General features: G+C 42.7%; 3 protein-coding genes across 6 annotated transcripts; all 3 read right to left on the bottom strand.

Moving 5' to 3' along the window:
* Positions 1-14,924: 14,924 nt before the first annotated feature.
* Positions 14,925-56,211, bottom strand: Best2 (bestrophin family protein). 2 transcript variants are annotated; one of them, XM_033327390.2, is made up of 10 exons: positions 55,811-56,211; positions 40,477-40,587; positions 38,207-38,378; positions 34,620-34,749; positions 23,865-24,103; positions 20,492-20,623; positions 20,296-20,403; positions 19,918-20,178; positions 19,498-19,756; positions 14,925-18,525 (listed from the first exon to the last, which is right to left on the bottom strand). In XM_033327390.2, the coding sequence occupies exons 1-10, from the start codon at positions 55,879-55,881 to the stop codon at positions 17,441-17,443; spliced, it is 2,568 nt and encodes an 855-aa protein (XP_033183281.1). In that variant the 5' UTR covers positions 55,882-56,211; the 3' UTR covers positions 14,925-17,440. The 2 variants fall into 2 exon arrangements, with proteins under 2 accessions (XP_033183281.1, XP_033183282.1); XM_033327391.2 differs by lacking the exon at positions 55,811-56,211 and adding an exon at positions 44,042-44,065.
* A 1,634-nt stretch (positions 56,212-57,845) lies between these two features.
* Positions 57,846-59,756, bottom strand: LOC117153491 (L-lactate dehydrogenase). The gene is made up of 7 exons (XM_033327592.2): positions 59,610-59,756; positions 59,235-59,352; positions 58,937-59,110; positions 58,655-58,828; positions 58,404-58,521; positions 58,198-58,321; positions 57,846-58,010 (listed from the first exon to the last, which is right to left on the bottom strand). The coding sequence occupies exons 1-7, from the start codon at positions 59,754-59,756 to the stop codon at positions 57,846-57,848; spliced, it is 1,020 nt and encodes a 339-aa protein (XP_033183483.2).
* Positions 59,757-60,644: 888 nt separating this feature from the next.
* LOC117153490 (L-lactate dehydrogenase) lies at positions 60,645-64,207 on the bottom strand. 3 transcript variants are annotated; one of them, XM_033327590.2, is made up of 5 exons: positions 63,919-64,207; positions 62,761-62,890; positions 62,209-62,674; positions 61,763-62,004; positions 60,645-61,603 (listed from the first exon to the last, which is right to left on the bottom strand). In XM_033327590.2, the coding sequence occupies exons 1-5, from the start codon at positions 63,921-63,923 to the stop codon at positions 61,439-61,441; spliced, it is 1,008 nt and encodes a 335-aa protein (XP_033183481.1). In that variant the 5' UTR covers positions 63,924-64,207; the 3' UTR covers positions 60,645-61,438. The 3 variants fall into 3 exon arrangements, with proteins under 3 accessions (XP_033183481.1, XP_033183482.1, XP_076477319.1); XM_033327591.2 differs by having other exon boundaries at positions 64,001-64,207; XM_076621204.1 differs by lacking the exon at positions 63,919-64,207 and adding an exon at positions 63,385-63,563.
* Positions 64,208-72,089: the final 7,882 nt, after the last annotated feature.

Below are 72,089 nucleotides of genomic sequence, written 5' to 3'. Positions count from 1 at the left end.
TGCATCGACAACAACAGCGACGACGGTAACGAGCGTGGATCGCCTGCGATGCGCTCGCCAATAAGGCTGGAGCTTAATTGCTCACCTGGTCGGTCGTCGTTTCGAAATTCTGGCCGTTTTCCGATCGAAACTACCGCGAACGATTAAGTTATGAAAGGAGAGTCGGATACCAGTCATCGATTAGGCAGATACCAGGCAGGAAATCGATCGTGAGAAAACGTGGCAAACGATCCGCACCATTTTTGGCACGGTTACAGCGAATTTATGGGTAACTGGTGGCGACCAGTGTGGCAAGCAACGTGCCATTATTATTCCGCCGCTATAAGCAGACATTACTTGATACTACGGTTAAGGAACGAAGAAACGGAGGAGGCACGGCTGCATTATAATCGAGTTGCGTCACGATAATATCAACTGAGAAAGCGGAAACAATAATTCGCCGGGCGGATAAGCTGCTACAGTTCATTCCACTGCCGCTCGCCCGCGTTTTCTTCTCTTTTTATCGCCGGCGATCGTTGCACCTGTGCAACGGCTCCTGCGAATGTCGAACGTTTTCGGGATGATCTCGATGTCGCGAGAATTTGTCCTCGATGGCTGTGAAATCTGATCGTGTTTTTTCCACGCGTTCCTGAAGAAAGTTTAACGATGGGTTGACCAAATGATAAGTTACTAGACGATGAGTTAATAGGCAGTTAGTAGACACGAAGAGAGGGGCAAAAAATTGGAAAAGTATTAGTATAAATTATCGCTTATCCGTGACCTCAGTTCGCAATGCCATAACGAGAATGATAGTAAAAGAGGAGGAGGAATTACATTCGCGAAAAGAATCGCATTACAAGAAGAGGAGATACTCCTCGTTAAACCACGCAATTTCCCTTCGAAAAATACCCGTTGCCTCCTTCCAATTTCTGGATCCACCCGTGGATAATAATAATAATAACGCTTCTTTATTGCATATGAAAATACAAGAACAAAGCGAACAACAGGCTGAATAAAGGATAAATGTAGTTTACCTATAAAGCGCGGCCGAAGACGAGCTGCAGCCACGCGCTGTTGTAAATTCAACCTTGAACATAACCAACCGAGTACAGGCGAAAGATACATCGAGGGATAGGTACCTGGTTTAACCAAAAGATAAAAGGAAACGCGAGAGAAGACGAGAATAAAAACCCGGTATTAATATATCGAAAATATTTTACAAACGTATTAACGACGCGCAATTGTCCAGTGGGACATGCAAAATATTTTCGAACGATCGGCCATTAGCAGTTGTCGTCGGGTGGCAGGGCAGTGTGCACGATGCTTAATAGCCGAGCAAGCGCAGGAAAAGCAAGAAGTAAGAAGCAACCGAGGGGAGAGCAAGCGCGTTCGACGGTGAAAACAGGTGAGTAACGGCCGACAGCCCCCGAGTCTGCGAGCACGTTGTGGAAGTCGATCTCAGGGCCGTCGAGTGTGGCGAACCACGGAGAGCATGGATGGTTCTCTCGTACGAGCAGAGGGTCACGGTCACGAGCAAGGTCGTAACCGCGATTGTGTGCACGGTGCTTAATGCATAGCGCCCGTGAAAGAGGATAATGGGCCCACGAATTTCGCGATACAGCCTCGTCGGCCACACGGCTACGTCGTCTATACACACATAGCACGACCCTTGCAATTACGCTACGCCGCAAGCTCGTGCCTATCGACGCGGATAAATTGAAAGAAAACATCGTTATCCGACGTTATTTTCAGTCTCCTTCCTCTCACTACGTCCGATGCCTGCCGGATACTACCGTGAAAAATTCTATTCTCGATTGCACGTGCACCGACCTTGGTGAAAGTTTCGAGACGATTACCGCGTGGAATTATGCCGTGATAATGCCAAGTATATGCCAACCAAGCCGACATTGTCTTAGGCTTCGAAAGAAATTAAATTGCTCGATCAATGACTAAGGTTTCAGAACCTTATTCTCTTAAATTTGTGTTAATTTGCTTGACAGGATGTATGATAAAGAAAACAAATAACTATTACATTATTATATACTAATCTAATATCGGCGGCAACCAGCGTTAGCAGCTACTCTATGCTACCAAAACTAGTGGTCATTTCTTACCGGTTACGTGGCTAAAAGAATACCACGAACATAAGAATCAACAAGCAATACCATAAAAAGAAGGACAAATAAAAGCTCATAGAACAGACGAAACAAAGTGAGATTTCCAGCGATGAAAATACCGCTGATTCTAAGGTATCTTGAACCTTCCAAGTCGCTACAATTTTAAGCATTTCCTTTTCCACGATGCAGTCGAATCACAAAGCTTGTAAGCTAACGACACGGTCGAATTCCCAGCAAGTTTTACGCGGACGAGAACGATAATTATCGCGTGATTCTCCGTCATCGTACCCGTCTGTATATTCTTTACTTTCATCGGCACGACAAGTGGCAAGCCGGCGTTGAACGCTTTCCGAGGAACGCGGGTTAAAAAGGGTCGAGCCTGATGCTTTTGTCCGGCGACGAAGCGACTTGTCCGTGTGAAAGCGAGGCGCGCACGCGTATCCAAGATCCGCCGGTCCATTCAATCGCAGGGTGTAATTATACGGAGTCGAGGAGACCGAGCATCGATCCGTTCGAGAGGCGTCGCTGACAATGGAGCCAGCCGCTGCTTCGTTAACCGGCCGATTAAAATAGAATGGACGCTGTCCACGCATCCGTCAGCTGGACAGCATCGGAGTGGTTCTTGCTGGCTCGAATCGAGAATGCCACTTACACTTTGGTAACAAGCAACTATTATTTTGCTCTTGTTGATTTTACGCTCGTGATAGGGCCACGTAAAAGAGAAAAAGTGAGCGAAGTCGAGAGGAATGCGGTGATTAGAACGGTTCTTCGGATGGACGTTGTACGTAGTCGTTTATGGGTCAGGTGATTTCTAAACTTTTACAGGACTGCCGGATTCGACTATCTCCGATTGTGCAATGTATATTTCGTAAAAAATATAATCCAACTTTGAACGGTACCGTAGTAAGCGTGCGATACAAAGGGGTTGCTAGAACACCGGTCTCCAGCGAATCTTATCTCGCGTTGTCTGTAAGATGTCCAGGCTCGAAGGGACAACATGTTGCAGTGATTTACACACGCAGCCGCGTGCTTCTGTTACAAACTTTGCTCAACTCGAAACAATAGTCACTCGGTCGATGCCCATTCAAACTATGTACATATTTAACCTGGTTCCACGGTAGCACTTCAGAGTTGAAATATTCCCTGACGATGACTAAAGCGACTTTCTTCAGAAAGAACAACAACCTTCGAACACTTAGTAACACGTGCCAGTGACGCCCGTGACAAATCATGCTGACGTTAGTTTACTCTGAAAAGGTGCGTGCCAAACAGGAAACCTCTTGGCAATAAGTGCACGTTTCCCTGTTGTTCGAGCCGCCTACCACCTACAAGATCGCCTTCCATGGGAAATGACGCGAAAGTGTTTGTTACGGTGGAAAAAGTATGGAAGCGGAACGAGAAGGAAAGCCACGAATATAAGAAGAAAATAGCAGTGTTGGTGCTACGCTCTGGCGCACACTGTCTAGCTGCGTCTAGCAGCTTCCTCAGGAACTCTTCGCGACGTCCGGTTTTGTAGTAGACGTTGTATCTAGGTTAGGAGGTCTTCTCTCTGGACGACACTTCGAAAGAGTAATTTGTACCTATCTATTAAAATCTGCCTCTAGTGGGTGTAACGTAATTTCCAGCGATCTCGGCAATTTGTTCGGCGTTGTAGTCGCGAGTTGAAAAAAAGTCGAAGCGACAGTACCGGACCTAAGCCGGCTGGCGATAAATTAACGATAATAGAGCCAGTGACGTTGAATTAAGCGTTCCTGTGACACACTAAGAGACCAGGTCTCCTCCACCGCGCCAGATCATATTTGCAAACCCGTTCAGTTACTCTATTTGCATCCACCGGTAGGGAGAGAGAACGTACGAACCGCGACGAGGTTCGCGAAAAAGTCATCCAGGAACCTGATATTGAGAACGATATCGTGTCGTTCGCAAAGACCAGGTTCAGAAGCAGTCAGGCGAATTCTTCATCTATTATTCGCACACTATGGGGAGTCTTGTCTCCGTAACTGCTACGATTACGCTACGATTTTAATAGAAGGCCATCATCTCTGACGATCTTCTCGCGTAAATCCCAGCGGACACGTAGCGTGTCCAGACGCAAGTTTGTCCCCGCACGAGGCGATGCGACGTCGCAAATGAAACCCAGAATCTTAGGAAATTAATACTCGCTGCACGCGAACACCGTCTGTCTAGTGTTGCGCACGTTCTCGTGCACGGCCATGAAAAATGATTAATAGCAACCGCGACGAATCGTCTCCGTATGCTAATTTATGTGAAAGTCATTAAGATGAGATCTTAATTAGTTTCATCACAATGACGTCGCGAATACACTTTCACCGGACTACGAGTGTTCCGGAACTCGAGTGGGTGGTTGATCCGCTCTGTCTCGTTGTTATCGAGATCGATCGACGGTCGATTTTCCGTCGCTGGTTTCACGAACCTCGCGATGTACCATCCAAGCCGAACGTGGGACGAGAATGTTGTCCACCTCCACGGACGAGCTTCTTCTTCGCCGTGGTCGTCGTTCGTAAGCAACGGAGACAGCTTACACCAGCGACGTCTCAATGTTTCCGTGCTGCTTTATTTTTAATTACGTTCTCGCCGCCCTCGTTCTTCCTCCCTGTCCACCGAGTAGATTTATGGTTGACACTGAATTATGGTTAGTTACAATTTTGAGAAGCTCTTTTTTTGCCACTGTGGTGGATCGTTAAGTACGACGAGGTTTCCTTATACGATGGCGAGACAAAATATTTTTTAATTTCTTCGCAAGTTTCTCCGAGACAGTCTCGGAAGAATGATTCGAACCTTTCTAGTTTTTAAGGGTTAAGTCTACTGTCGACATCTATACCCGTACTTGTATTTTCCCAGTGAAGATGACAGTACATAATCCAATGAATTACAGTTACTCGCGCGCAGATAACCGTAAAATTTCTTCTGACCGAAATGATTCGAAAGAGAGAGCTCCCTCTTGTAACAATCGAACGATGATTTATTTCGGTACCGAATAATCTTGAGAATCAGAGCAATCGTGACTGGACGATTCGAATAGCATCGTATCTGGCTCTCTTCGTGTAACGACGATGTCTCTGTACGTGGAATGGAAGCTACCGAGCTTCGTGAAGTCGCGTTCGGTTCGAAGACGACCTATGGTACGCGGCCACGGAACCTTCGATTATTTAGGTCGAGATAACCATTACGGTACAGTGTGCCGATATCGCAGCAAGAAACATATTGCTACCATTTTAATGTTTTATTTTCCGAGCCAAGGTGTCTTGGGAACCCACGCACGCGAGCACGAGTTACGACACCAAACAGTCATTAAGTCCAGTCGTTAAAGGTCAGCTTGCGTGGCATTCTCGAAAGAATCGTGTTGACCGTGCATCTTCCGCTGGATTCTCTCAATGGAACCTCGTAATCCTAGGAATATTTCATTTCCCTCGTATTAATTCGACGACGGGGCTACTTTGTCACGTCGAGTCGGTCTTACGATCTCGAAGGATCGTGAGCCGGACGAGGAGATTCATTGATCGCGTTAAGGGTCGGAGTGGGCTTAAACTGTTCGTGTTAGATTAATTTAGCGCGTCGTAACCGTCGGATCGAGACAATGCTGGGCAGTTAGAGAGTTCCACGACTATAGAGCGGACGATATAATTACGCTTTGAAAAGAATTCTCGCTGCTCGTGACGCTGTCAGATGGTCGTTAGTACGTCTACGAACTGGAGAATGACGAGGAAGTGACATGTGACGGAGCTTCGTTTCGAAACCATAGTTTCAACAAAGACCTGTCACTGACGGAATACCAGCGTTTTCGGGCCATAGTTGTACTTATCTTTCACGACGAATCGTTTGCCGGATGACACGCTGATATGGTCCTACATTATGCTAACTAATGTCTAATCGATTCGTAATTGTTTCTCTGGATGGTTCGTGAAATTGAAACGGCATCGGTCCGATGACCCGATCGATCAGAGTTCCTGGAAAAAGGGCGAAAGAAAATAATTTCTTAACGAGATAGCACGGTAGCAATCGCAGGGCGACTCGCAACGTTCATAGGCTTCGCTTGACTGGTCACCGCGGTAATAATATTCGTGATCTGTTTTACGTTCGTTTGTTCGTTTAACTTACGCGCTTAAATTATTCGCGGGCAAATCTAATCACACCCGCTGTCACGGTTGGTCGTTCCGGTGGGACAGCGTGAATCATCGTGGATCGAATCGAAGCACGTAACAAACCGCCGAGATACCGTGTTGTGTGCATTCTCGCGCTGATTTTCTCGCGACCACCGATCGAACACGTTTCTTTCGCGTTATTCGCTCTTTAAGCTATGGATGTTTGATCGCTGAAGCTTTCTGCACGGAACGCCTTGATCGCAATGAGAATTTCCTAGAACCTAACCGTATTGAATTCAGAAAGAAAAGTTGACCGTGACAGATCGAGCAAATATGCTCGCTTATATCTTTCGAATTCGGTCCATCGACGACGAGAGCGAATACAGGCTTCGATGTCAAACGAGGAAGATAAATAGGAGGAGGAGGAGGTATCGTAAAAATTTATTCGAAAGATTTGTCAGACGCAAAACGGTGACCATTAAAAATGCGAACGAAGATTCGTGGCGCAACAGGTCTCTGCTTTGTTCGCGTACGCAAAAGCTGTCGTTTACGACGCAAGCTGTAGGTACGTGTAATCGCAAAAGGTTCCATGCAGGTTCGCCCTCGCGTGTGCATGGAACGTCCGTGTATGTGCCGTGCTGGTAAGGTTAGGTTAATAAACGTAATGCGACGCCAGCAGAGTGCAACGTTGCCGATGCAGCCACCCCCAACGTTGCTCCGTGCTGAAACAGCGGGGGCGGAAGGGCGGGAGAAAGATATACAGGGTGTACCAACAAGATTTTCATCGAAATCTCTCATTACAGAACCTCAATCGAATATCTTAATCTTTACTTATTCTTCCGTATCATGTTCGTAAAGAAAATTCAGAATTCGAGATGCATACACACACATACACACACCGGTTTGTAGGTTAGGCACATAAAGATTAGGACTGGAAAGAGGATGTAAATAAATGAGATAGATAGTTTGGGTCTTCTCATAGCTTCTCTCTGGAAAGTATAAGTTCGCTACTTCAACGTTTCAATTATGACAAGATATAATTAAAAGATATCAAGTTAAAGGTATTTAGACAGATGTTGGAAAGTTTTTAATGAAGTTAACGAATTTGTTATGTCTCTGACACTTTGTAAAGGAGTCTTGTAAAAAAGATACTTCTTCATTACGACACCCGGTACATATTTAAGGTCTCTCATTCCTGAACGCTTATGCGATCTTCGTGCTCGTGTAGTTTTGTGAAAGCGAATTCGTAAAGCTACATGATAAGAGCAGAAACGAAGAAAGTTATGAAAATAGGACAGAGACTACCGGAACGTGCATCCGTGGAACTATTTTCTCAAAAGGGAGAGTATCTAAAAATACAAAAGCACAATCCAGTGTCGACATAAAGAACAGTTCAAGCACACTTGAACGCCGTGCACTGTATTATATCTTTCTTCCTTATACGTAACGAGCGCGATCATTTTAGACATTAATTATTCTGCCATCGAGAACAATTCTCTTTTTGTCAGTGTCATTGTTCCTAGACAACTCTTCAAAGGCTCCTTTTCACGTCCAGCCTGTGTCACAATCATTTCCTATTCATTGCTCGGTTCACGGTGTATGTTGATCGATCGATTATTTATAAATCAGGAGCAGACCATGCCTCGCGTGAGAAACAGCGGATATAACACGATAATTCTAACAATTTGTATAACGCTGCCATCCGTAAGTTTGGAATCGTTGTTTAATTATTTATGAAAGTCGTTCCTCCGAGATCCTTCTAACGATCGGAACGAAATGCTTCCATAATCATATACCTAATTGTATCTAATTCGTGGAAGATCGTAGGAAGATGTTCGGAGATGTTCAAGGATCAAAGAATTCGCGATCGTTCTCAGCGATTCCATCGCATACCTCCGAAATGAACTTGATATCATTTCCTAATGAGAGCTCGCAACCAGGAATAGAAGAAACATTAAAACCAATATAAATTACAAACGTTTATAGTTCTCGGAACTCTCGAATCTCTTTTAATGAAATTTCCTTCTATCGCTAGCTTAATATCCACTAACTGTAGTAACATCAGCGAAAGAAAGAACAGATCCTGACAGGCACACCGTGTGAAGGCCGCTTTAAACAGTAAAGTCTCGGAGTTCCTGGGTTGTTTCGCGGTGCACTAGTCGAGCCCGTCGTAGAAGGCCCATAATCGGTGCATCGCGCTAGGACAATTAATTCAGCCGGCGGTGGGAGAAGGTGAGAAGATGATGCGGAGATCGGCGATCTCGCTTGGTCTCAGTGGCTGCACCCGGATAATAATATTCGCGGTGTGGCCCTTTCGTAGCCGCAGGTGGTAGAAGGTATATACGAAAGGGCCGGCCCTGCTGGCGTGCTTTGCTCCGTTCCTCGTTCGCTTGCCTTCCTGACTGGTCGGTTGGCTGCCTCTCCTGAACACCTTGAAAAGAAAAGCTCGGCGCGCCTCGGTTGCATAATGCAAGGCGGGTCCGTGATTCCGTCAGCCAGTTTATCGGCCTGTCAAGTATATATACGCGGTTGACAGATGTTGCCACGGGGACCAGGGAGGTTCAGGTACCCGCGACATACGTTTCAGCTGCTTTCCTCTTCCTTACCTCGCTTTTCCATCTTCTTTTCCTTCCTCTCGTTACACAGCTACAACGCTGTTGCGCGCGCTCCTCTGCCTGCGAATATCGTCGCGACCATTTTCGAATTCGAAAAAGAGTCGAATGCGAGCCAATTCTGGCGCAAGGCAAGCGTATGATTATTGTAGTTCCGCGAATGGAGTCGATAAGCCGTGTATTACGTTGCCAGATAGCCGGCCTTGCGCCGATATCGCTCCGTTGTTTAGCGCTACTCGAACGATTTCCGGAGTACGGTTTTACCTGGCCCGCAATCGGACGATTCGTTCGATGAATATCTGCTATTCGAAAGGGGTTATAAATTGGAAGCATTCTCCGTTCCGTGATATAGATTGCGCGATTACTATGGAGAGGAGTACATTTTAAATACAGAGAGCATCGTGCTGCCTTTGTTCTACGGAAAAAGTATTCCACAAACGATCGTCATTTTTGCGAGGAAATGGCTGTACGTATATAGATACGACAGGATGATAGCACCTATCCGTCGTTGTCAGTACGCAGCTGGCAGCGTAGGTACGCGAGCATGGAACGCCGAGAGGTGTAAATTATGCGCCAATCTTCCCCGGTTCACCCGTAACAATTTCGAATTATCACATTATACACTTTTCTATCGCGCGCGCGGGAAAATTGCGCAAAATTGCAGACCGTACGTGGCGCCGCGACTTGGTTGCCCGTCCTCTCAGCCTGTTTGACATAGTTCGCGGCACGAAGCTCCGTAATCAGAAGCTCCGTGATGTTGGAAAGGTTTCGTCGGTGGCCAAATACGGTGATTCGTTCGGTCGTACCGTTTCCAGGACGGAGAACGACCGTGTTTGGCAACTTCGTGGAAAGATGCCATCGAGAGAAGAGCGGAAAGGATTCGAGGGACGAAAGTTTCGGCGAGGATACGAACGATGGGATCCTTAAAACGCGGCGCAATTCAGGGACAGCGGTGGAAAAGCCGCGAGAAGGAAGCCTTTAATGCTCGAACAGTCGCTTTGTTGTCAGTGATTTATGGGGTCTTATAGGAGGCACGGAGATGCCGACTGTCTAGTGTCATGGCATTTCGTATCGCAGTCACTACGCTTCCGGGGTGTCGTGAATCAAGCGAACACGTCGCGACCAGCGCGATTATACGACCTCGCACGCAGGACACGTAGGGCCCGTAGGTACTCTGCTTGGGCTTTATAGTAGGTATACATCTGTAAAAGATCGGTACATTCGTCCAGTCCATTTATTGTCGGTGCCCAACAGTTCTTCGCCGCCGAGAACAGCTGGAAGATTTACGAAGCGCCGCTTCAACAGATCAAATATCTACCGGGAAGATTTTCTTTTCGAGCAAAGCCCTTATGTTCCACGCGCCCCTCAGCCTCGCGGTCTTATCGGGGAAAAGTTATTGTTCGAATCGCCTGCAACGAATAAAGCCGTTCTCGCGTCGGGCCGCTAGTTTTAACGTAAAATCAAATAAAGAGGCGATTAAGTTACCTCGGCTTTGGCATTCCACGAGGTTTCCTCGCTGTCCCTGTTACGCTTGAAAATTAAAGTGTGCCGGATTAGGTGTACACGTGTTCTCGGACCAAAAAAATCTGGTCAGACGAAGAACAAGAGACGTTTTCAAGCGGGTACCCGGATACTTTATGAGCAACCATAACGCGCATTAAACGCCCAAACGCGTTTATTGTTCTTGGTTGCGAAACGAATTTATTCCGGTTGTCTACCTGCCAGAGGCGTGACAGTTTACCGCGCATTAATTATACCCTGAAGTTTAATTCGAAAGACCCAAATCTTTACACGTATAATAGATAAAATGATATCGAATAAAGTCGACTTAAGTGGCCCAGAAAATTTAAATGATTACACGAGTGTTTGACATACAACCATAAAGGGAATAGGAACGCGAATAGATTTTCATCGATTTCTCTATCGAATCTCTGTACACGAGGGAATCAACGAGACGCGATTGTCGCGGTGAAAGAGTTAATTCGTCCCGTTGAGACAGACCGGCAACTCGGCTGAACGATCCGTCAAATGGCCGTGCACAATCTCCGGTCGGTTGCTGAGCGGAGCTAGCCGGTGTAGGCGTCAATCGTAGGCTAACCGATCTCAGGATTAAACCATAGTATAGTACAGGACATCGAAAAAATGGCGGTTCAACATGAGAAACGATCAGCTGGTGAGGCTCCGACGGGATCCCACTGCCGTGCGTTTCCAAGATACGCTTTTATGGCTTGCGTCTCCAATTTCACGTGCAATAACGAGACGCGGTGCTTACCGTATAAAGGGTCCGGATGAGCGCGGAAAAGCAGATGATCAGTTTCGCGGCTATCGACGTCGAAGGCACGACGATGACGTCGTGGGCGTCGATCGTGGCACGCGCAATCATCCGACGATCCTCTGGATCACGGTTCGACCGGGATTCGCGATGAATCGACTCGTCAAATGGAATCGACGAAGATGAGGCTGAAGAAAGAGAAGAATGAGCGTGCCCTCGCAGTTTCTACGATTCCCACGCCCACCATCGACGGTCACGAGACCGCAGAAGACCGCTCCAGACTCTAACCACCGACATTACGTCTAAAAAAGCCAGCCACGAGTTGATTTCATCGTCGTCGTGGTCGGAGAATCATCCTGCCAAACGTGGACCCTTTGATTTTGCTTGCCATCTACCTAAACGATTTAACAGATCCCATTTCCCGATACACGGTTCGCGGTTCTTCTGGTACCTTGTGTACAAACACAAGAATCGATGCTCATGGTTTTCAGTACAAAGTCTGATCTTCGACGAGTTGTACAATCACAGGATGCAAATTCCGATGAAATTGCATCGACATTTGGGAAAATGGGTGCACTTATCTTCTCGTTGCTCGCGGTATTCTTTGAAATTTAACCAAACGCGATGCTTCGCATATACATATGTGTATGTACATAGATACACTGATCTATGTACGCGTGCAAGCAGTGCATAAATGTCACGGATACAGTCAAGAAGGTTATCTTTATCGTCTGGTAGCTGAATTGCGCTGTTAAGTGGTTCGCGATTCCGCGGACGTCGAAAATTTGCCGGGAGACGCTCCCGAGGGTGGTTAATGTCACGTTATTCCGCTTTCTACGATCCACCCACTCGCGGGTCGCGACATCCGTGAAATCTTCGCGGCTCCGCGTTCGCTCTCCACGAGTTCGTACCTTGTCGCTGGAAATCGTTAAGTCGCGAGTCCGAGCTGGCTTGCAATCGCCGACCCACGCGTCTTGAAGACGTGGCGAACTGGCGACGCACGCGCCTTTGTGCTACAGGCGTTGCAGCGTTCAGACCACCGTTTCGAGGACCGTCTCCGGATTGTCAGCTGCTCCATGATCGACGAACGATTTTCACTGGTTTCGTCGATTGCGCCTACAAGCTAGAGAAGATTTGATTTTTCGCGCACAGAGGGATTCACTGTTCGAAGATAACGATAATTACCATCTCGTGTCATTATTCATTGCATGTATAATCAGGGACGAAGTGGAGAATAAGGTATCATGGTCTTCAGAATCTTTGTAACAAAGTATCTTCGCGTGACAATGACGTATATCGCGAAACGTCGTAAAGCGTTGTGAACCGTCGTAAGAGCTGCTTTTATCTTGAACGACGGAGCAATAAATGTATTCTTAAGCGATAAATTTCTATAATGTATATAAATGATATCTCCCCAATTTGTTTCCGCTATCTGGAACCCGTGTTGCTCTCAGTCACGGAGATTTTTGTCCAACTCTGTTAACGACAACGTCGGCCGAATCTCGATGCCGGTCGTTAGGCATCGAACGATAGCGCATCCCCGTTGTCGTTATCTGAACTGTCGATCTTCATTGACGTTCACAATATCGCGTACAAACCGGATCTCCCTCAACCAATGAAATCTCCTCGTGGACGGTTTCCCACGCGAAAACCCCGTCTGATGTTCGTGCAATCCGGCATCTCGGTAGCGAGGTGTCCCGAAAGAAACGAAACACAGAAGAAACACGGTGGAAAAAGAGAGAAGAAGCGGACAGGACGCGCGCACAAAAGTGGCCAAGAGGTAACAAGGTTGGTGGTTCTATAAAAGAAAAGTTCTCACCAGCATAGCTGAGTGCAAACACATGCTGTCGGTGATAAGCGGCCGTTCGCCACCCATCACGCGACCGACCGCGGCCAATCCGATAATCCGTGACAAGCGTAATGATTTATTATTGCGTCAAGTCAAGGAACCGCGCGTTGAGACTAGCCTCGCGATGATCACAGTTCCCAATACGATATCAAGAGATAAACTAACGTGGTCCTTGCACGCTGACAACGCGGTAGAGCGAAGAGAGTCATTATGCGGCGAGAATTAAAAATTCATTCGTTCGATACGGTTTTGAATTTGATCTAATGAAAAGTAAAGTTCCGAAAGAGATCGAATTATTTCTAGATTATTTTTAGCATAACCCAAATAAGTAGAAGAGTAGAAAAAAATATCTGCACGACTACTTCACAGTACTAGACTTTACTTAACAACGTTACTACAACGTTCTCATAGTACTACACGCGTTCTAATGGTCAAATTAAATGTTCTGTAGCGTGTAAGAATATAACTTAGAGCGGTCTCTTCACGGAAATTGATACCGTGTTACAAGTTAGTGAAACGATGGACTTGTCAGTACGTCGGTTGCATCTAATAAATATTTAGCGTATCACGCTTGTTCGAGAGTTCACCATGGATAACGGCGCGTGAGCGGCTCTTATTTGTTCTAGAACAGAGGACAAGCTACGGACATCAGGCACGCGGAGTTGAGATGATCGCTAGCTCTGGGACAGCGTTTTCTCGCTGCGAGCGATCCGAGAAATTGCTCAGCGACGAATACGTTCAACGTAGACGAAGAACGTAGGCGCGTCTTCGAAGTGACGAATACAATTCCGCTGGCTTCCTCGATCCAGACCAGCGTGATTAGTTCTAGCGAATGGTACCGCTTCGGGGAAAAGGCACAAGGAAGAAGGACACTGTTGCTCCGCGTGATCCTCGATTAGATGTTGATTGCTGCCTACCAACTTTAGACGATGCAGAGTTTCTAATCACAGAGATAGGGTGGGCGGGAGAAGCCACTCCTTTCTAGAGTTTATTCCAAGTGGATTGATTTATTTGAATAAGAATCCTGATCAATTCGATATAAGATTCGCGTGTACGTACATGTAATACCGATTAAAATAAACATTTAGTTAGCTAAATATAACCTAGCAGCATTCTGAATATATAACCATCTTAATACCGAAGTGGAAGCGGAGAGTCAAGATAGAAGGTAGAAAACGAAGGATTAAAATTGAGACGGAGGATGTATTCATAAGTATGCATAAGCATAAAGAATGAAAATAGCAAACCAAAATGAGAAGGGGGTAAAAACATAACCAGCCAGCCGGTACGGCTGAACGAGCGAAAGTGACGAACATTCAACTAGACCCGTGGTAACAGCACCCCACCACGGGGTGTCCCACTACTGCCGCGCGTCACCAGTGAAAACCTGGATCCCCATGCCGTGGAGATGTAGCTCTAGCACCGAGAAATGTTTCATTCATAATGCAATATTATATTTGCATTGCAAATGATGTTAGTGACTAAGCAATAGAAGTTTCATAAGGGATTATAATTGGTAACTCTAGTAGGAACTTGTATTAAGAAATTCCAAAGAGCTCGTAATGGAAAGAATCTAAACGATCAGAGACATTTAAAGTCTAAATTTGTTCAGACTGAATCAGAGTAACGGGAAGTTTAAAATTACTAAATTAAAAATACTATAAAACATAAAACAAATAGCGGAATCGTAGAACGCTTCGAAGATGCCAATCAGGAGTTTCAGGAAATTCTATGGGTACGAGAGATCTCGAGAGATCTTCGCCGTTGCAAACGTACCTTTCAAATTTGTGGAACCTCCCAAGGGACAAGATCTCCAATACCTCCTTGAATCCCTAACGTTTGCGTAATCACAGGAAGCTTCGAAGACCTCTAGAATTTCTGAGATTATTGGAATTTGTGGAATCTCCTGTCATCTCCAGTATGCACGATGAATCATGCAGCCACACGAATTCAAAACCTTTGCTACTATACTTAGGAAACAGAAGAAATTGATGCGTTTGGAAACGTTTATTTTTATTGCAGAATATAGATAATAAGAATAATGTATTACTATTCTTACATGTGGTTCGTTTACATCACGCTGACGCGACTCAGGCACCGAAACAATTCTTTACCTATATAGTTTATAGTCAGATCGGAGATATCATAACGAAAACGAGATGTAATCTATATACAAATACTATGTGTACAAATATCTACAAGTTCTGATACGCTTCTATTTGTTCGAAGTTCATGATCGTAGTAACACTTGAGTACCGACGAATGCTCAAATCAGAAAAATCATTCTAAGTACTTTTCTTTTATTTATAAAGTAGAGCACGTTTCAATACTTTCGGAACTCTGAACAGAATATTATCTCGGTCGAGAGATAATAATACTTTTAAGTTAACAAAAAGTGGTTCGCGTGATCTCGTACGTTAAGTAACTAATTAGAATTATCATCGTCGTTACTTAACAACCGTCTCGGCTAAGAGATTTATATAACGTTATCTCGACGTTATATCTTTAAATCCATTGAATTCGATCTGGATTCAAGTTTGCCTAAATTACAACATCGCAAAGATAGAAGGAGAAAAAAGTGGAATAAGAAATCGATTAAAAATACGTCCGTATTTACACATCTTTCCACTGCAAATTACAATTCATAAACCGGTTTCACACGGAGATACGCGTATGATAGATACTAAATATCATATCATACTCACTTCGCGTATTTCGGTTACGATAGATACTTTTCGTATGAAGGCGACAGACGAAACGTTACAAAAAATGGTGATATTCACACAATATTCAGATTGCCATATGTGTATTACGATACGCGTATCTCCGTGTGAAACCGGCTTTACCCACCAACGAAGAAGACAAAGACAACGCTCGGTTCACATCGACTATCAAATATCGCGTGTCGTGCATTGAGCATGTTCATAATCTCATACACCAAGTAACCTTAACTTAATTCGTCTACTATGTACATGTTCGTTGGCTCTATCGCCAGCTTCATTCACCATGTACATACATCGAATCGTTACTTACATTTACGTGATCTCGAATTTATATAGAAAAAGCTTGAGCTGTCACGCGTTTCTCTAGAGACGCGTGACTGAATACGCGGTGAACAAAAAGCAAGTGCAGTTTGCAGTAAAAAAAATAAAATCGATGGTTCCATCGAGAATATCCTTTTTTTCTAAAATAATTCGTTCTTTTGAGCCGAGTTTGTTCGTTGACTACCACAGTTTGCACTTGCTCTTCACGCACACGAGTTCCCGAACGTTTCTCGTATCGATAAAACTAACTTACTAACTTCTAAATTATTATAGAGTAATAAATGATGCAGATCGCGTGCCGAACCGGCGATACCGTAGAGCATCGTGGAAGTTGTAGCCCAATTTTAAATCGCTCCGATCGAAGATTCGCGATTGCAGTTGCACGCAATTTTTTTACGCAAAGTGTCTCCGAGTATGGCAAATATGGCAAACGTTGCGTGTTCATGCACATGCATATATGCACTCGTCATTTTCCAGTTCGCAATAGAGCCTGACTCGAGGCGTTTCGTTCCATTCACGAACAGATTAATAACGTCGAGTTCCCGAGTTGCCGTCGCGCATCGAATAAATACACAGTCGGCTCAGATGAGAGAGAAAATCTTTCATCTAAATGCTAGAAGCCGAAAACGACGAGTCATGTGGCGTCTCGCGAGGATCGGCTATTTACAAGCGTAACCTGACTTTATCTGCGATCGAGATTCCATTTCTCGACGTACGTATTCGCGGAAAGAAGAAGAAGAAGAAGAAACACATTTAAATTCGCCCCTGCGTTTATCGTAGCAAAAATATTTCGTATCACAATGTTACGACGCAGCCAAAGTAAAGCATGCACAAATAGTAAAAAGTATCCTATCCGCATATCGTGTATAGGACACGTATCTGCGACACTGACGTATTCGCAACATCTACCCCTTTCTTCCACTTGTCGCGTGAACGTTACAATTTTTACGCTAAGGACTTGAGAACGACACCATTTTCATAATGTCGATTACGCACCGTCATCTTGCTACCGCGTTATTGCACATACTTACGACAAAAGGAAGAGAAGCGCTTCCGCGATTGCTACATACAGGAATCGACGAATTCGATTCCATCGCTGTTATTTCCGTAATAGTTACGATTGTCGAACGATCAACACGCGATACCAGTGTCAATTCTGTATCGATAATTAGCTACCTCGTCGATCGAAATGCTCATAAGTTAAGATCGTATTTACATCGGAGTGACACGATCGTTCGAAGCGTTTCTCGGCTCTTGGAGCTCGATCGATAAAAAATCCCATTATCGTTCACGCTTGTCGCGCGAAAATTGCTTCCTACTCTCACCGCGTATAAAACGCCAAATCGTCGCTATAATGGACGGAGTCGGATTTTAGGCAAGTGCGACGCACGTTCGAATCGCCCACGACGATCAAAGCCGTACACGACCAAGTATAATTTACCACATTGTCCCTAGATTTACGAGTCAAACGTACACCTCTCCCCTCTTGCTACCGGCAACCGGAGTAGTCGCTGGCATTATGGTGGTCGCCGTGATAGGTGCTGTACCTAGGCCGCTGGTGAGCGACGCGTTGGTACAAGACACGCTGCTGATCTTCCTCGAAGTGTCTTGGATACGATGACTCGGTCTACAGAGATCGTGGCCGATGCTGTTAGTTCTCGGTCGAATGTCCTTTCCGTGCACTATGAGCCTATCTATATTGGGAGGTTCGTGGCCATTCGATACCGAGGCCGCGCGATTTTCCCTCGGTTGAAGACCCGGCGACTGTGGCAGAGACATACTCCTGTCCTCTCGCAATTGCACAACTGGCGGACCCGGCAACGAAGCCGATCGCCTGCCACGTGGATCTATCTTACCATCTTGAGTATTCGACATCGTGGTAACCACGTAACCGAGTTTCTCGGGATTTATCAGAATGGGTGAGCGATCGTTATAGTTATCGAAGGTAGACGGATTACCGTCGCTGCCCACAGGACTGGACCTCTCTCCTATCAGAGGAGTGCTTCTGTCTTGGCTTATTAACGGTGTGGAACGTTCTTCCTGTCCTGTAATGCTGCCACTCCTACTGCTTCCACTGCCTGATCCCTCTTCCTCGCTGCTGTTCACCTCGGTTAAGGTGGCTTGGTTAGGAACGCCGTTGCTTTGATTCGTTGGTTTGATCATGGACGCGGAAGTTGTCGTCATCAGTCCTAGTTGCGTTAACTGCGACATCGTGACAGGTGTTAAAGTGACAGGAGCAACGAGACCGGCACTGGTCAAAGTAGGCGAGAGAACAGCTTGCGCCAACGCTGCCGCTCCAGATTTCCCAGTTACAGGCGTGCCCTCCGTTTCTTGAATGGGCGAGAGCACGACCTGCACAACCGATAGATCCGGATAGTGGCCGTTCGCCGGTATCACTCCTACGACGCCTGCCCCGATGTTCGCCGCGTTCGTCGCTGATAGAGCTAATCTCTGTTCACGGTCGACTACTTCTTTCGTCACGTCCGGCGTCGGTATGCGAGGTCGGTTCTTCAGAGAAACCGGCACCGGATTCAACTTCGTCATGGTACCTGTCGGGAAACGAACATGAATTAGACAAGCTTGTTACGGAATGATCGAGTCCGCAGTCTCGATCCTAAGCCTACGATTAAACTATTCTTAGCGCCGGCAGCAGCAATAATAACGAGGCTAACGATGATCATGCCAATTTTTGCGGCTGCGTTTATTTTACCGCTAGAAAACGGCCCGCTATGGAGCAAGGAAACGAATCTTCGTTCGACCGCCTCGAATCGGGTTGAGAATAGAATGGATGGATAAAATGCGATTAGGTATAATTGCTTAGGTATTTTTCCGCCACTGGCGTGGCTTTCCTTTTTTTCTGTCATAAGTGAGAGGAACGATTGGAGAAAGAAGCACAAGGTCTTAAGAAAAGTTTTTTCGAGAAGAATGATTCGCGATTGCGGAAATTGTTCAGATTACACAAGGTTACTCATTGCATAATTCCTTGCATGCATGTAGCCGGGTGGGGAAAACTTCGAACATTCGCGACACTTTCATTGAAAGATGTTTTTCTCGTGCTACATTGGAACGTGCAAAAAGATTGCAGCTTTGAAAATACCGGCGAAGAAAAACGGAAATACATACGATTATCGCTGGAGTAACGGAACTGAAATTGTTTGCTCTTTTTTTTCTTCTGGAAATCAATTTTTTGTAATAACAACAAAGAATTGTTTTTTATCATTTCATAGAGAACAACGCGGTTCGGTTAGAGGCACCGATTATTGACTTTAATTCATAGAAACGGGAGATACTGTTAACGTGAATGCGCAGGCGTTACGTAAGATCGTATCATTATCATTTAAATAGTTAAATAAACCTCATTACGACGAACGTTATTCCAGACTGTGCACCATTCTGTTGACACGCTTGAAAATTATATTATCACGTTGCGTAGCAATTCCTTACGTTTTAAGTTCCTTCTATTTGTTTCTATTTTGTCGCGTACGAAGACACGTCGGAAGTAATTTGCGTAAATCACTTGCCTTGTCGACCCATTCTTTGACTTCGAATGCTTTTCCGTCCAACTAGCCTATCGTAAAGGGACATCTTAAGATTCGGATTGTTCGTTTGCGGTAAACCTCCAGTTTCAGGGCTGCTATAAACGCTATTGTGACGATTTCTGGAGAAGAAACCACCACCGCTGCTGTAAGTGGTCGAAGAACTACGTACAGAGCCCATTCTAGTGATTTGTCGTTGTAGCCAATTTTTCCTTCGCTCGACCAACGGAGTATCGACGCTTTCCTATAATACACGTAAACGAATATGAATATATCAACGTATAAATACTTCTCTGGAATAAATATTTTTCCAACATGTTTGCTGCACGATCCGATCGTGACACCAAATACAGGTAGCCGGTTGTACATCGAGAGTTTCAAGTTCATCTGGTGACGTGTACTTACGTAATCGGCGTACATGTCATCCTGGTGGGTCTTGCGATGCTGAACGTGATTATGGATTTGTGGGCCCAATATAACGTTTGCATACAGAGCGTCGCTGTCTTTGACCTTATAATGCTCGGCTGAACCCTTTGGCTCTTCTCGTCGGTACTGCTCGCTAGCCACCGTATACGGTAAATCTTTTGGCACGACCTCGTCCCAATATTGATCTTTCAACAATTCTGGATGTTCCTCGTGCATTTCGTCCACGATCATGTATCCAGCCTATCAAATAAACGCGTCACCGCTAATAAATATGAATCTTGTGACACAACAGTAGAATTTCAATTTCTATACGATTAACTTAAATTTCGGTGGAACCGGAGAAAGTTGGTCTCGTACCTTGATGTGACGATCTATAAGCCAATTTAACTCGATATCATCGTCGTCTTCGCCGAACGGATTGATCAATACCTCGGCAACTTTCAGCCATCCCACGTAAAAGCAGAACTGGAACGAATGAATCGGATTGATCGATAGTTATTCATCGAAGACGGGATCGTCTTTTTACAAGCGTCTTTACGATCGATGTTCTTACCTGCAGGGCCGTGAAAAATGGAAAATACATGTCCGGTTCCTCGTATTTTCCGCTTCCGACGTCGGTGCGCTCGATAAATTGTCTGCCGAGTAAGGCGGAAAAGAAATACGCGTACAACGATAGCGTGACTACCTGGAAAACGTAAATAAACGGTATTCAAACTCGTTCGATTAGAACCGTGAATATCACGGTCCTAAAAACGGCGTTACGTCGACTACTAGTAATTGGCGAAATAAAATTGAGTCATCGTTAATTTTGCGACGCGCGATAGAAGAAGGAAAAAAACAAATGGCTTCATTATAATTTGCTAATCAAATGTCCCCAGCGCGAGATTACCGAGAGGACAAATGGGTAAATTAAACGACAGAAATTTATAGATAGATATTGCCGTGTTACATCATATTGTTTGATTCCTAGAACGAGTGTCGTATACTTTCTGCGTATTGAGGAAGAACGAATAAACGCGGTCGAAGGTAAGAAACAAGTATCCATCGTTGGTCCACGTCGCCTGCATCGCTATAAATACCGCTTCTCTCAGAATTACTTTCTTCGTTCGTTTTCAAGAATACCTTTATGAAACTTAATACAGGAACGCCAGTGCCTCGATGAACACGTACGTTGTTCATGGACAAACTACGCTGTAGCTAATGATGGGCTCGGAGAAAGTAATATTGGATATCCTGAAGTTCGTAAAAGAATTAGAATCGTGATGAAACGATAGACGTTGGCCATTTCTAAGGTGAAAGGTTTCTTTGTGAAAGGGCAAGTAATGTCAAGCTTGGCAAAGAATTACGTTCCTGTCGGTTTCGTCCTTTTTTCGCGTTGTATACGCGTGGACGAACAGGTTTGAATGAAATCATATCAAGGTCATCAAGAATACAGCCTTTCTCATCGAAGGCCACCAGGAAATGATAGTTTATGCAAAGACTCGTTGTGAATAAAAGAAAAAGTACGATCGGTGGATTATCTTTAGACTTTGATCGTCGCGCACACGAAGAGGATCGATCGCACGTTGAACTGACTGTGAAATTTATTTCCGCCGTATCGACGGACCGCGACGAGATTGCCGCTCGACTCATTTGTCATCCTTGACCATGCGTATTGTCTTCTTCGCTCATACGATATCGACAATGTACTTATTTCCGTGCAAAAACATTGCTCGGAAAAGATACAGAAAGGCGCATAAATCATTTGAATTTCAACTTATGACGCAAGATGCTTCATTTTAATAATAACGTCATTTGAGAGAAAAGTATGTTGGAAGACAAAGGATAACCAGCGCAATGTATTCGCTGGTAATTAAAGCGCATTGTCGCATCCCAGGTAAATTGTTCTGTCCTTCTGTCTCTATCTCGCTTTTCCTTTGGAAATTTATAAAACTTCTGTAAGCGGATACATGCTATACAAACGTGCATGCTAACCGATGGATACGAGTAAACCACGCAGGTCGAATAGTATTCGGTAAACGTATTATTACACAGCGCGCAGAATCGTACTGGTTTACGCCTAACCATGCGATTTTATCCTGCTTTTACCGCGGAGACAAAGTGCGATTGGTGAAAGACGAACGCACGTCACGGTTCTGTTTCGACACGAAAACACGACAAGGAAAATAATTACAGTTGAGTTGCTCTTCCTGAACATTCTCCGCGTACACTTCTCCTTATTTTCGCTAATTCAAAGCAATCCGACCGTGCGTTTATCTCTCGAAATCTTCGTAATGAAACGTCTCTGGTTTGTGAATTACCATCTTGACTCTCGTGGTACGGATTAATAGCACGTTTTCCTCGCGTGAGCATGCTCTATTTTCCAACCAAGAATCCCAAGCATTCTCCCACCGACTGATAAACTAATGCGGAACGCGAATCATCGATCAGTTCCATTACCGGTATAATTTATGTGACGAGTACGAGTTACGGGAATAAAAATGAGCTCTGTTCTATGCAGCTGACTAACCGAGTGGCTTACCCCATCGTCCGTATTGAAATCCCCGACGATTAACGTATTAGTGTATCCCCGAAGGAAAAAGGCGATCGGTTTTTTTTTATCATACTTTTCCTCGTTCGATGTGTTTCAATTTCGTATTTATTATTATCCTCGGCAGTCGATGACGTAATTTTGCACAATGAATGAACAATTTTCTCATCGTTCATGCAATGTCGACTGTGATTGATTCAGTTGCTCATCACGCTTTTCAGATCTGTGCTTATTAACCAGTTTTAGAGAATGCCTTTAAAGTTGAATTTATCAAGCCTGGACGAAGATCGTTTCCCAGGCATTGGCCACGTATATACAAGATCATGACGCGAACAACTCTTTAATACCGCGAAAATAATGGCGTTCGTAGCCGACAATTAGGGACGTTAGCTGATGAGCAATTAACGTTGCACAATGAATACGTGCCTGCTAATTGCGAATACGAAACATCTTTCCAAGAATGGATCCGTTTTGTTACTGCGCCGCAACAAATCGAGTCCTTCGAACTGGATAAAGAGAGCCACGAGCACATTGTTAACATCGATCTTGGGTTGTTGGTAACTTTTTAATGTCTGCCGTATATTAAATGAATGATCTTCGAGCGTCGGCGGCCTCCGCAATTACGCATCGAGTCTTTTATCGATGATATCGTGTTGCAACGAGGTGACGTACTTTCTAATGATCGCTACTGCCTCGAAGCTCGTTAACTTCTTGCTATGGAAACTACACTCGGCCGGGCAAATTGAAATGCACCGTTCGAAGGAACGGCCGTTCCCTTAACGCCGGACGTGTCGACTCGCGTTTGTTGAAACTCTCGCTAAGAGATGAGCATGAAACAAGCTTACAAGCGTTAGAAAGATGTTAGAGAGATTCTATTGGAAAAACTTGATTAGAGGAAATGGCGAGAGAAAACGCTGCATTGTGAAGCTAACAACGGAATTAAGACTTACGCAAGCGTGCGCTGCACACTGTCAACAGTATCAAAGCGACGAGGTGGTTACGATGAGAATCAGCTCGGGATGAAGACGTTCGTTTAAAACACTTGGCATTTCTCAATGACGGTAAACGCCATCGCAATTACCCGGCTTCTCCACGATTTCTGAATGAGATTGGAAACAGAATAATACGTTGTGCCATTCCTTGATTAAATCTTCGCTTTTTGTAACGCTTGTCAACGAGGATAAACTTTAAACTTGGATGATCTATCGGCAGATTCGAAAATTTCATTCCGGTGAATGTTGTTTGCCTTCCAAACAATTTCACGTGTCTAGTCCACCTTCACGTTTTCAATCGTTCGACGTGTTATCGAACAGAATATTAAAAGAATTATAAAATGTATTAACACTGATACGTGTTCGAACGGTGACACGGTTTTGTAGAATATTTCGATACTCACCTGAGTGTAAACGAGAGGAACGCAAACAGTGTCGTAACCAATGAGCGCGCCAAGCCTCTTCCGGATGTCGCTTAGCTCGACAAGGAGGGTTTGCACTACTTGGTCGCTAGTTATTAAGGCTTCCCTCCTGGCCCTGTTGATGATGTTCGTCGCCCAAACCAGAGGCATCCAGTACTTCGACATGGCCGCCTTCTTGTTCATCATCTCGAAGATTTTCTTCTCCGACTCCATCATCAGACCTGGAAAGAAACAGCGGGATCGCTAGGTCATTTTCACTCTATTAAAACTTTCGAGCGTGAAGACGAAACTATATCGAAGTAGAAACGTGGCATAGAGATCTCCCGCGAACTTTCACCGAACGGACGGTTACCGAATTGTCGCTGGCAAACCGATAACTTGGCCGGGACGTGAAGAGGAATAGTTATCGAGTGACAATAAATCAAAGCTGTCTTCATCGGATAAATTCATCCGCGATTCGTTAAATCGACGACCGCGTTTGCATATGTGTCGCGTTATCGAGCGATCTGTACTTCACAACGCGACTTTCGCGCGTGGATCCACCGCTACGTAGTCACTTACTTTACTCGTTATGTGAATGCAAATGTATACGAAACTTTTTAAACTCGTCGACCCTGTAGTTGCCACGTGTATTCGCGCATCATTGTTTAATTATATATCCGTGGTTTCTCGGAACATGCTAGATATTTTACTATTAACACCGTTCGATGCTTGTAACGTTCCAATCCTTCTACATTGTCCATAAAATCTTCTGTCGGCATATTTTACAAAGATTATATGACAATCCACGAGCGTGATAAATTCGAACACTTAGAGATCGTTAAATGGTATCCATTAGCGTTATAGGAAGAAAGGGCGATTGTTTATCAGCAGGCAATACGACGATTATATAATGGCTTGTGGCTGCTCACGTGACCGGTTCGTAAACATGAAACACGTGGAGAATGATGCACATTGCACGTAGCCAAGAGCGCAATCGAGAATACGCTATTAGTCAGGCGATGGTCGTCCCGTTTAGAAGAGCACGTCGAATAGTTAGCTATAACGCCGCTAAATGTAAGGCCGTCGATTTCCGAAAGAAAACTAAACACTCACTGGAAGAATGCTAAGTTGCCGATTTCCGCTCACAATTCGCATTACGTATTTATTACATAACTTTTAACCGATATTTCCCTGAAACGTGATAACGTTGTGGTTACAATTAGCAATGTTATAGAAACTTTTACGCGTCTAAGTGAAATATTATTGTAAAATTTTTGCAGAAGGAACGTGGCTCGATAAGATAGTGAAATTTCCTGATGAACTTCGTTCTCACGTAGTATAGCTATCTCATCTTTTTCGCTAAACAGTATTACAATATAACGATCCTATTAATCATGAAGCTATATTTATATATAAACGTTTTTGAAATTGCACAGATTATGAAATAAAAAGCATATAGGTATTACAATTGACAGAGTTTTCCTCAAAGTTAGAATAACATATGGTATCATGCAACGCCTAACGCCTGGAGAGTTTAACATGCCGACAATTAGTAAATGACCTCGAAATCGATATGCCTTCTTAGCGGTGTGCAACAAATAATGAGTGAAAAAGCATTGTGAGAAAACACCTATCATAAATAACAGTCGATTTCACAAGCTGTTGCTTTCTTGTAGGAATACGTTACGCGTCCGTATATGTCTGCGAAATTAAAGCTACACGCTTGATCTTCAGTCTATCTTTATTATGATTGTTTTGTTGCCTCCGCCGTGTTTGTGCTCTACCAGCTAATTAAGCGTGTTACTCGTCTCGAGTTTGTATCCTATCGTATCGAAACACCCCGTATAAACAAGTGACGACGTTCTTGTGCGACCAGTCACGTGAACGAATCGTCGCCGATAGTTGAACAATTGGAGACATTATGCGACGCTTTGTGTTTTATGGATGCAACAGAAACGTTCCAGACTCTATCCTGGTGGACACTTTAACGATCGTCCTCAGACGAAAAAACCATCTTAAAAATCACGGGCGACCGCAGTGAACATCGTAACTACGCTCGATTGGTATTCGATCGGTTAACGGGATCCTGATAATTTCTCTCGAGGGGAATCTTTTTATTGTTACAGCAGAAACGGGTGCGTTCTGTACGGACGGTATCTATAACGAAGCTAGGAGCAAACGGCCGAAAAAAGCGACGCCATCGTTCGAGCAGTTATCGAAATAACTCGTGGCGTCGTTCCCCGACAAGTAGCCATCTGAAAGAAACAGTCTGCCCGATCAAAGAAACGCAAGTGTTGACGTCTAGTTATTAATGGTGGCACATATGTTACCGAGCAGGTTCAGGTAATGACCTTAATCGGAAAAACCAACGCGCAAAATGCCGTTGGTACCAATATGGCTCGCGTACGTGCCCGTTTTTCGACGTGCGTGGACCATTTCTCGTCCCTGTTTCGGGCGACGAATTTCCTATTTATTCGTTCGTTACGAGACTCGCATAAAAGAAATTCATATCAGCCGTTTATAGCTGGTTAAAATCTATCTTAAGGATAAATTGTACAGATATTTTACTGTTAGATGAAAGTTATCGATGGCGTCTTTGCGTCGAGAGTTATCGATCGCCGATGGAACGAAATCGACTGTAGACGTCACACGAGCATTCTATGCGATCGAAACGGTACGCCGCGCTACCGACTGAATCGATATGCAATCGGTTCTTTATTCGGTCTGTACGACCTTGATGCAATCGCATGGTCACATGGCTTCTATACAATGAGTTCGAGAATTTGCAACTGAGAGAGTCGTGAGCGATAACTCATCGTATGAGTCACGCAAAAGTCACGAATACGGCATTGCGAACGCACCTAAAGTACGCTGAGACGATTAACATAATGCCTGACATTTTGTCAATTAGCTCGACAATTAGAAGATGCAGATGCTTGATTTTTGTAATTAGGAATGACTTCGGCGCAAGAAACAATGTCATAGCGTCCCTTTCGTAAAGAGTAATTGGCTGATAGCAAATCGATTACACAGCTGTAATTTATGTTAATAAATGAGCGATAAAATTGACTGAAAAGAAACTATTTATTATTCTATACGGTTTATTCCTGGAAATTGACGTTAAAGAGATTAGCTTTGCCCTGATTAAAAAAAAATATTTGACGATCGTTCGGGCTTGACGAAACTCAGCCGCTTTCGCACGTTACACTTGGCGATTTTCACGCGGAAAAATACGCGACGCCATCCGCTCGAAACGAAATTTTTCGAAAGCGCGCGAATATCGTCGTTCGGAAGTAACTTGTACTCGCTTTCACGGGCTTTATGCTTAGCTCGTGGCATCGATTTACAAGCAAAGTGGAATCGTTGGAAATGACGACAATGACCTGACCATTCGATGAAAATGTCGATGACACTGTAACGCGACAAATTTCGAAAGAGAATCTCGTCGGTTATTTCACGCAGTTAATAACCGCTAACGAGACAAAATCGACGTTAATTACGAAAGCATTCGCGTGGAAGCGAATCGGATCTTGGCGCGAGTTATTTACACCTCGAATATGTAAGTCAATAACATGGATCTTGTGTAGTCATCGCGAATCGAATATAAACGGTGCAACAGGCTGTGTACGATCGTTATTAATGACACGTTAATCGTGCAATAAAGACGGTAAAATTTCTGAACGTCGGCAAACGCGGCGTTCCATTATCAGTTTAATCGAGCTAGGCGAGCCTGTACGTAACGGATAACAGTAGTCTCGAGCAAAGAGCAAAACAGTTTGATTTTCAGAAACGATTACGCGGCGACCAAGGCGGAATCTAAGAAAATTACGTGGTCGCGCAACGAGCAAGTTCACCGATTGAAACCGCTTCGACGAATAAGAAGAAGTCATACTCGTTTCTGAAGGATGTTTACCTCTCGAAAGCATCAGCTGAAGACGGAGATAAGCAAGAGAGGGAGCGGTCCGAGCACAACTCGGATGCACAACGGGCTTAAAGAGGAGAATGGTTATAGGGGTCAATAAACGCGGGGATCCTTGCTCGGCTGGCAAGGTCGCCACGAAGGTAAAAAATCAACCATGCTCCTCGTCTCTCCTCCTTCTCATCCGTGCCTGCCCGCTCCACCGCGCCGAACCGACGCTGAAAAGCATCCTTCGAAGAAAACCAGTCCCCCAGTCCAGTTCGTACTTCTTTAAGCCCGATCCACAACGTGTAACCCAGCAATGGTTTCGTCATCGCGGTCGTAATTTCAAGGGTGAAACTGCGTTTCGATCCGCAGCGGAACAACGAAAACGCAGAGTCACCCATCGACATTGAACTTCATAAACTTTCTGGACGCGCGACATCGCGATACGCGCGTTTTTTGGCGCGCACGACCGGACACTCAGCCAAGCAGGGTATCGACGCTTGGCGCCGGTGAAACTGGACTGATTAGGAAATATCACCGCGTAATTAGAAGCGGGCAAGTTTAAATCATTGCGCGCACACGCGATCATGGATGCGCCCTGGGTGTCAATAGAGCTGGCTGCCAAAGAGAAAATCGACTAGCCCACGCCCGTGAAGGCGTGTACGGGCGACTATTCGCAGACACGTGGAACTATACGATACCGTCACGATACCGCGCGTCATTAACGATTTCACTATCAACGAATGACCAAAGTCTGACTGGTGAAATTTGTTAGAACCTTTCACAGTTCCGTGGCGTCTAGAAAATTCCGAACTGTGCTCAGCGATAATAAACATCGGCTAAAATAGTCGGTTTGAGATTTCGTCAGAAGAATCTCGTGTCCTATAAAGATTGCTTTTTAGATTACTGGTAAGTCTGAGAGAGGTATTTGATATTTGTATACCTTAGTCTACTTTCTCTACCCATGCATATCTCGAGTATGTTGGTCTTAATAAATTGAAGTTAACGTTTGTGTATAGCTTTCAATTTTATCGTTATATTTAGAACTGCAAGAAGCGCGTTGACACTTCAGATATATTGTTTCCGAATATACGAACATGAGAAATGTTCTACAAACTTGCCACGTTGTTTCCTTCTGACGCTCGCAGCAGAAGAGCGATAAAACGATGAATAATAAACGAGTATGAAAATACAATCGATTTACACAGATGCGAGGTGTTTTGAGTAGTTCGTCATCGACGAGTTAATAACGCTTCGTTCACGTGATCGAATTCAAATCAGAGTTCTAACACAAGTGTCAATACGAAGACGAGATAGAAGAAGTCGACAAAATTCTACGAGAATCAAACAACCAATAAACGTTTATTTAAACAGAGAAATAGCTAGTTGTTTTTTATTGCTCCGTTTTATTTGCTCGTGCGGATCCGAATCGGATCGAAAGATCCGACCTTTCACAAGACTGACCCTCTACAAGGACGCCTCACAATCGCCGCATTTTCCGGCATTTCAGAAACACCAGAAGTGGAAATCAGGCCATCTTACGCTCAAGAACATGTACATTCTAACTGTTCGTGGAAAGGTCAAGGAAACAGAAGCAGAAGCTAGAGTGTTCCGTTAATTTTAGAACAGCGTCTTTATCGTTTCCATGGTCGACACTTTTTCTCTCGATCCACCATTTAAAATGCAAGCAGCGACTTTTAATCAACTGCTAAATACGTGCTAAATCAGTGAGAACGTTGAATTTGCGCGTTACCGCCTCGCAATTTCGCGATCTTCCGTTCCCATTGAAAGGATTCGCAGCATTGTGCTCTTTGATTTTCCACGCCCGTCGACACCTCTTAAAATCCCGCGATCGTAATCTAGCTCGCAGATCCATCGCACGCACGCTCTCCAGGCGAGTAATTATTTTCTTGCGTATCGAACAGGCGCCGATCGGTCGACATAATAGCGGAGAGAAACTCTCGTCGGAACAATAATTTGTGCTAAATATAGGTAGCGCGTGCGGCGTATTACGGTCGACCGAGAAGACGATGCATGCGACCGGGACCATGGATGGGTATGGAGACAGTGGAGCGACGAAGAAGCGGTCAAGAAGAAGAGGAAACGGGTTTTCGAGTTTCTTGCTCAGGCCGATGTGGATGGCCACGATGATGACGACGTCGATCTTCAAGATAATGATGATGATGGTTGGCTCACGCGCCACCACCGCAACTCTCGCGAGCCGAAGCCACATCTATCGCGAGCTCGATATACTAGTCTAGCCAATTACCACCTGTAGCCGAAGATAGATTAAGGCTCTCATTATGTCTGGCTATATTTAACGTCGTCTGCATACATATTCTATCGCCTGGTTGGATCCAGTAGTCGCGTATGAGCGTATGTAGATCTCGGGGCTGTACGTGGAATTGTAAGGCTTTCGATATATATATATATATATATATATAACTGGTCGTTGCATTATGGACGTACAATTTTCCGTTGATAGCGTGCTACGAGGACATAAACTGGCCGATTTCGATAAAACGGCAATCAGAACTAGCACGATAGTCGTAGGAAAAGCAAGGTCGTTAAGAGATGAAATTAATGGAGTATATACGGTATATCTATGGAACTAGTGTATACGACTAATGACGTGCGATAAATCGGAGAAGGTTCGAGAATGCGTCGGGGAACGCGTTGGAGAACTCGAAAGGCGCCATGGTAACGGTGAAAATCAATGGCAGCGATGGGAGGTCGCGGCGTCCGATCAAGAAATCGGCAAGAGAACGACCGAGAATCGTGAGACACGCGGTCGATAGACCCTTCGAGGAAACCAAAGACAGTCGGTGATGATGATTATCTTATCAAATGACATAGTATCGGTATTCGAGATGGACTATAATTACCAGATGGTTATTTTTATGCATACCCGAAGAGGAAGGAGAGTGAGATCGCGTGGAGAAAAGAAAAAAAGACGACGACATAGCAGGTAATAAAAAGGAGCCTGTTGTAACGTGGACTCGGTTGGGATCCGGGAATAGACTGTAAACTACATGGCGCTGGTCCGGTCGGCGCTTACCGCGAGCAAAACGAATATCTCGCCAAGAAGGAAAAGGAAAAGGATGAGGAACTGGCGCCGGCGCTCCGCGTTTCTAAGGCCTCGGCTCGCTTCTTGAAAATTACCCGGACGCACGTGAAAATTGCCTGGCGGCGTGAGTCGTGCCGTTCGATTTACACCGGCGACCCAGCTCTCGAGATTCTTTCGAACCGATGAGAATTTCCAGACCGCGATCCTCGCGGAATTGGTACGCCCTGCTAATAATATCGCGGATCTCTCGATGCTAACAGATCGGCAGCGATATTCATGGAATTCGTTCCTGTTGTTTTAATAGTTACTTACGCCTACTTCGACGCTTTCGTTTATCGACGATCATTAGCAGCGTAATATTCTTAACATAAACCTGTAAACAGGTGTTTCATATTCGTGGGGAACGATTGCACCACGTTTGATTGAATCGTCAGAACACAAGAGGCTGTAATAAGGCTCAGTAATTCTTTTTCACTTGTTGATACCAGTACCTATTCCGTGTCAGTAGTGATTTGCATCTGCGTCTTTCGCAAACTACAGTAAAAGTCAACGACCATAACGGTTGCGTTGCGATGCGACTAGTAAATAGAATCGTTTGCAATTTAAGCGCTCTGAAATCTGCTGTGCACACGTTTTCGTACTGTTGCGCCCGGAATACTCATTGCAATTGTGGAGAATCGCAATCGGACGTAGTTGACATTTTTTCAATTTCGGTAAAGAACACGATCGTACATTATAAATAGAACGCAATGTTTACTATTTTATGCATAGGTCGCTGTTCTAAAATTACCAGTGACCTTCTTAGTATTCCATGTCCCTGTTAAGCATCATTTGCTTTCAGACAACGTTGCATTTATCCACGAACAGAAATTGTTTCAAAACGTGCTATTCACTTGGCAGATCTAAAAACAACACGAAATACGTTCATCGATGTCGCAACAGCATTAGCATTGACATATCTCAGGAAAGACAAACTAGAAACCAGGACCAGTATAGTCTGAGACGTAGCTAGTGAACGATCGAATGTCTCGTTTGTCCTCTAACTTCTTCCTGTCTCAAGATCATGGCTAGGTATGTACTATGTTTTATTTACGCGACCATAAATATCGGCATAATCCTTCGGAAGGACGTAACACCGCAAAATCACAATTACGTCTGGATGTTACTGGTCGACGTTCAACGTCTCGCATTTAGAGTAGTGTTTGCAGTCGCTTGAAATACTGTATCGTCTTTTTTCCTGAAGCTTGGGGAATACGTTGCATTCTCGCTGCATGAATTATTGATGGAGATCTCACGCGACGATCCGCAACGTTTTGTTGGTGAGACAAGCTCGTTTCCAGAGTCGCCGCAGAACGGATTTGGATCGTCTTTGAGGAGTTCTTTTACCGTGGCACCGGCGAACCGACGGCACGTTTCTTTTGCGACTAGTGTGCGTGATGCTAACGTGTTCACGTGTCCGCGGAGATAATTCCACGGAAGGATCGTTTCTTGTTATCGCTCTCGTCACTTATTTCTCCGGCCACGGGGAGCATGCTCATGTTCATGGAAGATTCGCGGAACCGGCGCCTGAAAAATGCGTGCTATTTCTAGTCGACATGCACATCCTCGCCGCCGCCGCCGCCAATTGACAAAAACCACGGTGATTCGAGTCGTTCTTTTGCATCCCAAGAAATCACTTCTTTCTCCCTGTTTAAAGATACCGTAAGCGTAATTGTGAAAATCGTTAGGCGCAATTTCTGTCAATCGCACTAGATCCTCTAACAACGTTTTAGATAAGAACAGTTATCAAATTAGAAATTCAAATTAGAAATTTAAATTTGCGGACCGATATCTTTAACTTTAAATCTTCAAATCCAAATCAGTAAATCTAAATTTGCAAATTCAAATCTCTTACTTTACACTTCTTAATTAAGATTTAAATTGATATGTTATAATCTAGTTTTACATATTACATTCAGATTTTAAACTCCTTTTCAAGCATTTTATTCGAATTTTATATGAAAATCACGTTTGAGAGTATGGAGTGTGACTTCGAAAATAGCGCCATAGTATTTTATGTTTTAGCTGCGCGCGCTTCTATGCCGATGTTAAACAAGTATGGCGAATTGAGTGGTACCAGCGTCGTGTGTGAATTGTTCTGAATGTGAAATTTGTCACGACTGTTTTGTGTTCATAGAACGAAAGGAATGCATATCTGCTCTGACTTGTTCTTTCCACGTACGTATTCAAAGAATGTGTGATAAATCTTGGTTTATTAGTCTATGTAACTGGAATCAGAATGCACGTGGACAAGTAAAGGGACAGTGTGATGTCTTCTAACTCGTGACATGCCTCTTAATATATTTGTGAAATTTTCTTAAAATAATACTCATAGTTCTCTCTCAAAACGATAATATTGTGAGCAGTAGTTACTTTAATGATAATTTATAATACTTGCAAATTGTGTCAAGTATTATTTTAGCAAATATTCTAAAGGATTCTTTGATGGGAGGGAGTTGTGTTTTAGTAAGTTTGACATATACAGTATTTTAAATCACGAACGTCTGCTTGTTCACAATAAAACAAACAAATACGTATAATACAGAAAAAATTGGCTCAACATAACTACGTATCTGCAAAAGTGATTGACAATTCTAATCCTAATGTAGAAGAAAGGAAATTTTGAAGAAAATGGCGGCCACAAGCAACGATAATGGCGAGTCGTGTAATTTGTGAATAGATTGCATGATTATCGGAATTTTGAGGACTGTTTACCAGTGTTCGAAGTTGCCGTATCTTCCTCTCTCTTTATCGGTAGTAAGGACAGATCGTAAACTCATAAATTGCTCCAAGGTTTTCAAATATGAAGAGAAAGTGTCGAAACACGAAGTAACAAGAGCGTTAATGATTTGAAACATGTGTATAAATAACGTTTCCATCAGAGACATACAGTTACAGATCGCTGGGCAATCGTTCGAAGGTTATGCATGACACATGGTTCAATTTCGATTAAATAACGGTTCCATCACGCAAATACAACGTTGCTTATCATACAATTGATCCATACGAATTACTTATTAAGGACTGATTGTAATTCTTCTGCGAATGCCAAAAATCTTGACGACTCTTTTATTTCGGAAAGAATTCGCGTACGTTTGTCGTTGAACTGTCCTTGTTACCATAAGAGTCGCTTAATTGTATAGGAATTGACATGTGTGTTAATTGACTACGCGTCCTTGAAGTAGCAACCGAGTCCGCTCCCAAGTTATATTTTGCATTGAACTCTTAAACCTTTAACGGTATTATTAGTTAATCCATTTGATAATAAAAAATATAATTCTTCAGTCTTCGTCAAAATTTCGTGTTCGAATCTGTTTACTAGTCAACGTACAGATGCAAATGTAGACAAAACGCTTAGCGGTGAATAACAGATAAGATCATTCGCATAGAAAGTGAAGTAACGATTTAATACTCCTCGTCAGAAACCATTCTTACGTAACATATCAGTCTATGAATGTAGATAACAGTGGAATAAATATTTTGTAATGTCTGCCCCGGACAGAAGTTTATATTATCGGTTGTTCCATTAAGTTATTACTTTTCTTCTTTTTTCATCGCGTTACAACAAAAATATTTATTCTTCCTCGCTGCGTTTTAATACATACATTCGTATTTTATGTTCAGTTCCGTAAATAGCTTGTACTCAAAATGAGAGTCTCTAAAAGCGACACACGTTCCTTGCTCTCGTCGAATAAAAGAAAGTAAAACGATTTAGGTAATATATATGAACGAGTAACTCACTGACCAACGTCTACGATGTGCTGAAGCGTCGGGAACCGTCTCTTCACGCGCAAGGAAATCCTCTGAAGCGTAATGACGTACGCGAGCACCGCGTATCTTACGATGTTTCTCCTCATCAGTCTGCCTCTCTCGTCCTGTAATGTGAAAATGTTTCAAAATTATTACCTCGGGCACTCTCTTTAGATGTCTACTTTTACGACGCTTAGTTTACATCAAACTGTGTCTATTCGTGACCATGCGTCAACAATAATTTCTTTGTTAATGGTCACAGAAAAATAACGTAACACGTGATTCTGACAAATAATTTTAATGCCTTTAATTACACGAAGTTAAAATGATTTCACGCACCAAACAAAGTACTTTCTGTAGAAAAAGAACTCAAAAACGCGAGATACCGTTTCTATTAAGTACCACTTCACCAAAGCTTTGACTAAGTAGCAGAGCAAACATTTCTTTCGTTTCTTGTCTGACTATATCTCTCAAGGCCATCGAACGGTATTTTATCACACGTCTATTACAATGGAATATTTATAAGCACAGATTAAATAAATGAGCAGAGGAGAATCGAAGGAAATCGGTATCATCGGGACGTGTCTGCTTCAAAATTCGTTTCCGAGGCTGCATGAATGCCGGACACGTTTCCCATGTCTTGTACACACTTTCCCCTTGTTCTTTTGGCCCGTGATCGCGAATCGTCACCGGTTTCGAGCCGATTCCAATAATAATCGGAGAAAAATCCACGGTGGCGCCTACCGCGTATTTTTCCTTTCGTTTCTGGCCAACGACGCGTGCGCATTTTGTAATCGGCCGCGCGTTTTGTAATCAACGACCATCGCGGTAAACGATCGCGCACGCTTGCTGGAATGTCAATTTAATCGGAAATCGCAGCCAACGGTTCCTGGATCGAAATTTTCCACGCGCGATAAAAACTGTCTTTTTGTAAATGCGTTTACATGAAATGGAACGCCTCTGTGAAACGATTGTCGTACCCGCCGCTAACCGCAATCACCATTGGCAATCGTGTAGCAGGTAATCGTGTTGGTAATCGTTAATTGGACAACTGGTCGATCGGTCGAATCGTTACGTATGTAGAACACGACGAGATTCAGATGAAGCATTTTGTGGATCGAGGCACGTCTCGTTCGCTCGATATAATGCATGCAACGACTGAAGAAAGTTTGTCGAAACTAAAATTTTCGTTTAGCTAATAACACGTGGACGGTGAACGCTACAGCGGAGGCCACGTGCTGATTTAGAACGATCGCGTATCGCGATCTGAACGAAGAAAGTTGCTCGCTGCGAACTGAGCCGTGCGATCCACTGAAAGTCCGAGGAAACGCAATTTATTCCTGATTAATTAAACTCGTACGTGGCGTGTTCCGCAAATGTTTCAACATCGTCCGTTCATTTGCACTCCTCGACGATCGAATTACGCTTTCTTGAGCTTTACGTTAATTACGAAATATGAATGACTGGCACGTTAGTTAGAGGCATACCGGTTACAAGTAAATGTATACAGCTGCATACATAGTCTTGTAATTAAAGAATTTACTTTTTACATTATCCGCGTTTTCAAAGACTTCTATTCTCGAGGAATATTCAGAAATGTGAGAAAATGGGGTTTCGCTGCGCTCTATAAAGAGACTCCATTTTTTCTTTTTTTTTGAACGAGTCATAGTTATAGATTAATTAGTTTCACCTTCGTACAGGTTCTTCGCATTCTTCGTCAGAAGCAATGCTACGCTATCAATCTCTCTAGGCATTTGAAACTCGCGCAACGATTCACTACAAAGGTTAATTCGCTTGCTGGGCTTTAAACGAGCTCTTCTTTTTTTTAATTTGGCTAATTAATCGCAATCTTCTTTGTAAATCCACACGAATAACGGAGAATAAAGACGCGTCGCTCGAAGATGTAGAAGCTTGTAGATTTTGTCAAGGGATTCGAGATGCTTCGAGGCGGTTCGTGTTTCTGTAACGAACACTCGTGTCCCTTTTTTTCCCCCCTCGGTTTTGTACTTTCAAAAGACAAACGTCCCTTCTTCCTCGGAATACAGCGACTTAACGTCGCGCGTGCAAAAATGCACGGCTTGGCAGCTTGAAAAGGATCCTCCTTACGGGGGAGAAGGTGGGAGTCGAGGCATCCTTCTCGCCTCGGGGCCTGAATTCCAATTAGATTTCAATGAAAGGCACAGCCCAGAAGCTCGTGCTGCCCACTCGGCGCTGCTCATTCACAAATCCGATACTTTGCGTTACGTGACTACATGACCGCGGCTCTCTTCTACATACGTAGAAAACTACAGTCCCGTTCCGCGCCTCGAGACCTTGTCCGTTGACAACGTGTAGAAATTCAGCTGCAGTTCTAGGCAGCTGCCATTGTTCGGTCTCGAACTCTCCGCGTGTAACTTTCTCGTGTGTGTGACGTGATAATCGGAATCTACGATACGCGTTACATCGATCAAATCGGCACGTGTAATTGTTTCGCCGTCATCGTACATACCGTATATACTGTACGAGGTGTGGACCTCGATACGGACACGATAGGAGAACACTGCGCGAAGAGAACTTCGTTGCACGAGGAAGCGATTAAACCCTTTGGTACTTGATCGGCCCGTTCTATTAATACGATATCGTTAGCCACGGAAACTTATAGCCAGTTTCGCAGTGTGGTACGCGTTCACCAGTTTCTAACCGGGTGGTACATAGTGCGAGCACGATCTTTGTAGAGCGTTGATGGCGGTGCAGTTAGCAGAGAGCAGCGAGGACGGACTCTCTCGAGTAACTCTCTTGTGCGCGAGGTAGCACAACGCGTAGGTTCGTCCTTCTTTCTTGCTACGATGTATACGTTGCACTTTCACTTCGACATTGTGTCATTGACCACACAGCTGGAAGACCCTTCCTCGACGAATTCGAAGTACGAGCCACGAAACTCGAGCCACGAAGCTCGTCTTCGACTTCGTCGAACTGGTCGCTACCATGTTCGTTTAAAAATATTTGAGATTCTCTTTGAGTTGAGTCGTTGACTTAAAGTTCAGAAACTAAGCATTTTGAAATGATCGAAGATACTCAGGAACCGCTCGTTCATAGAAACGAACTTTCGTTTTCGGTTTAGGCGAGACGATCAGAGAAAGTACCGATAACAAGCGGGAATTTCTTGTAAGGTGTGCAGCGTGTCGCGCGCGAACACGTGTGCCAGAAGTTAGAGTCACATGCCAAGGGTCACGCGAATCGCTTCTCGAGGAACCGCGTCTATCGTTCCTGGCTATCTGTTAAGCGGATGTACAAGAGTTACAAGAAGATTTGCTCGCTTGCCAATTATGGGATGATCGCTCTTCGCATTTTTTTCACTTCTGGGCGTGGCGTGACTCCGAGAGCTGGCACCTACTTAGGTTAACGACACCGAAACGTGTCACGGCAATTCATTAGCGTAATGAGACAAACGCAGCGACAACTACTATCCGTGCAAGGCTGCGCGTTTATCGTTCTTTTGAGCCGCTTCGTTTACTGGGAACTTCATCTTCCAGTATACCCGCTGTTCCACGATTCAGCACGAATGCGAATTCGTCGAAATGTTTCTTTCATCCTTATACTTACGTTACCAGGAATAGCTGCGCTGATAAAGAGTGCTAAGTTGTCTGGCCAGGGTAATAGTTTATATTGCTCCCACCATCGCTTCACGACCAGACTCACGTAAAATCCCAGCACGAATGACATCGGTATCGATTCGCTGGAGTTTCCAAAGTAGTACCTGATCTTTTCGAAGATTCTGTAACAGATAATCGTCACGAATCCTTATTGAATGTAAATTATCATCTGTTATCTTCCACGTGTGTTCTTTCCTCCTGAACGAATAGTTTCGAAAGAACTGTACTACCCATTCGAGCAATTAACGAAACATGTTTCGCGAGACGAATCGAATGTTCGCAAATTATGTGTGTGTACGGTTAAATATTTGTTTAGTAATACGCGTGGTGGAATTCTTATATCGCCTCGCTTACAAGTGGAGCAAGGTTGAGGTGATACCGTCATCGAACGAGATACCACTACCGGTCTTATGTACAGGTAATTCCTGTTAAATGGGAATTTCCATCGAGATTTCACAGCTGCTCGCGAAAATCTGTTAGCGGCTGGTCCTATCTATCTTAAGCACTCGACGTAACCGATGATGAGATTCGATGTTCATTGGAACTTTTTAACGTTCGATGTTATATATGTACATTTTACGTTCGCGAGTTTATCATGTTTTGCTTTTGCACAAGAGTTATATATACGAAAGTCAAAGAGTTTAGCTTGCAATTAGAGCATTGTAAGGTTAATGCACTTCTAGATTTCATTCATTGCTTTGGTTATCATTTAATTCCAAATTCTATTTACTCCCCGATAGATAGATAAGCGAAGAAATTCAATAAATTCTAAACGAATTATCAGGCAATTTAGAAGGATCTAATTTTCATTAAATTTCATTAAGAAGGTCAGAAAGATCCTAAAAGAAATTATCAATTTTTTTGTAAAAAGTCCGTAAAAATTGCAGAAGCTCACATGAAATGTTAGTAAACGACATATAAAAGGATTTCAACGATGTTTTATAAATTTTAGCCTCAAATAGATTAAAAACTGTCGAAAACACGCTGTTAAGAGAAAAAAGTTTTATATTTCAATAGTAACACTAAAAATTCCACTAAAAAGCTATAATTTATCGCTGAAGATCCTTGATATATACGATGAGGCAAGCCTTTATTTCGAATTGGCCGATCCTTCCTATGATCGTTGGGTCTGCTGGACCCTAAGCCATCCACGAACCGGCCCTACAGTTCTAAATTTAGACCATGCGAATCGAAGCGGCTCAAAGAAGGGTCCTTTTTAACATCCGCCAGCCTCGTGCATCGTGCTTCTTCGCTTCTTTTTTTATCCCGACGTAAATAACAGGTTACGTTTTTATGTGTTTTTTAATACGGAGCCCGGACGAGTCGACACATTCCATGGCGTATTATACAAAACGCGAGCCTCGTAAGGGAGGAACAATTTTATTTACGATACATGCAATTTAACTACACGCGATATACGTATGTCTGGAACAGAAACGTTAAAATGTTCTCTCTTCTGGACACGGTTCTCGTCGATCGTTGTAACATTATGACGTTTATACCCACGGTCGGTGGATTTTCCTGAGAATCGTGATTTCTACACGATGGTGACTCTGGAGAAACACCATCTCTATTTAAATTAATTGAAATATTGGCTTTTATTGCCGCGATTGACGGTCGTTTCTTTTTACCAGCGATTTTCATGCGTTTATCGTGGTCATCGTAAAGTGCCCTACAAGAGAGAACCGACGAATGCGAAACGCGACGATAAAAAGAAAACGAAAGATGAGAGGGGTTAAGTAACCGCGTTCTGAACAAAGGAGCCAGCAGTGTTAATATCGATAAAACGGTACTATCGATGTCAACCGGCGAAATATAATGTCGATTGACGCGTGGAAGGCTTTGTTGCTCGACCAAGGTCGATGTCGCGTGGGTTTCACGGCGTAAACTTGGTGGTAACCGATACACCACTCTGTTTCATCCACTCCGTTTTTCTCCAGATAGAACCGCGATGAAAGAGTCTTTGTCTTCGAATTATCCTTTTTTTTTCAATTCAAAGGATCCATGTCATTGCCATTCGTGAATCTTTCTGGAAGGTTTTGCGAAAGGAACAGAGAGAAAGATTTCGTTTCTTTGTTTTTATCGGTGCGTCTTAATTTCAAGGAGATAGGCTGCGTTATCGCGAGGCGCTATTCTCGACCGGTTAAGGCGTCAACCTTCGGCTCGTGGAGGAAACTTCACCGCGAGAAGATATTCAAATGAACGTATTCATGTACTCACACCCGCTGCTGCTCGTTCAGCCCATATCGATATGTAAAATTGATGAGGTAGTAGACGAACAGGTAGGCCAACAATTCTCGCCAGATTAGCTTGTAAACGGACCCCCGCCATCTGTGAAGAAGAAAAAGAAAAAGAGCTCTGATGAAACGAAGTTTATTATGTAGGTACTTACATAATCGTCACTTTCATGTAATAATCGTATTAAGTATTGACGTCGTATTCTCATCGCTCAACAAATTTATGCACATGGATTTAGATAAGTACGTTTCTCTTTTACGAGCACTATTCTCATTTTACTTATTTCACTTTGCAAAACGCAATGCAAAAACTCACGCTCCTTGGCTCGTGCCCAAAGTTCAAAGATTTGTGTCGATAGGTCGTATCTCATTTAATAATCTCGATGATGCGGCACTTTAGAAAAGGAACTCGTGTAGAATGTGACTGGTTTTGATAGAAATGCAGCAGTAGCGCACAAAAACAAAACGAAATGAGTTCCCTTTTCGATGTTCAACGATTATGATGAAATAGGTATGAGGCGAACGGCTCTTTCGATAGCTGCCATTTTGCTCGTTCAGAAATTAGATTGTAAAGAGTGGAATGTTGTCGCGCGATCGTTTCGACGATAACGATAGGAGTCGATCGACGTTGGACACACGCCATTCGGGAACTGTTAAATCCCAGTGAAATGTGTGTCAGGGTTAGACCGATTTTACGAGCTTCGAGAGTACATTGAATTCGCAATATTTTCGTGTCGAAACACTTCACGCATGTGGTCTCAATGCTTTACATTGCAAGTGCACGCTTCTGGATTCATTGTTATTCGTGTATTTTATGGCGTCATTATTGGTTGGGAACGTCGTTGAGAGATATAATTGCGGCAGGCACGTTGAAATCATCGAAGGACGGTTATATCGAAGGTTTCGTCAATACCAATCGCGAAGCGACAATGACTTTAAATTCAAATCCCGCAACTGTAGATAGCACGATGAAACGTAGTGCAAACGAGGCCAAAGTGAAAAGCTGTGGATTATCGACGGCCGTTTCTGTTGTTGTATCTATAATACATTGTTTGGCTGTTGGCTGTAAGTAAACACGTTGACCACGTTTATTTATTGATCGTTAAAAACCTCTTGTATCATAAAATTGTGGTAGGAAATTCTAATATGAAAAAGAATTGTATTTATGCATAAATACAATTCACAAAGGGGAACACAGTTTATTGGCATTGAAATGGCTATGGAGAAAGAAAGCTATGTAAAACCATCTCGGATATCCGGTGCATTGAAAGTACTTTATCCTAGTGTATTCACAAGACCGTAACAAGCGGTAGCGTTCGATCGTGGTTTTCTAATCGTCGACTGGCACACAAGAAGATTCTCAGGAATTGTTTTTCTATCGAGATCTTGCTGGAACATTTTATTTCTTGTCCACGTCGAGTCATCGATCGTTGTAAGAGATTGTACAAACAACGTACGAAATTTACCTGTGAGCGTTATGGATGAAGTTCCTGGAACATGTTTTTTCAATGATGAGATCTTCTCGCGAAGAGTATCAAATTTATATTTTCGGAAATCCCACAGGAAAAAAAAAGAAATGATACGTTGGAAACGAGTGAAAGTATAGCGGTACATTTCATATCTTACCACGTACGAATACGTCAAATTCCAACGTTTCTCAAACACGTTTCGAAACATCATAAACAATATTAACACGCTATTCCGAGTACTCGCATAGGACTCTTCTTCCCTGTTTCTCAATAATTTTCGTGGAGAATCGCGACGAAACCGCGACGTGGCTGCAGCAGACGACGAAATCGTTGCATAACTCCTCGCGCGGAAACATCGTTGCTAGATGAGAAAAATCGCGGTGTCTATGAATATCGAGTTATTTCTTTATTTGTATGTCAGTAGGTCATGGTAGAGAAGCATTGTCCCACACCATTCATACGATACGCGACCGCACGCCCGTGAAACCCCCACGTGTATAAGTGCGTGGCGTTGCACGCGTTACGCGACGTTTCTACGTACGTTCGCGAGCCATTACGCCGACACGCGAGCCAAAACGATTGCGCGTCATCGTCGGCCTATTGACTACGGATCGATCTTCTACGATATTTACGAGATTTATCAGGAATGTGGAATACCACTGTTTTATGTGAGAATATTTAGACGCACCGTTAACGACCTGCGAAGGCAGTAAACACGTTCATTAACGAGCACAATGATCGATTCATTTGACAGGGAAACAACAATACAGCAGTTAAGTTGTTTTTTCTCCAATTAATCGTTTCGCTAGCCTTTTCATTACTGTGATTTAACGAACTCGACTCCTGTCTCTGATTTGCCCCACTCGGATAAATTCTGCAGACTCATGAAATAGCTGGGTAAATTAGTTTTTTGTAAATCATTCGTCGATCGTAAGATCGATACGTAGATCGTTTCCGATATATCCGTTGGATCGTGTAGATCAATATCCACACGATCTAGGAAGATCTTCCACAGAACAATTTATGAAATAATACGTAATGATGTACAAGGATGAATGTAATTAAGTGATCGACCCGATGGCGCTGCATATCTAACCGCGTCGTCAAAGATAATGTACATTGCGTCATCGACCGGCTACGATTTACATAAATTTGTACGTTGGATCGCATCTTCGTTCAGCGATACTTTACGGAGCAGGGTACAAACATCGCGAACCACTGCTAAAGGTGTTTTCCCATTCGCGCGACTCGCATAATTTTCTACGAATTAGATACATAGTGGTTCCACGTGATCGATAACTGCCGTTTATCACTATAAAAACAGCGTGGTTCACGTCACGTTTAACTATCTAATAACATTACAAATATTTTTATCGCTCTACAAATCTCACATAGAACTTCGAATACTGATGATTTTCATCAAAACGAATAGTCTTTGAATCGCACGTATATAGAGTACAACAAACCTTAATACTCATCGTGTGAAAAATACGCTTTTCCAATAATTTCAAACTCGACCTGCCCAAAAAACTGTTCACTCTTTTCTTCTTCTATACCGCTCACGAGTTGTAATTTTACATTAAAACATAAAAATAATTGAAATTATTCCGTTTATACCTATCCGTCAATACGGGTGTGGAGAGTAGCATGAGCCTCGTAAATTTCCTGTGTAATAAATTCAGATCCCCCGCCGGGCGACAGACATTTTTTATCGGCGTGAAAAGATTCCACTAGAATGGAAATAGAAGCGAAGAAGACGTTGATGCAGGTCGTAAAGATTGACGTTCGAAGCGAGAAGTTAACGATGTACGCGCGTAGTCGAGTTAAAACGCGTATGTTCATCCCCGAGTGAATGGGCAAGGGCTGTCTTATAGCAGACCAGATGTCGAGCATTTATGCACGATCGTTATAACATAATGCCGTAGCGGTGATTTAGCCTGGCGCAAAAGTATTTCCTTTTTCGTCCTTTCTCCGCTGGCTCATGGTTGTCGCGGTTTCAGAACACGAAATCAGCCGTAGCGCGGTTAAACCTCGCGTGTTTCTGTAACTCCGAATAGAGTTTAAACCGCTGTTGCTTACCTCTGATTGCCGTGCTGCAAATGCCACGGACAAGACGCGTTCGCGGTATGATCTTAATCATTCACTCCGGTTTCCATCGATGCGCGAAGTTTCTTCACATTTCCAGTGTTTACGTAACAACTGTTTAACGCCGCGAGAGAAATTTGGAGCGATGTTTCTACGCCGAGTGTTGTTATTACACTTTATGTTTGCGGTAATCGTTTTTGTCGCTTCAAAAGCAAAACAGTTAAGAAACGGAAAGCAATTTATCGATAGTTTCGCATGCGAACTTTTTCTATAATTAGCCGATGAATTTCGAGGAAGGTTAATACAAATACCGGTCGGAGACGGCCAAAGACGCGTAGGAAGTGACTGGTGAGCTATAACTGCTTTCGTAGCACCGCGGAATGCTAAATATTGCTGAAACGTGAGTCACCGTTGCATTTGCTCCGCTAAATAGCCAACAATACTCTCTACCTTCGCTAAGTCGATTATCTATCGTAGCTGCGCCACCATGGGCACGAACTGTGCGACAGCGTTCGCGAAACGATCTAGATCGCGATCTCTGTAATGCCGCCAGGCGGTCGCCACTTTTTCACAGTGTAACAGGACGGTAATAAACTTTGGTTAATTTACGCGATCCGTATTATAATGTATATCTCGTTGCGAGACTTCGTGCGTCGTTTGACACGTTAACGGCGAAACAGCTGCGCTTTCGTAGCATAGCGTAAACGCGGCAATTCCGTCAGGTTACGAAATAATTACACGTGGAACATCATCTTGGAAACGTAACCAGAAAAACGTTTGTTCGCTCTCAAATAATTTTACTGGCAATTTTAGAACGGTGGATCGATTCGTTTCTCAATTGCTTTACCACACGAGAAACGTTTATCGAGAATCAACGTGGTATGCCAATTTTATTACCAGGCTGTGAATATTTTTGCACATGCGTATTTTTATGAATATAGATACCGTCAAATCTTCTATAAATGGGTAAAAATCTGCAATCTATTTATTACCGATGCGAAGACGCTGGACATCGTACACGAGCGATGTCGCGTGTCCTAGCGCACGGAAGGCACTTTAGATGAACGAGGAAAGGCAAGACGATAAAACAACAACACTATACAACGAAGTTGCTCCGGTAAGAGGGAAATAAGGAGCTTGATCCACGCTCCTGGATGGCGTAAAGTAACGGTCCACCGGTCAAGGCTCGCCAAGGCCTTTTATCGTTCTTGTCGACCAGACTACATTATACTTCTCTCTACGATTTTGTTTCTTAGGTTCTCGTTTCTCTCCATCTTTCCGGATTCTTCGTGCACTTCGCTGAATTCACACGAGCGTACGTTTTTGCACCGCTCTCGAGCAAGAGTTACATCACTCTGATTTACCAAAACGGCTCGTTCGTGCGATACGAAAGCGGAAGTGAAATAATAATCACGACATGGATGCTGAAACATGGTCGAATCGCCTGTTCCATCTTTTCTAGGTTGTACGTGCTTTACAAGCGTTAGTGAATTATTTATGAATGGCCGCGGGAACTTGTCTTATTGTTTGTTTTCTTATTCAAAGAAGCTGATGGGTACTAGGGTTCTTTCAATGACATAATCCATCCATTTAGATTCTTCTTGCTGGATGTTGAAAAAAGATTTCTTTAACATTTGAGACCAATTGGATAGTTAGACCAAAGGGATGTGGTAAAATGCGCTTTTGAAAATTTCCCGCTACGGAGAGTGCAGTGGGAAATGAGACGTAACATCAAAATTGCATTCTCATATAAAGACATTATAATCTGGTACGCTATTTGTTTTTCGAACCGATGGATTCTTTGTTCTAAAGTTGGTGATTTCAACTACGTATTTAGAATTCGTCATGATCCCACCGCAATACATCAAGCCATCGATGAAGAGATATCCGTTTCCTCCTGTGTTTTTCATGGTCACGGTCATTGAAGCCTACACGTACCTTCTCTACGCCCTCCAAATGCTTCGATAAACATCTTAATCGCATTTTTTATGTTTGAAACTGCATAAATACTTCTCAGAAAGAAATTACCCAGCTTCATTTTATTAGAAGGATATCTTAGCAGAACGCTGTACGGAGTGCACAGAAAAATCTGCTGGAAACAGTGTTGCATAATTAAGCTTTCAGACGGCTGAATCACGAGATTAAAAATGTATTTCCTGCAATCTTTACGACGGTGTATCGATGAGTGCAAGGTTCACTCGTTGTTAGATCCGATCGAAATGTATTTTACGATAGTTCCTTGCTCCGATCCGTTTACCCGACATTGAAGGATAGGTCTGCATTGAATTATGCTAACGTCTGCTAAAACGAGCATTGCAAACGGATTCTCTTGTTCTAGAGGCTAAAGTACGCTTAAGCGCTTCTATAAACGCTTCGTTTGTAAGAAGCTCGAAGCTTCTGGTCGAGCAAGAAAGGAACGTAGAGGAAACGAGCCTCTCGGGATATAGTAGACGAGCCAACTACGGTTCCGTGAGGTGGAATGCGATAACTAGTCGAACTCCTCGCGACTCGTCGACTCTATCTTTTTTATTTATCCGTTCGAAGATCTTTTTTTCCATTCGTTGGAAGACAATAACCGAGGAAGGTGGATCCACGACGATGAACAGTGGCTCGCTGAACGATCCTTGGCTGGGCAGAAGCACCACCTTCTTCGAGGCGTTTCCAATGATTTATGGATCGTTGAAATCGCAGCTCAATGCATGATTTATGGAGTTCTCATCGTGATGGCCGTTTGAGAGAAATATGAATTGTGTTCGGAGCCGATTTACTCGAACCTTTGAACGAGCCAGACGTGACCGCTTTGAAATATGCGGAGCTATTCATTGAAAGTTCAAGCGGAAAGGAATTCGAAAGATGCAAGAACTTTTGCGATTGTTTGTCAACGTATCTTTATTCTATATAGAATTTCTTATTAGTAAATAACGGATTAGCATTTTGGTAATAAGTTAGAATAGACAGACTCGTGTATTTTTATCACTGTACAAGATCAGAATCTGAAAAGTGACTTCAAGTGTAGCAAGTGATTCAACGCTGCGATCTTGTACCAGGAAGAGAACTCATCCGCCTACGAACGTTGCGGTCGGTCTCGTAACGAGAACGAATCTCGATAAGTATTGTTACGAAAGCCAACTCGGAACAGGTGGTCGAAGAACCGATACTGACATGAAGCTGTGGATTAGCGAATAATATAGATGTATTTCGATCTTCTCGCTGTTAACTCAGCATCACTATATCACCAGTGACAGATACCGATTTGCGTCTGTAATCACACACGATTGTCTTCGACAATAACAAAAACATCGTTGCATGCAAACGTCAACGCGTGCATGCAGGTATTGGCAATAGCTTTTAAACGTGTTTTCTAATTTGACAACTGAGTTATTAGATTTTCAAATGCATTGATTTCATAATTATGTAGGAACTTGCTTGCACTCTGTAAATATGAAAAGAGGAGAATCGATCTTTTCCAACAAATGCAAAGCAACTCTCGAGAAATAAGATTATCCTATTTCCGATTCTGATGGATTGGGTCTTTCCCATTATGCGGCTGCGTCAAGAACAGACGCATAATACGCGATATCTCGAAATCATCATCTCTAAAGATACAACCAGATTCGATAGCAGAATTCCGAAAGAAAAAAAAAAAACACGGTTTCGACGTAATTTCCTCCATCAGAAGACGCTGGCTATAATCCCATGAAAGCAATTGCGGAAGTACGCGGCATGGCCAGTTTACATAAGCGCGGCGGACGATTAGCATCGACCATTTGGTTGCTAATTAATCGCATTGTGAGGAAGAACGTTGATTCGACTGTTGAAAATTACGCTCCGCTGGGCTACAAGACATATGCAGTTGCTAGAGAATCACGCGAGAAACGCGAACCATCCTACTGTTTGCATTACTAACGAGTTTATGCCATTTGATGAACGTTTCTCGATTAATTCCAGAAAGGTAAATCAAACCGGCTAGTCGTAGAAGGAAACGATCCTGTAGATTACGATTTACGATCTCGAGTGTCGATGATGTGATCAAAGAATAAAGACTTGCTGTCTTCCTGTTAATGGGTAAGTGTCATCAGTTCCAAACAATTCGAAGAATTTTTGGAATGAATTGATCGCCTGATTATCATAAGTGGTTCCTAAGTGGCTGTTGACCGCTGGTCAAACACTTATTCGGCATTACAAAACACCTTCAAAAGATGTCTAGTAATAGAGTACTCAAACATTGACGGTTTATTATGCCGACAATGTCAAGAGGAATGCATTTCTTACCAGATACTCGTACTAAATTCTTTTTCCCTATTATAGAATGGAACGACACATTCTCTTCCCGTTCTTCAGACCATGAGAATAATTAAATCGCATATTGACTAGTGTTTAGATGAGCGTTATACATACCGATGAGTTTGATTGACAGTGACACAGTTACGAGCAACCTTGTATCTCGAACCGAGGTGCGAGAAGTGCGTCGATTATGCGTGGAAGGTACTCGCGGGTATTGCGTGTGTGCCTTTGGCTGCTTCAGCTCACGCTATTCGTGCCAAACATCCAACGTTCGTATCATGTCTTTTATCGTCGTTCGAACAGAAGAAAAATATTACACTGATCAATTTTTCGTTTCTGATGATCATTTATCAATACTTCTGCTCCAATACGGCGGAAGTTTCGAACGATCAACGAATTTCTTAATCATAGAGAAAATACGAGTTTATTTTGTTTATTGATGAGCTCGATACGTACTCGCTATCTGCCGTTTCCGAGGATCTTCCTGTTTATTTTATTTTAAGGAAACGTGGAGTCAAATAAATGCCAGACGCAAGGTCAATTCTGGGTACGATCAGGTGGTTCGTCGATATTCATGGGATGACTCACGAATTCGTCGCTCCATTTGACTTACTGATTTTCAGGAGGTTCGACGAAGACTGAATATTTTCTTAATCGTTATTTTTATTTCTACACGTTCATCTATACGGGGGTCTCAATACTGGTACAAAGTAGGTTGTTAGTTAAAACGTTCCTTGTTGAGGACAACGAAACGTAAATAGCGTGGAAGACGTCTCTGTCAGATATGCGAGATTATATCTTAGCTCGTACGTATTTCGCAAGAGTTACTGTGCAAGTGTTTTAGTTAAAACAAGTGGCGCCTCTTCTTCTTTATGAGGACAGAGAAAGACAGAAGTTTCTCCTCGGTCTCGCGACTTTTCCAACGACCTCGTTTTGCATCTGTCGATCAAATGAAAATCATTTGACTCGTTCTGAAAAGCCTCATCGGCATATTGATCGGTCGGTAGTCTCCTTCACCTTTCGGCAAGAAAATCATCATCAAGGCAACAAATTGTAATTGATTCCTCGCTCTAAGCAAGATAATACCAATGCGGGCAACAAGGACGCGAGGCTACAAAACGTTGCATAACTAACGCCGGTCACGCTCCACGGAGTGATGCTCCTCGTTCGTCCTCACTTTGGCAAACTTCTCGGTCGCTTCCTTGATATCGATGCTTCCGTGCACGTGAAATTGGCCCTCTGTCCAAACAATAGAGATTCTCGTTCCTCTATTCTATGTGCCGTATTTTGAAAACATAAATTTCTATAGCAACGTCCGACTTGAAGAAGAAACGAATCTAGTACTAAGTTAAGTTGCATAATTAATACGATATTGGGCTATGTAATAGAACAGTCGTGGATATAGATAAGAGTAAAATTTAGATAATGGAACATAGCAATTTTATAAACATAACAACGGTTTCTCACATAAGACCAGATTTACTAAGCAATCTTGATCCTTCTATGTCAGAAAAATTCTCAGAAGGCAATAAAAATCTCTCCCTTGAGTAGAAAATATAATATTCTGTTCATAGAATAAACTGTTCAATATTATCTTTAACCTGAAACAGCTATCATCGATAATACCAGGAACTCCATATCTTTGAGAAAACGCGGATTCCTTGAACATTTGAAATATGACAGACCCGACTAAGTAAATCAGAATCCACGAGCCATCCAATTGCATCCAAAAGGCAATACGCATTCGAAGGCAGGCAGGTGCTGGTGATATTCACTACCGAGGAGCAGAAGATACGACCGGTAAGCCTCGGTCACGCTGTGATCTCGGGGACGGTTTCACATTTTAATTAGTAAACGAGCAAAGCTGAGTACCCGTCATACGTCTGGCAGTAAAACGTTTATTTCGCCATTGCTCCTCGCAAAGGAGCTTCGCTCGTCCCTGTGTCGTGTCGTTTAACTCGCGTACGCGTACTCTTCTGCGGCCCGATCAAGGACCAATGGAAACTATTCACAAGTGTCTTCGCGGAAGAGAAAACGAGTTCCCTGTTCTTGTTCCGCGCCTGTGCCCGCCCGAAAAACGTCTATCCCCTCTTGCAAGCATTGAGATGCAGATCAGACAAATCGCAGGACTTTCTTAAGTCAAAGTGCAACATACGAAAGTAAATTTTAATAGAATAACTCTTATGAAATATCTCTTATGACAGAAATATTTATGTCGCTGTTAATAGTCTCAGAAATTGTGAAAATACGCTACTTCTTGATACAATAGTTTTCTGATTTATCAAAGCTTGTAAATTAATGTAGGCATCGAGTATCTTGCGGTAAAAAAAAAGAAGCGAATAGAAAAATGGGTTGTTGTAGTGACTTCTGAATAATTGACGTCAACTATAGAAGTCGGTAATAGGTATTTTGCAACACAAAAGAACTGAAAAGTTTGTAATCAATTTTTGAGCCAGCATCTGACACTGTAAATCGTTAGACTAAATTGTTTCTTCTTAGACGTGTTCAGTTTCTTCCAGGAAATGATCAAGCAAGTGCACATACAATCCTTGCTGATGAGGGAAAACAAATGGTCGCGAATAGAAGTGCATGGAAACAATTAAACAGTTCTTATACGTGTAAGGTTTTTACACTTATTCTCGCTCGTTCTTTGTGCTTCCACAGGCTTTGTGTTTGTGTTCCAAGGGCAAACAAAAATGTGGCTTCAACTTCGCAAATATTACCAGAATTTAATTTATTTTGCAAGTCTCGGAACGCACAAATTATTAAGGAAATTGCTCCAGGATGATCCTGGGAAGAAGGAAGGGAATTCTGGTCCACCCGATGTTTCTAGGAGGTTCGATAGCGCGTTCGCATAAGTACAAACATACTCGCAAGCAATCCGGTGCACGTACACACACCTGTACTCTGGCGTGCGAGAAACGCGCGCGCGTCCGCGCTTAGTACCCGCTGCAGTCCGCGGAAGACAAGAGAGGTGAACGAAATGTGTGTCATACACTAGGAGCGTGTGTGCGGTGCGCGGTCTGTGTCTCATTGTCATTCGGCGTAGTGCGAATGCAACAACGTTCGTGCACCCGGTTCGATGCAGCCTCGTGAAAGAAACGAAGACGGCGCGAGGCAGCGTTAAATTCGCGAGAGAGGCGCGCACCACTCGACACAACTCAACACGACAGGACACGACAGGACGGTGTGTCGTCGCGACACACGAGCACGAACGTGACCAATCGGTAGCGTCGTTTCGACGCGCCGCCGACCACCGATGCGCGCCGCTGCAATACGGACTAACCGATCCCGGCTTTTTGCATTCTTATGAGACGCTCCTGATCGTCCAATTTGAGAGACAATGGCCTAGTTCCCCGAGCTCGCGCCATTGCACGATTCCTCACGGTCGCCGATCGAAGAAAGTTGTCGCGTTCGGCTGTTCGATCGTCGCCGATCGTCGTCGTCTTGATATTTAGACTGCAAGTAATTTCATATTTGCAAAGAATTTTAGCACAATTTGTAACGTTTACGAATGTATATGAGCGATGGATTATCGGTAGGAATTCTCTCTTTTCGTGTTTTATCGCCATTCGCGCGATTCGAGTTATCAGCATCGGATGGGAAATATTTTCCACGTGAAATCAGACAGAGTTTCTCGCTGTGCGTCTTTTTACAGATAATTCTACGTGGTAATGCTTTCGTAAAGTAAGTGCGCACGGTGTTTCGTTCGGTATGCTAAATTGATTTCACTCCGTTAGAAATTCTATTTCCGAGTTGGCGCCGGCGATGAGGGATCGAGAAGAACCGCGGCGAACGAGAAATATGACGAGTCATTTGAAATCAGGCAAGAATTCCTGGATTTCACTTTTTCGCGAGCTTGCAGACGAATATCGTCATCCTGCCGCTTTATCTTGGTCAGTCTTCCGTGCACCGTGAAAACCGTTCTTGCTTTCACGCGTGCGATTCGCTGCCATAGTTCTTCCGTTCACGCGCTAGGCCTATTTAGCGCGCGTGATCGGCGCAACTGTTACGCGTCCATGTGTATACAGGTATACACGTTGGTGGCTCTATATCGATGCTCGGATTCTAAACCTGGCAAAACATCAGAAAAATAAACACCCGCGAACTTCTACCGTTGCCGATCGTGTCTATCGTAGTGGTCGGTTTAACTTCTTCTAGCTCATAATCTACACGCGAACGCACTATTTCTAACCGTCAATCAGAAATCGACTTAATGACCACGCTTCTAACCTCATAACAGATCGGCAAGCCTCGAGAATTCATACGGTTAATGATTACCATCCCAGCGGAGAATCAGCCGCGATTTTCTATTCCTGGATAGTGGATTTGTATTTATAGATCGTTCTGGACTCTCCTGGGTATTTATAGATCTTCGATCGCGTCATTCTCTTTGGTTGCCCAGTCCGGTAGGCGGATAGGAAAGCTGGTATGGACTGTTCCGGAAGACTTACACGAGAAAAAGAAGCTTCTCGCATGCCGGTTCCATCTCGACTAGCGTGAAACTCTACGGTATCAGGAACCGTATATTGAAACTGCAAGATTTTCTGTATGCCTGCCGCTTTACGACCATTCCTTGTCTTTTTGCCTCTCTATTACGTGATATTTTTATAGTGAAGGCGTATTGGTAGATGAGTACGTACGATCGAAGAACATTTGCAGTATACACACGATGAAATAAAAGGTAAAATGGCACAACCTTGAGATACACGGCAGAAGTCCCCCTGTTCTTTGGGTTCGTTCAACACGTTTGCCTCGCAAGCCAACGGTATAATCTATTGCGAAAATGATTTAGCTGCCAGTATGTAAATCAGCATGCAACGATACACGGTACGTCAAGTACCTTGGCTGAAAATACAATACTTATTCAGAAGAGAAAGATCGAATACGAATATTGGAATTGCACAGCGATATCGAAACAATTAGCTTTTGGACATTGTACTTATTCGTGAACGTTCTGAGCTTGCTGAGCTCGATGGTAAATTACAGCCAACTACACGGCAATATCTCCTCTGAATCGAGCATGAAATACCTACAGATTGCATTCGTACAGATACCAGCGGTGACACTACGGTATCGTTTTGCGTGCGCTATCACGAAAGTGTTTTCTATTTCTGGAAGTTGCTGGTTATTTATAGATAGTCGTCGGTCGTCGCTATTACTCTGCGTGCAAGGAGTGTGTCGCGCGGCGTGTAACGAGCCTAGGAAAGCGAGATCTTACGTGAAAGCCGTTAAGGCCGTTTTCAAGCTGGCGCCCACAGTCCGGAGAGAAACCGAGATCAACCGAGGATCCACCAACGCCGCGGCTCTAAAGGTCGTGGAAATGTCAATAAACGAGCTTCGGCAAGGACGTTGCAAATCGTATGCAACGATATTCCGACTACGATTATGCGTTTTCACGAACAATCACGAGCGAGGAATTCGCGATGCGATTCTGCGTCGACAGAATTTACCTTGCGTCACGAAATTTTTATTAATGTCTTTGATTAATGCCCGGTCATTTATTTCAACCGCAGAAAATTATAGAAAATTATAGATTTTTTTCACCTGTCGATTATTAAGTCGAGTCATGTTGGTATCACGTAGAAAGACATTTCCGCGTAACTAATGTAAAATCTGGACAAGATACTAAACGGGGAAACCGATTTTACTCGTGATTCTACACGTGCATCACGTGCTTCTTCCGTCAGTCTATTGACAGACTTAGGTTTGCGTTTCGCGCGTTCACAAATGTAGCTATGTCGATACCGTTGAACGGATACTATTTAATCAAGTGATTCTGTATGTCTGTTGTCCCGTTCTGAGAACTCTGGCTAGCACGATGTTTAGACTTCGACGGGTAGACAAACCCGTCTTTAACTGTACAGATGATCATCGAACATTTACATAAGATTCATTGTATAACATATAATTTAGCGCCATTGGATCTACGCGAGCATTGATGTCATCGAGTTCTGAGCAAAGTTGTGTAATGAATGGATAGTTTTCCTAAACGGAAATTAAGTCGACCATCGACGATAAATAATATTTAAAAGATCCTAACAACATCGTGTCGACACGAAAAATTTACATAAATAAGTTAAAAAAGAAAAAAAACGAAACTTTGAACAAGTCCATATTCATATCGAGTACGGTTAGATGAATCAGTATCTAGATAATATAATACAATTGAACGGTACACAATAAACGTGGCACGACATAGGGGTATTCAAATACTACCGTTTCATTTGGTCGTAAGCGACAACTGGAACGAAAATCCCGTGGCAGAAGAGTACAGAAACAGCGTACCGATATTCCACGTAACGTTCGAGTCGTTACGGCTAAAATCAATGTATCGACGACCTTATTTCCTTAAAACGTACAGGCAAGCGTTGACCGAGCACCATTTCTGTGCTAGCGGGTTTTACGTGCTCCGCTACTGTGATTCATATAACCGTACGTTCTGAGGGAAAAAAATCAGGACAATTTCTGTTTCGACGCGTACCAGCCTGTTCCACGACCATCTAACGTATCGCTCGTAAAGATAGCGAATCGATCGAACGACAAATATAAAAAAACGAGGAAAATAGAACAACGATCAGAAAAGTCTATACGTTATTGGTTTTCCTTATTTTCTACACGTGCGTTTACAGAATCCTTGTCCAAGGACTCGGCTAGCCTCTCCTTCTTCTCCTCCTATGCAGCCGGGCTCTAAATCGAGAACACAGTACATCGAGTCGAAAGTTAAACGTTGCACAACGATCCACTGGTCACAATATCGCAATATCTTCGTCTTACATGGCATGCCGACTATGTAAACTGTCTAGAAGCGTGCTCCAGTATCTTGGAACGCTTGGCTCGGGCGCACGCGTGTCGAAAGTTTTGCTCGCTTTGCTATTTTCATACGTTTCTGCTCAAAATACGAATCACGAATCGTGACAATTTTGCAAGTCCATTCTCGTTACAGAACGTCTCCGTTTACTTTACGTAGAGGAACGCGAGCGTGTACGAATTTTAGCCAGAGAGACCGGTCGAACAGACCGTCGCGTCTCGTCCTCTTTCGTAGTCAGCGTGAAATTAATCCACCGTAAGGAAAGTGAGAGCACCACCTTTTCGATGTTCCGTGTGTGTCGAGAACCGTCCGTAACCTACCGTGTCGCGTTGTTTCCTACTGTTCCGAGCTGCGAGACGATAATGTCGCGACTCGCGACCAAAGAACGTGGTGGAGTCGATGAAGGGACAAAGTGCAGATAGCGCGAGCAGTGGTGTTCTAACGATCGAGGATAGAGAACAGAGCAGAATGAAAACAACTACAGACAACGTAGCTTGACAAACTTGTTGCTAAGGCCTCGTAGTGCGCATCAGATTTGTTCAACCTGTCACACTGTCACCAAATTTCTGACCAATCTCGATAGCGTGTACGAATCGTAAAATTCGTCTGATTTCGCGTAAAGAAACGAACGATCGTTCGGAGGAAAGAAATCGATATCGTAAACTCACTTGACCAGGATCCTCCAGAAGCAACCGAAGCTGGAGCCGTTTGGCACTTCGCTCGCGTACGATATAGTCATTTTCTACTTGACCAGGTATACACCGTCCCTATCGCGTTTCTATCTTCTTCCTGTGTTTCGATTTCCTCCGCCACTTGTTCCTATCGTTCGATTTAGTTGGTACCTCGCACCGTGCCGTTGGTGTTTCCGGTGGAGAAGTTGTACACTCGCGCACATACGGCGCGCGGGCCGCTGAGTCTTTCGCCAATCCTTGATGATCGAGGTTCGATTACCGGGTTCTATCAGGTGTTTCACGTTCGGCTTACCATCAGGAAGCTTCTAACACGAATAAACGGAACCAGCTGACCGGACGGACCGACTGTCTGCTGACTGAGCTCCACTGACAGACGACAGGACCAACAGAGAACGGGGCCCGGCTACCACCTCCACCTGGGCCTCAGTACCGTGTAAACGTGTCTTGTTACCTTGCTCCTTTGCCGATCGTTTTGTACACTCGAGCCGAGATTACTTTTTTCTTTTATTTTCTTATAACAATTTATCTTAATTTTTATGGACTCTGTATTTGACGCGATCGATGGTAAAAGTCGTTAACATGGTAATATTAAAAACGGCATATCGTATTAAGAATACTGATTGATGCAGTAAGCGTACTAGCGGATACTTTAATATTTTGGAAAGCTTTGTTCTAAAATTAAAATTCATTAGATTCATCAGTGCTGTACTCTCGAGCAAAGGTTCGTCAAGCTTATCAACTATAAGTTCCAGGCTCGGTTTGCCAAGCAAACAGATTGTCGTTTGTAAAATATTTTCCTTGCTAATTACGATTCCTGGAGACACGTCGAGGTCCCAAGGCACGCGTCCAGTCCGAAACGATCGAAAGAATTTCTATTGGTCGACAAAAGGATTCGCGCGCGTGTTACGACACAATTCACGAAGAATTCTTTTAAAAATCAATGACACGCCTCGCCTTTCAAATGGATCTGCTTTCGAACCAAGTAAAAGGAGAGCGTTTCTGACCTGGTGTTTTCTTCTTTGCTCGATATCAAGACGACTACTTATTTTCACAATTCCTGCTTCTCCTTCTTACGTTTTTAAATCAGAGATATCGCGTTAATCCTTCTTTTCTTATCCCTTCATTAATCTTTAACTGACAATCTCCTCAGGTGATTAGAACCATCAAACTTCTCGATAATCTCGAGATCTTTGTGGTTGCGAACAGATTTTATAACGATGCAACATTTTGTTCGGAGAACTCCAAACGCTCTCAAACGAGAATTCTTCGAAAAATAGCGCTGTTCTTACGGCACTGTTAGCGTTCGAATGCTGTAACATCGCGGCTCGTGCGGCTGTCGCCTTACCCGAGCATTTCAATGCGACATCTCGCGGTCGATCTCCACACTGTTCTCTCACCTTGCCGTGGCCTAGCCTGCGGCGGAATCGCGACCTTCTGGTACCATCCACCGGTCACCTATTGCCTTTTTTACGTGTACCATAGGGAACGCACCTATTCGCGTAATCTGAAAATTGTGTACTAATGCTGAATTTTAGCGAAATACTTAAATCCTTGATGCAACAACAGAGCTATGAATTTGAATTTTCATTTGAAAAAATATCGTTTTAAGAATGAGTTCAGGGAACTCATGCGTATGCAAATCGGCGAAATATCCTTTAATGTTCTTCGGAACATCTGTAGATAGGTCATTGACGTCATCGATTGGATGAAAACGACATCAGTGATTCACAAATGAGGAGAGAAAAAAAAGGCGGGTAGACGCGGGCTTCGTCATCGCACGTATTTGACTCGTGCTTCGAGACAGGCTGCGATTGCAGGTGAGATAAGTCGGGGAAGTAGTTTGAATGTTATTTTTCTCTCGTTGAAATAATCGATCGAAAGCCGCGAATATGTAATATTCGATCATTTATCGAGCAGCATGGCACATTATATATTTAAGTACACTTTTTACAAAAAAGTTAATCATCACAATTAAACAATACGATATTATTTAGAAAGACGATTCGAACGATCACGTTTTGATATCCTTTTGCACGTTGTATACAACGTTCGCTGATGTTTGAAACAATTTCTTCTCGAATTCTGTAATTCGCATTCGCACGATATTCGTGACGCCATTCTCACCTATGGAACAGGGCAGCGACAAGAAAATCTCTTGACAAACTTCGTGATGACCCTACAAACGAAATTTGTCCAATCAAAATCGACTAGAGATATTATAAGATTCAAAGCAATCTTCTGCGTAGAACTGTCTAGTCCTTATCACGTCTGATCTGAAATTTTTATGTAATCGACTTCGATCACAAAGTACGATCTGAGTCACAGTTTAAGTAAAAAGTTTAGGCTCAAAGTTTAATTAATACTTGAACTAAAGTTGAAACCGGTATAACCGTCTGCGAGTTGGACAGAATAGCCGTTACGATGTGAGCAACCGAAAGGCCAATTGCTGTGTTGGAATATCCCTTCAAACACCTAACCGTGGCGCCACTGGAAAACAAGGAAAAAATTCATTTTGCCGATTCTTTCTACCAATTTGAGATATAATAGGAAACAGGAGGCTAGAGCTCACAGTCTGACGACTTCCTTGGAAATTTCGAACCATCTTTCTTCGTCGGTTTCGAGGCCGATATTCGGCAGAATGTCGCGAAATTGCACACCAGCGACATTTATTCCAGACCAGAGTGGAACTAGGAAACGTCAAACGGACTTAAACAGACGCGATACGTAACGTGTGCTTTCTCCTCCGGCAAAATGTAAAAAATTAGATCACGTAGAGTACGCGTCGAATTCGCCGCAAACGTGGCCGATTTTCGAACTCACCCTGACTGTCCCCGTGCTCGCCGATGATGTACGCGTGAACCGAGCTCGGTGCTATCCCTATACGATCAGCGATTAAGTAACGAAACCTTGCTGAATCGAGACTAGTCCCACTTCCGATTATTCGGCCGGCCGGTAGTCCGCTCACTTTCCACGTTATCCACGATAAAATGTCAACTGAAAGTAAAAGTTCCGTTTCTACTCGCGGCTTAACATTGACTTCGATGTATTGTCTTCCGTTGTACAGATAAATCTGAAGATTTCTCTTTTTATGTTATACTTAACCTGGGTTACTGACGATCACGAACACAGCATTCGGACTATAACTAACCAAAGTAGGTATAATGTTCTTCATAATCTCCGAATTGCGTTGTACCAAATCTAACCGCGATTCACCTTTCTTTTGTCTCGCGCCCGCAGTTATAACGATCACCTTCGAGTTGCTTGTAATACAAAAGTCTGAAACAACATTCTTCTTATTCCTCTATCTGTTTAATCATTTACCACGCTCTTTATAATTAAACCTTTGTCGTGAAAGTTGTCACATGCTCAATGAAACTATTTTTAAAGTAAACATCGTTACCTGTGTCGAAATCTATGCGTGGATCTCCTAAAAATACCGCGCCGTGATTAAAATCCATTCCTTCCCCCTCCAGCTTCTTCGGGAATGCATCGACTATCGCAATGTGCGGGGTGATGTTCTGCGATGAAGCAACGGAAAAATTACAAATGCCCAAGTGACTCGACGTGACTTTCCATTATCGAGAATGCACGTGTATGTAACACGAGGACATTTTCCAGGACTTCTGTCATATTCCTGGACTTAGTTGCCGCGGATTTACCACGTGAGACGTCTATCGAACTTTCACTCGTGTTCAAAATAAACTCGATAGTCTCGAACGTTTGATAAGTTCGTCGTTCAAGGGTCGAAAAATGTAAAAGATTGGTACCGATGTACCTGGAAGAGAAGCGAGTTCGCGCAGGCCACGCCGACCATTCCCGAACCTACGATCGTCACCTTGTGACAGCAATCTCGTACTGGTTCCGCAAACTTGCAAAGCAGCTCTTCCTTCAGACATGGTGGTCTGAAATGAAAAGTTATCATTTTATCGTAACACTGGTACACCTTCTGTCAATTCGACATTCACGATGCATTTGTCCAGTTACGACATATGAAATGAGTGGTATTTTGCGTTTAAAAGAGGCTACAGTCTTGTTGGTACGATTCCAAGCTATGTATTTTTAATGAAGATCAACTTCTCGGAATTCCAATTCTTAATGTACTTTTCAATATTCTTTCTTTATTGGCTCTTTGCGTTATATTTAATGATCGTATTTTTATACTGACTTAATATTTAAGAAAGAACTTGGTAAATTGTTTAATTTTAATGTGACAAAGAAGTAATTTGAGATATGCATTTTATACGTAGAATTCCAATGTTAAATAGGTGTTAAAGAAAGAGCGGTCAGTAGGTAAAGGAGTATAGATCGCTTACACGAAACTGACCGCTCTCTGTAAATCGTTTCCAGCGGTGGCGTCTTTGCCAAAATCAGCGGACGCGATTTTCTTCGTCTTGCCACCGGCGAAAATGTCCTTTAGTATCGTTGGCGGTAAACTACGACGAAAGTGTTTGCTGGCAAAGCTTCTCCTCGATATCGTACATATCGTACATTTCACACATGCCGGCAGCGACGAAATCGACAGCATGCGCGACAAAACCATTGCTTCTAACACCTGATGATTTTGTTTAATTCCCGTGTCCCCTCTATCGCGAAAAATGTCACATCGCACAAGGTTAATTGACGTTTCATTAAAAAGAAGGCGCTGCCGATCATAACGCGCCTAGTGAATCGTCATTGCGTCGGTTTATCAATTGTTAAACAATCCATGGTTACAAGGATTCGATTTCAGCGCATGATTGTGATAAATTCATCTTATAATAACAAACAGTCGTATGACAAATCTTAAGATAAAAATAATCGTTTCATTGGCTTAGCTAAATAGTATTGATTTATTATATCACTGGTATAAATATACAAGACAATGTGTGATACGTTTGATAACAGGATCAATTAGGAAATAGTACTCTAGATTTCGTATGAAAATACAGATCAGTCTATGCGAGTTTCGTGAGGTAGACATTGAACATTTTGAGAATCGTCTGATATCTCTGACAAGTATAAGATAAACATAAATTACGAATCAATTTAAATTTCTATTTCAAGTTCTGTCTGATAGTCGTATCGTGGCTGATAATTGTTTATCGTACATATTTGTACTTCGACTTATCGATTAAGTATCTTGTCTTGCGTCAAATCATAATTACGTACATCGTAAAATTAGTGTATCATATAACTTATATATGATAATAATATAATTAGTACGTTATAATATATAATGTCGTATTAAACCAACTGAATGCAATCAAATTTGTTGTAAATGTTAAACATCGATACAACAGTAATTAATACTTCGTGGTCACGCGAACACATATTTTCTTTATACAAAAGATTATTCTAATTGTTGAATCATTTATATCATTCATCAAATCAGAGCGTGTTTTTTTGGCGTGTTTATGCATATAAATAAAATTTAAATATTTTTAATAGCACTCTTAAGTATTGGCCACATGAACTTAAGTAATAAACTGTAAGTAGAAACCAAAGGTGCTTGTCAAGAATCAATACTTTGAGTGCATAAACACACACGACATTGAGTTACAAGATGATTGATTCCCTTTGTTTAGGAGAAAGAGTTATTTCAACGCGCAAAATGAAACGAATTATTTAAAATTTTAAGTCCTTTTGCACGTCGTGCATCATATCGGCTGACTGGTGCAGAAGAGCAGTCTCGCCCTCTGTTAACTTCTGTTGAACAACGCACGAGACACCACTTTCACCCAAGGTGCAAGGCAGAGACAAGAACACGTCCTTCTTGATTCCGTGGTATCCCTGAAAATAATCGAATATGAGGATCATTGCTCACTGAACGATGAGTTCAGCAACAAACAATTTTTTAAACGTCTAGACGTTTCAGCAACTCATTTTGCAATCCACGATGATACTACAATCGCGCGTTACTTATATAAGAAACACGAGTTATCGACTTACGGTAACCATGGTAGATACGGCGTGAACTTGGTTGGAGTTTCGCAATATAGCAGACGCGAGATTCGCAACGCTCAAACCAATAGCCCACGATGTGTAACCCTTTAGTTTGATCACCTCGTATGCGCTATCTACAACCTGTTTGTGCAGTTCACCCCAATTCTCAGTGTCTTTGTCCGTACCAACGTTTTCGTTGAGGTCGCGCAACCTGACGCCAGCAACGTTCACTCCAGACCATACGGGTACTGAAAATAATAATGAAACGAATATTACAAACTACCAGCAGTCTATAAAAATACATTTCACTCGTCGTTCACGTGAAAATTCGGTAAAATTACGATTTAAGTTTGATAACGCGACACTTTGTTTCCTTATCACAGATAACAATCGTTAATCAGCTGTGAGCACTAAAAAACCAATCAACCTTTGAATATTGCGCATCAACGTACCACTCGTATCGCCATGCTCTCCGATAATCCAGCCGTGACAGGATGTGGGTGCGACGTTCAATTTCTGCGACAAAAGGAAACGGAATCGGGCGGAGTCCAGATTGGTTCCACTTCCAATCACTCGGTTCTTTGGCAGGCCTGAAAGCTTCCACGCCACGTAGGTCAGAATGTCTACCGGGTTCGAGACGATTAAGAGAATCGTGTCCGGGCTATATTTGACTAGCTGCGGGATGATGCCTTTGAAGATATCTGTGTTTCTTTGAACAAGATCCAGCCTCGTCTCGCCTTCCCTTTGACGAGCACCGGCGGTCACAACGCATAAACTAGAATTCGCTGTAGCAGAGTAATCGGTACTGGCGTTGATCTTCGCGTTTTTCAAGAACGCGCTACCGTGTTGCAAATCCATCATCTCTCCCTTTAGCTTATCCGCCATTACATCTACGAGCACCAAATCGCTCGAAACATTCTGCAATACGAAAAAAATTCAAATTTCGGTTGTAGATTGTTGTTTAGTAAATTATAAATATTCAGATTTCGGAATGTAAAACTTACGTCTGTTAAGATGCTGAAAGCACAAGCCATACCGACTTGGCCGACGCCGACCACGGTAACTTTGTTTTTTCCCGTGGCAACCGGCTCTATCACCGTGTTTAATAATTTATTTTTCAACAATGCCATTCTCCTAGAAAAAATTATTATATTGTCTAATGTGTAATAGGCTAGCTGATTCTTATCTACTTTTGAATTTTCTGCACGCAAAGGTCGATGAAGGTCAAAAAGGTCATAGCGTGCGCTCGTGCTATTGCGAAAATTTTAGAAACGTTCTATTGTTACAAAAATGTGCTTCAATCAGCGTATGTGTCAGAATAGCTACTCTTTGTATTGCAAGAATTCCTAACGTTTTATTTTTTTGCTTATCAGTCTCTCAAAGCCGGAAAGGTTACGAAAATTTCAGAGTTTCAAAATTTCGTGACCTCTCCATCTTCCAAATGATACGTTTCGTTCATGCAAAGAATAGAGGAAGAAAAAATAGAATATGTTAGTCACAAAAAAAAAAAGAAGAAGAAGAAAACAAGAAAAAAAGAAAGAAGAATACAATAAAAATAATGTCGTTAAATTTTAATTACATGGCGCTTTATATATTTACACTTAGACGAATTAGAAATGAATTTTTACCAGTTTGGCTTAAAGCAGCTAGGTAGGAAGCGACATTTTTCCTTGTTCATAGTTATCTATTCGTTTACTATATCGATTACGTGAATGAAACGTAGAACGTAGATAATACAAGCAAGCTCTGAAGGTGTCACTAGTAGTACGTCAAGCACGTGTACCAACGTTCAAAGTTATACGTACTATAGAAATGCAGGTTACACAGGAAACTGCAAGCAATTACTCAAATAAATCAAACTAAGAAACTACAAACAACATCGAGAACAGATATTAGTACCCATCACCGCTAGAATACGCTAGCAAAACGAGCGAACTAATTCTGTTAATTAAGTATCACCAAGTGAACAATTCACGGAATACAGAACTGTGCTGTGACCCAGTTTCTTCTATGGGAATGGTGCCCCACATCGCGTAACAGGATTCATCCTTATACGACGCGTCGTTATACACTAACTTTCAAACATCGACACATCGACTAATCTCGCCGTATAATAACTTGAAACGCGACGAACGTAAAGAATAAAACATATATACACTAACCTCATAGTTGCTTTAAGAAAGAAAAACAGAAAGCAGAGAAAGAAATGAAGCTAACACCAAGCAGGTTATTTGGGCGGTTTACCAGGAGGTCCGTACGTCCAACTTGTCTGACAGCTCAGAGACTTCTGTTTGCTAAGGTGACCTTGCCCCCGCCTTTTATACCTCCCATAGGCTTCAGCCGGCGCGTTGGGGCTGATGAAACCGGTAATACAACCGAGTATCGCCGAAATGATAAATTCGCGTTCGGTTTTTCCGATAAATTTTCACATTGACCCCGTGTCACGTGTCGATCGTTCACGCGTCGCGTGGACGTTACTTCGAATTCATCGGTAACTTGGCTGATGCGGCGAAGTACGTAGATCGCGGCATAGATTTTCGGAAATTAAAGGTGACGTTGCGCACGCGTCGTATGACGCAACGTGCGTTCCTTTTTCCCCGAGAAACAGTGTCTATCGATCCATGTGGTGCTTTCTTCTCGATCCCCACTGCGCGGCTAATAAAAATCAGCTTTCAGGATGTGTGTCGTTTTAAGGGGACTAAAAATACATACGATCGGGGTCCGTGGAATGCTATCTAACTGGATATTTTGTTTGGACTTAGTACTGCGTTAAATTTACTCGAACTGTTTTCATAAAGATTTATATAATTTGAAAAGGGAGTTCTTGTGGATCTAATCGACGCGCTCGATTATTTTTATAGTGGAATTTTAGAGGTAATGGGATTTTAAAACTCTAGGGAACATATGTAAGTATGTTGTATTTATTAATTAGCTTAATTTTGTATGTCTGGATTCATCCGTCAGAAATTTTATTGAAACTGTTTCTCCAATTTTCATTATCGTCGCTCCAAAAACTGATAATGCAAAGAGTGATGTCATTCTCGGCAATCATAGTTTAAGTTTCATCGCGGTGGAATGTACATGACAATTGAATGAAACGATTAGGATTGACCAATCCCATTGAACAACATTTGCTACAAGAGGAATCCCGCGAGAAACAATAGACTTATTTAAAAACTCGTGTGCAAAAAATTAAACCTCGTCTAGTACTTATCTCGAATCAGAGTAGAGCATCCACCAACTTTTTTTATCGAATAATCTTGTCGATAGTATGCCGCAGATATAATATCGGCGCGTACATTTTGCGCGAATCTGCTGGTTTGTTGGAGAATACACATATCGTCACGTGTTCCGTTTAGCTGAATCATATTTAGGAATACCACGATGAATGCAGGCGAGAATGACGCAACGGATCTTCACATGTTCGTCACTATAAGTTCTACGTGATCACAAGCACCTTTTCATCTACTCTTCCTTCTCTTGTATTCTCGAGCGTTATTTTCGTTCCTCCAACGTCTCACGTGATTCTACAGCCTACACAAATAGTGTTCGCGCCAGTCACGAAAGGAAAAACGTGAGAGGCGTCACGTTTTTCAGTTTCGTTGAATTTGATGCAATATTACATTAAAATTATCTCGATTAGTTAACTGCTTCTTTATTCGTTGTCTAACGGATTACAGGAATTTCGCTTCTCAATATCTAATATAATCTTGGTATTTTCATTTTTAACCATATAATAAGCGTTGAAGTTTAGTAATATATTTGTGATCTGTGCGAAATATAGATGTATTTGTACTAAATATCTTGTAATTTTTGTACTAGGTTTCGAAATTGATCAATATTTAAAAATGCACAAAGACGTCCATCATACTCTTACTTACGTTCTCAAAGATTATAAAATATCGCTTTAAAACAGAATATCGTTTATGTTTCCTAGTTTATTTACATTAAGCTTAAATTGCAGACTTCCAATTTTTTCCGCGTTTTACCATAATCTAATCGGAAGGAGACGGGATGAAAGGTTACTACATTTCATAGAGATAATGCGTTTTTGCAATTGCTCTTTACACGCCGGGCATTAACTTTGACCGCCGCTCGGCGTAAAAAAAAAGAGATGCTTGTGGATGAAATTGACGTTCCTCGAGTAACGGAGCCGCCATCCGTCCCGTAATTATAATCATTTGCATCGCCGTGGCTAGCACGTTTCGTTCTCTCAAACTGGCGAGAAAATTGAAAAGAAATTTAGAAGGGAACCTGAGCGATGATTTGTCTAGCGCGAACACGCAGCGCTTCTAACTTTTTTATGGTTTGAAAGTTAAGTTGATCGAACAATGCGTTACTATCGAACTGCGTATGGTTGCATAATCTTCGCATCACATGCCACGCATAATGAACGAGTTGAAGGAGTTAGAGTCAACGTCCGAAATTAATCTATGCACATAACTGTAAAAGCCGTACGCGAAATAGGGCAACTTGTCGCAAAATAGCATGTAATTTATAATTGGCCAAGACTGAGCTATGACTTCTATCGGATGTATTGTTACGTATATGATATTATATTCTATCTAATCGTTAGACATGTGTTTATAGGGAAGTGCGATATTCGAGTCATTCACTCTACTGACGGTGAGAACTTTGAATCTTTGCATCTTCTTATTTTCTTGATAGATAAGTAGTATTAGAAGATTGATTTGATAATTAGGAGTTTATGAATTTATTCATGAATTAATATAGTGAAACGAAGATTACTATTAATTTTTCATTATTTTTACAATAGCTGATAAATTTTTGAATTTTTATATCACACAACTGCTATATCATACACTGCATATGTTAGAGATACATTGGCTTTGCACGAATTGCGCAATAAGTACAGCGTTTGAATGTTTCTAGATAGCAGGAATCACGTGACAAGCAGACAGGTGCATTTATAATATAATTCAAGTACGGTTTATCTCACAAAAAGATAATGTTGTCTTCCTGAACGTATAATCCCATAATATTTCTTCCTGTAATTGTTTTTCCCCCGCGGCTACCGATCATTGCCTTAATATTAATCCGTAATCAAAAGGCTGTTACATTCGTTATCAATAATTTTCTTTTTTAAATTCTCTCAGATACTGAAGATACTGAGATTCAGTCGAATTAATATATGGAAATATCTTCTGCATATAACATTTCTTTTACAATAATCTTGACAATAATCAAAGTTCATGACACTTAATCGCTCCGTTCAATAAGATTAATTCTAATACGTTACAGTTAATTACGGTGTTTTACGACATGATACCAAGATAATCACATTCGCCGACTTTACTGCCAATTAGTAGAGAGTCGCGTACACAGTTCCATTTGTGTCTTTCGTTAAATCGCGTCATGATAAATTAATCGATCGCATAAAGCGCGAAGTCAATCATCCAATTAGCCTCAATTTGGGATACAACGTATTTTTGCAAAGCGATCGACGAGGTTTAGCATCCGAAAACCGGACTTTGTAAATCTCCCGTGATTCGATATTGCTAATTGCATCGCAATTCGGTATCGATCCGTTGAACCGCCGTGATATCGACCGACTAATTGCGTATCCCTCGTGTGCTACGACCAAGAAATTGTAAAAATAAGTCCTTCCTTGCTTTTCCCTTTTATTTCTTTCTCCCGAACAGTACTATGGTCGCCACTCACACCGGATGTCTTGCAACCGTTAATCTCGTAATCGTTGCAACGAGCAGCGAATGAAAAGAGGGAAGAAAAAGAGGCAGCCGTTTCAATCTTAAAAGGGCAAATACAAATTGCTCCTGCGTATAATCTCGCGCAGTAACTTGGGCGGAGATCTTACAATGTTGCGTTTTTGTCGACGCACCAGATTGCCTCTGAGAATGTACGTGTTCTTATGCGTTTTGCCAAAGTTATGGGATACTGAAACAAATCTTCGTTTGGATTACTACTCGAGCGAAAATTTATTCCCTGCTTGTGCCAAATATTTCAACAAAATACTAAACATATTTGCCCCGAACTTTCCTCTTATGACTGATAATTTTAGAACGTTGAATTCCTTGGGTGTTACCACATCCTATTCGTTGAAGTGTTCCTTGTTTAAGAGATAAATACTTTAATCCATTAAAAGGTAAAATACTTTGATTTTATCGAAATAAGCAACAACAAATAATCTAAAGGTCACATTTTTTTATAATCTTCACATTGAACAGAATTAAACGTAGCTTTAAGCCTGTCTTTAAGTAGGAAATTTAATTTTATAGATAATAGAATTACTTTAATTGAATAACTTGTTGATTTCTATTTTTTAACGTAATATCAAGCCAAATAAACAACATCAAATATTTCTTCGCTCATAGAACATTTATTTTATCTCTGTTTTTTACACAGCACAGTAAAACGAACGTAATTACACGTAGTCACACGCAATATTTCCTATGAAATTATCCGAAAAGACCGATAGCCTGTTACTTTGATCCGTGTTACGTTTATCCATTAAACACGGGTGGTCGCAGTTGGATGAGCGCAGTGTTAAAAGGTGCATTCACGCGTGCAAAAGAAATAGAGAACTGAAAGAGAAAGGGTGTAGATCGTCGGTGAACTCAACAAGTGATTCCCCGTAACTATAAATAAATGCCGGAGGAACGGGTTCGCTCGCTCGTAAATCTGAAATCGGGGCATAATCGGCGTACAATCTGGAATCTAGCACGGATCGAGGCTCCGTGGCTCGCGATCCACCGCGCGTGCATTCTCGATTACGTTTTATCCGCCGGCTTACCGTCGACGGTAAAGCTGGATCTGACTATTCACGATCGGTAATCCAGGATTCTGCCATAAATCAGCTACCTCGTCTAACAGCCGTATACCGGTCTCGCGTAGAGAAATTATTCCGCTGGAATTACAACCCCTAGTCTTATTATCTTGGCTGTGTTGACCTCTTCGAGACAGCAATTTCACGAGTATGCGATCCACGCAGGTTATAAACACCGTTCGTCGATGAGTTTGCAAAGAACCATGATCGAGAAGGAGGAAGCGTACATGCGTGGATGTGTTATCGCTTAGCTAGTAGGAGATAAGTACTCCCGACTGATACGGTCAAGACAATTTCATATCAATTTGGAAATTTAAAATGAAATCATTGCTGCATTTGTTTTTATGGAAAATTATAACAACGATTAAGCAGTTCGTGAAGGGGAATCGTTATCGTTAGTCGAAGTATTCTGTAATTTCTGTATTGTAAAAACCCAGTTATCATTGAACTCCGATTGATCATTACAAAAGGTCCTAAGTATATCTCCTTGTGCTATCTCAAGCACAACCTTCAGACTTTAGCAATAGCTTTTTGCCCATCGTTATAAAGTTCAATAACACGATGAGGAAAGAGTAGCCTGGCTATGTTGAACGAAGTGCTTTTGTATTTCTTCATCGGTTAAAGGTTAGGATAAAGAAACATTTTTCCGTTATGTGAATTAATCGGCTATCTTTTGCGGCTGAAATTAGGTCTTTTTCTACGATTTTGATAGATTCGAAGTCGGGATCCGACTCTAGACGGTCACGTATCGTATTAAGGGATGCAACCGCGTTCATCTCGTACATACGATGCATTATTGCAGAAGGTAATTACTCTCGCGAACGTGTATCTATAGGGATTCGATTAGTTGGCTGTTTTTGTCCAATTGCTTACCGAGGGATTATACAATCCCTGAAATCCACGTTGGTTAACTCAGTCGTCGTCAGATTGGTAATCTATGAAATATCCACACCTAATATTAGGTTCTCTTATCTCTCGATATAGTTCCTAACATGTAATTGAAAAGTAATCAAGCTTTTACAATCTCAGATTTGCTTATCTTTCTTAAAATATGATTGAAACGCCATAAAGCTTTAGCGACTTATACCCGCGACGTATCGACGTATCGTATCGCACTTTTTGTTTAAATTCGAGGCAAGTGCGAACTATTTAACAATTCGATACGATACGAGAAGCCCCTTCTAATAAATCTTAATTAATTTCGCGATAGAGAACCCGACTGCTGTATGCGATTAAAAATATCATGGGTAACCGGTCGCGAATAATTTTCCGCGTGGTCCCGCGTGCTCGTTCGAGTTTATCGCGCAGACAAGTGTAACGAGAAACGAGTTTCGCGTCCGCCACGGCCGAAACACGAGAGCACGACTCGAGACAGGCATCGGTTTCGGACAATCGACCAGTATTGGCGTGATTTTGTGCCATTAATCTTCTCTCGACAATTAACTGGCTGCAGGGCTAACGCAATGGCCGGCTATTAATTACAATCAACGCTATCTTACGCACGCGGTACCGATACGACGTTTAATCTCGCGTCCGGAAACCTTCGCTGGCCGAATTCATATCAAGTTCCCTGTTCTAATCTTGCAAAATGGAATGGCTGTTAAAAAATTTCGAAATTATACGAAGATACTGGTGATTGATCATTAGCTTGTTTCATGATCGATTACGCTCGATAAAGTGACGTTCTGAAAAAAGTCACTGGAGAAAGGGAACAAAGATTCTGGAACGAAGAGAAAAGTTTCCATAAGTCACCTGAGGCAGTGGGTTTATCTGGGTTCTCGTTGTACCCGACAGATGCCGTCGTTATGAAGATTTTTTTGAAAGATTTTTACGACAAGATTTTCAGATCAATTTCTATTGATATTAAACATATTATTTTATGTCCATTGATATTACTTAATATTTTATGTCAAATTACTGGAATAATCTTGATCTAGGAATTTATTCTTGGAGCAAATAAAGTTTGAATTTAAATTGATGTTTTATATCTTGATGACACGAATAAGTAATAAATAGTCGTATCGAGATTCGCTCAGATCAAGCAGGTCCTTCGAGAGGACAGGCCGAGATATTAAACGATTACTTAGAATATTTGTCACAGGGCGTGCACAGGGTACATAAATGTCGCAGTTATTATGAATTACGGTTCGATTTCTGTGCGATCCGATGCCATATATTTGATTTAATGAGGTAACAAGTGCACCGAGACCTATAGCAAGAACCCGAACAGGTGATTAATCGCACCCTGATTTCTACCTGAGAGCTTTGCGTGGACGCATCCTACTTTGTTTAAAGTGACATCTATTTCAGAGTAACAGAGTCCCTGTTCGTTAAACCTTAACTGGGTATTGGAACCTAACCATCTTATATTCTTCTCCATTGACAGTATATTAATCTTATATGTATTAGCATACGTTATGCTTCTGTATCGTTAGCTAGCCTAGCCTATCCATTAATCCTTTCACGTTTATGAACGAGAAACCTCGCGATGGCTTGGACGAGATATCTTGCGTGTTTTTCACCGAGACGTGACATATCTTATCCACAAATCCGAGCAAAAGTTGGCCCGTGAGTCATTTGATTAGATGCGAAGGAAGTGGTTATGTTACGTGCTATATTTTTAGACATGCAACTACGCATATATCTTTATTTATTTTGCATAAATGTAAGGTAATAGACACGTGACGTAATTGGCTTTTCTTGTACGGTCAACAGAATCAACGCGCCTTATTACTGCAGAGCTTTTAATACACCAACGCAGAGAGAAAATACAACCATACTTGTCTCGAAAGAAACAAAACTCATAAGTATCATGGTTCCAAGAAAATGTATTCAGAACATAAACGAACTAAACGTCAGAGGCCTAAGTTCTCAGCAAGAACCAAATTTTCGTTACCATTTCCCGAAGCTATCAACTTTTTGTCCAGCTATCGATTTAGATCCCTTGTTTTTTACGAGGAGATTAGTCACGCGCGTAGAATCCTGCGGGCGGCCGAACTGTCCGGTCGATTGATTCACGGGTTTGGCAATGGACCGGGAACCAGGAAGGATAAGGTAGTAAAAAGTGTGGGAAGAAAGCAGAAGAAGAACGAAGGACGAAGATGGAAGTACGCATCGAGACGGGAGGGGAGCAGAGAAAAGTTCCCTCTGTTAATGCGCGTCAGGGGTGAAGAGATCGGAGGTGCTCTTGGGTCCGTTGATTAGCGGATATCTTAATTACTGATTGGCCGCACGGACTAATTAAATCGTAACTCAATCAAGGACCGACCTGGCCCCCACGCTCCGTCGTGTACCGCTGCGGTTTTACGACGTCGACCGAATGCTTTAAGATCTGCCGTGCTTGCATACGTGTCGTGATCGCTGCATAAATGATCCGAACGCATCGGATATTGCACTACAAGAGGGGAGCCAGACAGTGTTCCATCGGCCTCTGGCCACTCTCCGTTCGTTCTTCCTTTTTACTCCTACACGTGTTCCTTTTTCTCCTTGTGACGCGGCGGCCGGGCCACCTCCGCTCATGGTGAACCG

The sequence above is a fragment of the Bombus vancouverensis genome, chromosome 1 (genome assembly GCF_051014615.1).
Source record: "Bombus vancouverensis nearcticus chromosome 1, iyBomVanc1_principal, whole genome shotgun sequence".
Taxonomy (NCBI): domain Eukaryota; kingdom Metazoa; phylum Arthropoda; class Insecta; order Hymenoptera; family Apidae; genus Bombus; species Bombus vancouverensis.
This window is presented reverse-complemented; position numbering and strand designations above follow the sequence as displayed.

Coding starts and splice junctions, on each gene's coding strand:
- LOC117153490 (XM_076621204.1), bottom strand. CDS start 63,434: ATGAACAAGGAAAAATGTCGCTTCCTACCTAGCTGCTTTAAGCCAAAC. Junction 62,005..62,208: donor AGAGCATGGCGATACGAGTG/GTACGTTGATGC, acceptor TATTATTTTCAG/TACCCGTATGGTCTGGAGTG. Junction 61,604..61,762: donor CCGTATCTACCATGGTTACC/GTAAGTCGATAA, acceptor GATTATTTTCAG/GGATACCACGGAATCAAGAA.
- LOC117153491 (XM_033327592.2), bottom strand. CDS start 59,756: ATGATAACTTTTCATTTCAGACCACCATGTCTGAAGGAAGAGCTGCTT. Junction 58,829..58,936: donor CGTGATCGTCAGTAACCCAG/GTTAAGTATAAC, acceptor TTTTACTTTCAG/TTGACATTTTATCGTGGATA. Junction 58,522..58,654: donor CGAGCACGGGGACAGTCAGG/GTGAGTTCGAAA, acceptor GACGTTTCCTAG/TTCCACTCTGGTCTGGAATA.
- Best2 (XM_033327390.2), bottom strand. CDS start 55,881: ATGACTATATCGTACGCGAGCGAAGTGCCAAACGGCTCCAGCTTCGGT. Junction 34,750..38,206: donor GCGCAGCTATTCCTGGTAAC/GTAAGTATAAGG, acceptor TTCACATTACAG/GACGAGAGAGGCAGACTGAT. Junction 20,404..20,491: donor CATTTTTCACGGCCCTGCAG/GTAAGAACATCG, acceptor CATTCGTTCCAG/TTCTGCTTTTACGTGGGATG.